The 72,089-nt window shown below is 39.1% G+C and overlaps 1 protein-coding gene and 1 long non-coding RNA gene across 2 annotated transcripts; one reads left to right on the top strand and one right to left on the bottom strand.

Annotated features, from left to right (window-relative positions):
• Positions 1-1,192: 1,192 nt before the first annotated feature.
• On the bottom strand, positions 1,193-9,021 carry LOC116498252. The gene is made up of 4 exons (XR_004254172.1): positions 8,289-9,021; positions 5,239-5,333; positions 2,457-2,540; positions 1,193-1,429 (listed from the first exon to the last, which is right to left on the bottom strand). It is a non-coding gene; the product is annotated as an uncharacterized LOC116498252 (long non-coding RNA).
• A 257-nt stretch (positions 9,022-9,278) lies between these two features.
• Positions 9,279-37,885, top strand: ETNK1 (ethanolamine kinase 1). The gene is made up of 8 exons (XM_032183608.1): positions 9,279-9,567; positions 19,923-20,182; positions 20,984-21,124; positions 25,677-25,819; positions 31,887-31,970; positions 34,193-34,353; positions 35,698-35,771; positions 37,296-37,885. Exons 1-8 carry the CDS (start codon positions 9,412-9,414, stop codon positions 37,366-37,368), a joined length of 1,092 nt encoding a protein of 363 aa, XP_032039499.1. The 5' UTR covers positions 9,279-9,411; the 3' UTR covers positions 37,369-37,885.
• The last annotated feature ends 34,204 nt before the right edge of the window (positions 37,886-72,089 follow it).

Here is a 72,089-nt window from a genome sequence, read left to right on the forward strand (position 1 = left end):
CAACAGATTTTCTTTTCTGGGAGAAAAGTAAAGTTAAAATACATCCAGTGAATAGAAACACAATATTTCTGGAAGCAATTAGATTTTGCTTTATAAAAAAGTAAGCAAAGGAGATATTACTGTAGGAAAAAATATTCTGCCAGAAGTTTGGTTTCTGGCAGAAACTTTCATGTACACATGATTCAGAAGAACTTTTCCTTAAATACTATAAAAGGTATGGTGGATGAAATCTCTGACTTTCAGAAAGTGCACTAAAATAAGTTGTGACCCCAGACCTCAAATTCATCAGTGTTTTAAAGGTGATTGTTTTTAATGGTTCTGAAGGTTCAGATGCCTGGGTTTATTCTACTTCTCTCATCACGGCTCCATGTGTGGTACAGGCTTTAAGGTAGGAGCTGGCTGGGGCAGAGCTGTTCTGGAGACACTTAGGGATTGCACAGAAATTGACCTTGAGTCAATGACTACGTAACTAAACTGAGCAAAGCAAGACAATCATTTACTGAACTAGAACTGACCGTCACAGAACAGCTGTCTCATAAGTTCCACTTGTCCACCGCTAAGGATCGATAAAATAACATTGCAGGTGTTCTGATATATAATTCTTGGCTATTAATCCATGCAATTGTAGGATTGATCAACCTAACTTTCAAACATTCCTTCAGTATTTCTGCTTGTGTATACTTGTGTTTTTCTTTAGACTGAAGCTTTCTGTTCCCACAGATAGCAGGGAAACAAATGCTTATAACCAGGGACTTCAGTATTCATGGTAGAATAATATTTTAGAAATGTTTTTGTCATTTATTTATTGTTAAAGTAACTCAAAGTGTTATGTTTGATTAAATGATCTATAATGACATAGTAACAGCTTTGCACTGTTTCCTTTCCAATGCAGGTAGTTCGTGTTGTTACCAGAAAGATGATTTCTCATGTTGTTGCCAGAAAGATTATTTCTCATAAAATATAGGCAGGATGATACTTAGCAGGAAAATTTTTTAGAATGTAAACTACTTCAAGAGAAACTCCCCAAATCTCTCATGTTTCCTACTTTTTTTTTTTTTGCGTTATCATTTACTTGTAAAAGACATCTTAAAAAGCTTCTGAATGGCTGCTTTTTTTACTGCAAGCATATTTTTAATTCTGTAGATTAAATAAATACATAGTCACAAAACATAAGACAGTGATTTATTATTATTATTATTTTATTACAGACGAGTGAAGTTGAATCAGGAACAATCATTCCCCTGAGAAGTACCGCCTCCAAAATAATCTCACAATGCAAGGGGAGGCGGGGGGGGGAGCACGGAGAGGACAAAATGAGTGATAATTAACAGAGCTTGCTGACATGCTGTTCTTTAAAACTTAAAGATGTGCATCGGTTGGAGACAGGATATCGAATATCAGTAGGCAAAGCAGCAGGAAACTTTTTCCACTGGATGAAAGGGATAAAAAGAAGAAAAACAAGTCTTGGCCTCTCATTGCACTAGCAGCTGACTAAGCTCCCGACATGCTCAAACCACAGCCAATTGTAATGAATACCAGGGAAAACAGTATCTTCTAAACAAAAATCGTTACAAACTTAGAAACTTTAAGTCGAGATAAAAAATATAAGTTTCAGAATAACATGGCAGCAGAAGATAGGTAGATCACAGAAATGAAACAGAATGTTGCAGCTGCAACCTGCTTGCACAAGATGCTCTGTGTTCTGGGTGAACTGAGGCCTGTACAGACAGGGGCTGGGGGGCCCGGTTGAGATAGAAATGCAAAATCCTGGCGTGTGAGGGGGAACCAGAGGCACTGCTCCTCTCCAACAGTGCTTTGAAGAGAGGGGGGTGAAGCTGGAATGAATGCTCCTTCTTTTTCACATTAAAAGTTCTGTTGATTCAAACAGATCAGGAAAGTTGTTGCATCCCGAAGCATAAAGACTGCTGAGTTGAATTGGCTGTACAAGCCAAAATCCTTTAAGGGGCAAGATGATGGGGGAAACAGGGAATTTAGGAAAGCTGATGATAATTAGGGATGTGTTTGTTTACCATGCAGTGAAGCTTCCGGCTCTCTTTCAAGGCAATTTGATAAAACTCATAATGCCACTTGAGCTGTGAGCTCCCATTGGTATGGAATGTTCCTGTATGGCAACTTCTGTTCCTTCTTGATTTCCTCCCGCTTGCAGTCCGAGCTGGCAGCAGCCAGGCAAGCCATCCTCCTCCTCTGTTGCTGTGCTTGGGCTCCACAGCCTTATGGAGGGGAACACAGACCTTGGTAAAACTTGGCCCTGTGTGTTTGCTACAGTTTTATTGTTTTTTACTTTTCCAATGTGAGTATGTAGCTTTATTGTCCCTAAACATAAAACTTAATGTTCCAAGCTCTCCCTTAACAAAGGCATAAAAGAAGCTGGCTAATTCAGTGATTTGCCATGCATAGCAACAGATGCAGATAGGAAATCTGTAAAAGATATTTACAAACCAATGATTAAATACCAGGCTGTTCTGAGGTGCTCTTCTCTTATGCCTGTTGTACTTCTTTGGCAAGCCCTCTAAGAGGGTCTGTAGGAAAAATAATGTAACAGATAATACAAAAATAAAATAAAATCTGCAGGACTTTCTAGTGAAAACAACAACCTACAACTTGTAGGCTTAGGATGGAAATTGGAGTGCCCTTGTGAAAGTCAGATTTGCTTTCCCAGGGGCACGAATGGCCCTTACTGGTCCCCTCTCCTGGACACCATCCCCATTAGCCTCTGCCAATTTCTGGCTGGAGGTGATGGGATAGGCCCTGGGGGCCAGGCCCCACATTGCCCCCTGCCTCGTGGCCCCAGGCAGCCCCTGTTGCCCCCCCCCCCCCATGGGTGGAATTTGCACCCTCACTGGTGGTGGGCTGAGAGCAGTGAGAGAGCAGAGCCTGGCTGTGAACTTTAATCCAAGCACATGTGACTGTACAGATGTAACCTGTTCCACTTCATTTGGCTCCCGGTGAGGTAAATGGTAGTTTTCCTGGTGGATGGGCACTGAAACAGGCTGTGCAAAGTTCTGTTCCTCCAGCGTAACTGATTTTAACCAGACTGTGCTAGTTAGCAATGCACTGGCATGCAACAAAAGAAAAACACTACCAAAGAGAAGGCCAAAAAGAGACAAGAATCTAGGAAAAAACTGAGACAGTGGGGGAAAAAACAAAACAAACAAAAAGAAGCATATAGATTATAGAACAAAAGGAAAAAGGAAAATGACTGTAGCACCCCAGATTGATTTGAGGTGGTTGTTTCTTGGATACAGGACTTCCAAATCCATTAAGGATCTAGTCAAATATATACGACATACTTCTAGTCTACCAGAGGAAACTTGTAAGGGCAGAAGATCAAAATAAAGACAAAAGAGTCAAAGTTTGAGCAGGGGATACTAAACTAGATTATGCTACCTGATTTTAATCCAGATAAATTGGAATTATGCACCTTTCAAAAGTGAAGGGGACCTCTCCCTTCAAACCATTTGAAAAGTGGCTAAAAAAGAAGTGTCAAGTAAAAAGACAAAAAAAAAAAAACACGTTAAAATTTCATAGGCAGCAAGAGAACAGATAAAAGCTTACTTATCCTCTCCTTTCTTTCAGTGAAAAACAAATGATTACTTTTTATTAATCCATTCAAGAATTTCCAGACTGATATGATGCAAAACGATGCAAAACTATCTTTGGGATTTAAAGTTCCAGTGAAATTCTGAAGCCTTTCCTCCTAAAGTCATTAAGAGAGGATAGACAAAGTCTGGTCACCTTAACCTTAATCCTGTAGGAAATACCCTATAAACCAGGTTGGAAGCAGGGCTTAGAGAAATTATACAAAGAGGGACACACAAACAAACAAACAACAGTATTGAGTCTGGTAGACAGATGCCTGGATGTGCAGGCTGCTGGAAATCTTAAAGAAAGGATGTGATCTTGTTGCCCCCAAGTCTTTCTAATTATTGTCCAACTTGATGCAAAGGGATTAGATACAATTGAGAAAGCAGCACTATTTCTGCATAACTTCTATGATTCTTCAGTCTTTGATTTCTTGAAACTACCAACAAGATCACTTAGAATAACGTTTTTTGTGAGGAAAACACCTATGCCAGTTTAGTAATTTCTCCTCATTGATTTGGAATCACAAAAGCTGCCTATTATTTGCTTTCCCTTCTTTGCTACCTTTTTTTTTGCCTTTCCTTCTTTATTCAAGTTACATGTGAACTGGCAGTAACTTATATGTGATAACCATATTCTTGGTCTCTCAAGACTATTCTGTATGTATCTTTTAAATTTGTTTTAATTTAGTTCAGTTTACTCCTCCCCCCCTTTTTATACTATAAAAATGATTAAAGATTTCACTAGAAAAAAAACAGAATAGCATTCTGATAATGCCTTAAAAATAAGAAAACAAGGTATTCTAGGCTTCTTTTACAAGCGAACATAATATTTAAATGTACGTTTGACACTGTCTTTGTTCACAGGGTTTCAAATTACTGAGGTTTATGACTTTTTCCTCTAGGAGGATGTTTTATTAGTCAATAATATTTTACAAAGATATTTCTAGAAGATATAAAAGCTGTTCAAATTCTCCTTTTACATTGCTGTGTGTGAATTTATTCTTGCATGTGAGGCATACTAAATTTACCCCAGTAGACTCAATCTGGGTACTTACACAGTATGTATACTTGTTGCCCTTGAGAAAAACCTCAGGATATGGCAAACTATTGTATGCGTATACAGTTCAAATTTAGATCAATCAACTTGGAATTACTCTTTTTTTTTTTTTTTTCCCCTATTAAAATAAATGCAGACAGTGGCCTTTTTGTGGTATTTTATTTTGTGCTGCTTTACTTAATCTATATTTTTGAGTAGCATAATTAGTATGAAGATTTTCTTTTCTTTCTTATTATGCAAGGGCTATACAAAGAGCCTTGCCTAGTTTTATAAATAGCCATTTGTACAACAAATGTACATTTTAGCCCCTCCAGCATGGAGAAATAATGGAATTTCTTGCTGAACTGCTCGTTGTGATTTAGCGTCTGCTTAAGCATGTATTTGGCCCTACTGACTTAAGCAGGCTTTGTCTCTTCATTGAACTGAGATTAATTTAAATGCATTTAAGTGTTTTGTTTAGTTGAGGCCATGTTTCCTGCAGTGTGTGTGACTGGGTAACTATCCACGGCAGTTCAACCTGTGGTTCCCAGACTTTGAGACAAGGACAGATTAGAGGGAAGACGTCTGTGCATTTACCTGAAGCAGCCTTGGAGGTAAGCAAGCCTATTGCCATAGTTGTCCAGACTTCCAGTAGGAGAACTGCCAAGGTTTCCAGGTGAAACCCTGAAAAACTGAAAGATGGAAACCGCTAAGCTATTTCACACGTAATCACACTTGTTATAAAGACTACATTATGCACAGCAGCACTCCCATACTGGAAAAATACAGGGGTAAGATAGCTAGCAACTAGGTTATCATATGGAATATGTTGCATGCATGTCACTAACTAGGCTACTAGAAAATGAAGTCATAAAACTGCAATGAGCATTGAAGCTTTTACTCTATCATACGTGGCTTTCAAAATACACTTGAAAAAGCTATAATCCATTATTCTGTCAAGCAACTTGCACAAGAGTTTTTACCATATAAACAACATGCCAAGCAGTATCCATCTTAGAGAAATTTATAAATTGCCAAGATTTTAAAAAAATAATACATTTCAAGCTAGTCTTCACCAACATTAAAATGAAATCTGTTTATAGAGTACAATAAACATATGACAGAACTATCAACTTTGTGTGTTGAGAGTTGTTGCTGGTAAATCAATATGGATGCTAGGGCACCAGGCACTTTAAAAATCAATATAATAAATAAATATAAGAGTTGAATTACAGTTTAACACTGTGTGTACAGAGATGTGATTCATCTTGACACAAATAATACATGTTGGATAATCAACAGAGATGACATTCTTTAAAGCCCTGAAGAAATGCTGTGATCAAAAGACTGGACTGAAACTCGAAAATTATTTCCAGGCCCACTGACTGACTGGTTTAATGGCAGGTTTAACCTTATGACTCAATTTTTCTATCTGTAAGATTAGGACAATATAAGAACAGTATTTTGAGACTCTCAAGTATGCAAACTATTATTAAAGTTAATTATGGCTAGAAGGGGTACATTTTCGACTCATAGTCACATTTATGTACTGAGTTCTTCTGAAGCAATTACTGAATTACTGGGTTTGGCAAGCAGCCAGGAGAACTGCATCTGGGAAGTTACAACTGGTTCTAAGCCTGATGTTTCTTCCTTTTTTTTTTTTTTAAAGAGCTTATAAGGCATTCAGCACTGACCTAAAAGCAAGATAAAAAATGTAGAAATAAATGAAATGGCAGAACCTGGTTTCTGATTAGCAGAAGATGGAAAAGAGAATGGCAGAATTGTGAGGATAAGCAGTTCAAACAGGCTGTAGGTAGTCGATACCCAGACTGGCTGGTAGAGCGCAGCCTGGGAGAGAACTAAAGCACCCGGGTTTTTCCAGTTCCACATTGTCTATAAGGTCAGCCTTAGGATGACTTTAATTTAGTATGGTGTGTCTAAAAAAGATGCATGTTGTGTTCCCAAGCCTTTATTTCATGAAACATCAGGCCTTTTTAAGAACAAGTCTGTAGCCAACCTGAATGCTTTGTAGCCTGTGAAGATTGCACTGGAGTTCCTATTAATGAATTTCACAGTTTGTAGGGTACAGGTTTCAGGAGGATTAAAAAGAGTAAAAATATTTTTTCTAAAAGGAAAAAAATACTGTTCCTGGGAACTTTGAGTAACAGTCCCTGTCCTCAGAACATGTTTTCTGGGGTTTGATTCAAACACAGCAAGTATTTGCAGGAAACATAAGGTAAAGAGGGAACAGAACTAGTAGCTAGCTCTAACTTTTCTTCAACCACTGTAAAACAGGAATGAAGATTTACCCATGCACTTTGAGGACAAGCAAAAAGGATGTGCCTTTATACCATGACCTTAATAAATGAAGGTGCTGCTGCCTAAACATCCCTAGTTCTTTTATCTATTTGATAAATATTTAGTAGTTTAAAAGCCTAACTGATCTTTAAGTTCAGTTTCCTTAATTCCCAAACAATCTAAACACCATGATGGCTCCAACTTCCCCCCTTATGTTTAAAATAAATTCACAGCCAACTTCTGGAGATTTAGTCAGACTTTGGCAAATTAGCAAGGCTTCTCAGAGCAAACAACTGAAAGTAATATGGCTTCTGGCAGGAATAAGTATTTTCTTCTGTATTAGCATGACTGAATCTCTGTTCAGACCAGGTCATGCGGAAGATGGAGCATTCAACTTCTGACATTTTATTTTAACAAAAATGTCACTTTGCCCTTAATCTGCAAATAAGTCTTAGCTTATCATCTACCAAACTGCCCGAGTAGAAGCAGAGGGCATTGTATCACCTGACGAGATAGGGTGCTATCATGCTATGCTACTACCATGCTATTAGCTACTATGCTAATACTAATTTAAAAAACTGAATAATGTATAAATGATGAGATCTGTGTTTGAAGAAGTATTTTTTTTTTTAATAATAATAATAATAAAAGAGTTTAAACTTTAAAAATGTCCTACATTTAAAGAAGAAAAGCGGAGTGGGCTAATGGAAGAAATGGGGAAGTCCAGTCAGGTGAGATGGAGAAAAATGGTTTTAAGAGGCCAATGTATACAAAAAGACATGCAAAATCACAGGAAAGAGGATTACAGAACTTTGAATATTTTCTTTTAAAGAACAGATTTAAATAAAGGCAAGCCAAAAGTATATTACCACTAGAAATGTACTGAAGCTATAACATTTAGATCTGGAAATGTTATGACATTAGTGACACTATAAATTTAATCCCCCCATCTTACTCTTTCAATCCTTGACAGAAAAAGGCTATTGATACAGAAAAACACATTAACACTAATAACATCAACCCACAAACATTATATTTTCATTTAAAATACAACAGAAGGCAATTTTGTTTCCTGAACTCCCACAAAGACAGATCTCTAGACAGATCCTGTCTCTAAAGATTTTAAACACTAGAGAAGGTCTGAGCCAAAGTTCAAGTGGAAGAGAATACTAATAATGAGGAATGAGAGAAAAAGAGATGTAAGATGAAAATGACCTAAAAAATTGTTGACAGACTACTCCAAATGTTGAGCTCCATCTGAGGGGAGAGGTATACAGGTGAAGAACAACTATGGGATAAGGTTAGGTGTTCAATAGAAATAATGGGAGCAGAAGTGATGGTGTACTTACTTAGGCTATGCAAAGCCCTTCAGTGACAAGAAGACAGCCATTCTTGGTAAAAAACAAGATGTTCCCAAGTAGATTGTAGTGGATGACATGCTAGGAAGGTTACTGATGTGCCATGGTTCTGGTGAGGAGCACACATGAAACTAATAACTCAAACTGTAGAATTTGCCATTTCCCTCTCGGCATTGTTCATTTTGAATGGATGTTATGCCCTTTCTCCCTGACCTGTGTCTATTTAGAGTAAAAACTCTTCAGGGAAAAGCCTGGCCATTATTCTGTTTGCGTAGTTATCGTGTATTAGGGTATCCTAATACTTGCTTTATGGTAGAGGAACTTCCTGAATCTTCAGTGTTGCCTACTTAGGAAGATCACAGAATGCGATGGGAGGCATGTACTTATGGGAGTATTATGGGTGATATAAACATGTCCAAAAAATTAGTATCAGTTCCTTTTTTTAAAAAAAAAAAAAAATAACGTGCTTTATTTTGGTATAGTCTGGACTTTTGTTTTGGCTGAAAAAACGATCTCAAACCGCCCCATCAACGCTTGCAGGCAGCACGGTTTTCAAGATTAATTTCATTCCGCATTGCATATGGGCTGCCTGCTCTTCACGGAGATACTGAACACGGGGCAGGCGCACAGCGCGGTGCGTCCTCGGCGCCCGGAGGGAATACCGATGGTACCGGCTGAAACCGCACAAAGTGGAGCAAGGCAAGTATACACCCCGCAGGAAGGAAGAATGATGATTCAGAAATTAATTAAAAAAAAAAAAAGGCGTTACTGAGGCAGGTACCGAAAAGAAAGGCAGCGCGCTAACGGCGGCAGCCGAGCCGAGCCGAGCCGAGCCGAGCCGAGCCGAGCCGTACCGTGCCGTGCCCGCCGGTGCCGTGACGGGGCCGGGTGGGCGGGGGGGGGCGCCGCGGCGGGCAGGTGAGGGGCCGGGCGGCGGAAGGCTCCGCCCGCTGTCCCAGGCTGCTCCGCGCCGCAGCCGGGGGAGGTGGAGCCGCTTTATCGAGAGCCCCAGTGGAAATTTCCCCCTCAGTTGCCGGCTCCAGCGCGGAGGAGACGCCAGCGAGAGCCGCCCGCCCGTGTCGCGCCCGCCGCCCCTTCGTCCCTGCCCGCCGCCATGTCCAACTACATCCACGTCCCGCCCGGCTCCCCCGAGGTGCCCAAGCTGGACATCACCGTCAGCGAGCGGGAGGGGCCCGGCTGCCGCCAGGGCGCCCTGCAGCTCTTGCGCCGCCTGCGGCCCCACTGGAGACCCGAGGAGGTGACGCTGCAGGTACGGGGGGCGCCGCGGGGCCTGCGGGCGGGATGCGGCGGGGAGGAGAAGGGATGAGGAGGGAAGGAGAGGGCAGGGCGGGCGGCCATTGTGCGGGGGAGCCGCCGCCGCGCTTCCTTCCCCTCCCCCCCGCCTCCTCCCAGCGCAGCCCCCTGCGCCGAGCCCCATTTGCTCGGCAGGCTGCTGGCGGGGCGGGGCGGCGCGGCCGGGCAGCATCCCCTGCCCCCTGCCGGCCCTAGCGCTCCCTTTCCTCTTCCTCCTTCCGCGCCCTCCCCCCTGAAGCCCGGCTCCGGGCAGGGCAGGGGCGAGGAAGGGCCGTGCCGCCCCGGCGGCGAGGGGCCGAGGAGAAGGGCCCTCCCCCGCCACCCTGCCGGGCAGGGGCTCTCGCAAAGCCGGGGGACCCCCCCCCTTCCCCGGGGGGCGGCGGGGAAGGAAGCCGGGGGAGGGAGGGGGCGGCCGCCGAGGTAACGGCCGCTGCCGCCGCGGTAACGGCCGCCGAGGTAACGGGAGGTGCCGCGGTAAGGTAACGGCCGCCGCCGCCCGGGGCGGGCCCGCCGCGCCTTCCCCGGCGGTTGGCGGGGTGAAGGAGCCCTCGGCGCCGTGCGGAATCCGCTGTGCGGGACCGGGCGCCGTGGCGCTTCTAGAACATACCGCACCTAGCCCCGCGCCGTGCGGTGCGGGAGGTGCCGCTGGGAGAGCGGCGCATCGCTTGCAGCCTGCCTTCCTCTGGGCGTTTCCTTCCGTCCTCTTAACCTGTTTCTTCTTCTTTTTTTTTTTTTTTTTTTTTTTTTAAGCAGTTAATAATGTGCGGAGGTGTATCGTTTTCGTAAAGCTTTTTTTTTTTTTTTTTTTCTCCTGAGGTGAACTAACAGTTGGAAATAATTCCTGTAGAAAAACTGAGATCGTTGTGGTAATAACGCGTAAATGGGCTTCGATTTTATGAAGTTTCTGGATAATAGAAATTTGACTTGCACGACTCAGCATGAAAACAAAGCTAATGCTTTTTTTTTTTTTTTTTCGAAATAATTTCTTTGAGGGCTGCAGTTGTAAGTGAGGCACAGTCCCAGTGTAGGTGGGATATTTTTCCTAGAGTATTAAACAGGTTTCCTGTTTGTGGGTTTGTTTTAGTTTAATGATAGGTTACTTCTCAACATCCCTTTTTTTCATTCATACAGGCATTCTAATAAACTGAAATATTTTCATTTTAAAGTGGGATGTTCCTGACCTTTTGGGAAAGTTCTAGCATGTTTAAAATGAAATGCCACAAGAACACACAAAAAAACAAACCCACTTCCTTCCTTCACCGCTCAGTTTGGAAGAAAAAGCAATTAGAATAAAAAGCACCAGTGCCATTGGTGTGGAACTGGGCCTTATTTGACTGGCCATGCAATGTGAAAGTAATAGGCTAGTGTCTGGTTAGGTGCTTGCGTATAAAAACTGTCTCAATCTTGTTTGAACCAAATTACATTAAAATCAAACAATTTTCTACTTTTTTTTTATATTTTCTTTGTTTGCAACAGCAAAAAATCCTATTTGTGAAGCTCTTTAGGAGCCCTTTATTTTTACTCTTTAGTCTGTTTTTAACTGTTATGTCTATACATAACAACAAAGAATTCATGTGGTTACACATGCATCACATACGGTAAGATGCTGAAATTGAAGATGACTGCTTTTGTTCAGAGGATGGAGCAAACAAGATCTGCCCTGGATTCTTCTCATTGGATAGGCATACATGTATATTTAGGAGGGAGGAAAAAATGAGAATCATGTATCACGTGGAAAATATGCTTGTCTAATTTGAAACAGCAGCATCATAGCAAAGTAGACAAAGAACATTGGTAGGTGGAAGGAACTGCTTCCTCTGAACTCTGCTGCTATCTACCTTTGCTCTCAAGTAATTCTTGGCTCAAAACAATGAGTAAGAAGTTGGAAGAGTCCAGGGCTTGACTTATAAAAGTTAATCAACTTCTCTTGCAAAAAAATGTACTGTTCTGTGTGCCAAACTGCTTAGTCAGTGAAACAGTTCTGGAGTGTATTTAGAACATCTTAATATTTAATCCTTACTTCTTGTAAGATCTGTAAGTTTAAAGTATGCTCATGACTTTTGATTTTTTTTTTTTTGTATCAGTATAGGAAACAAATGTAGGACAGGATGAAAATAATTAGTCATTGTTTAAAGTATCCTTTTAATGCAGAATTTTTAGAAATTCTAGAATCTGTAAGCATTGCCAACCATTTGCTGAATCACAGGCAGTTCATTTTAATGCATGTCCTGTCTCGAGTTATATGTGAATATTATCTGTGTATAAGAACATAAATATGTTGTTTTGTAGTGATAAGGAGAAGCAAAATTTTCCTGTCTAAATATGAACTTCACATACTTCAGTTGTGCAGTTGTCATCTAAGGATGCACTGGAAGCTGTGTAGAACTGGGTATTGTATTTTCTAAATCTTTAATTCTCGAGGTTTGCGTTCTCTGCTTTACACTTTCAGAAAGCTATGTCATTATCACAAAAAGCACATATTTGTTTTAGTAGCTTCTGATTCTGTAACATGATCAAAGTAATAAAATAGAGTAGTTCAGGTTGGACAGAATCTCTGTGGAGGCTTCAACCTCCTCGTGAAAGCTTACAGCTTGCTTAATCCAGAAGTTGGTTGAAGTGAATATAGGGAACAGTGCCTGGTGATTTCATGAGGTAAAATGCCCTTCAAAACTCAAACCCTGTCTTGGATTAGTGAACAGCTTAACTTGTGACAGTGGACATTACTAATGAGTTGGCCTGAATATAAAAATTGTAATGAAAAATAAAACTTTATCTATATTTAACTCTTTCATGCCATAAAAAGGTTTTATCACCTTCCTAATGTAAAAATATCTTAAGTTTTCTCATCTTATTTTTTTTCTCCCTTCTTTTATGGAGGTGAAACTTTGTTTTTGAAGGAGGATCAGTGTTTGGTTATGGTACAGGAAGGCCAGTGACCACTCCAAGTGTAGACTTGGGATTCTTTCATTCCATGACCTACTGAACATCTATAGGTCTGTTCCTAACAAAGGACTCAGTAGGTTAATACATAATCGCCTCTCTACAGCACAATGTTAAGCAGCAGGGAATACAATCTGTATTTGTTTTCATTCTGAAGTGTTCTTTAATGTTAAAAATAAAGGGTGCTTGCTCTTACTGGTGAAGAGACTTAATGATAGTGTTAATTTACGCATATATTATTTGCATAGTGTGATATGTATCCAAAAGTCAGCTGCAAGATCACTTGGGGATCTGGGATAAAATTGTGTGCCAACACTGTTCTTGTCCTTGCACAAACCTAAAGGGGGAGAAAATATATATTTTTTTTTTTTTAAGGAGATTCAATTATTGAATGAAATTTACTTTTTTAGAATCTGCAAGCTTCTGTATAGAACTTTGTTCCATATCATTTCCAAAAAGGTTTCACAAATGTTTCTCGTTCACACTCACATTATGGAATATTGTGGTATAGTGCTGTCTTTGTTCAGGATGTACATATCTTCGCATTTATCAATGCTCTGCATGACTTTACTACTGTGGCTTACTATTCTTCGTAAGGATTTAGTTGTGCTTAGAAAGACTTGTACTTCAGCCAACAAAATACTTAACTTAAACCTTACTTCCTTATATATCCGGTTAGCTTTTTCTCTCCCTCTCCCCCCATCTATCTGCTTTTTTTCCTTCCTGACTTGCGCTCTATAGCTTTTCTTTAATTAGTATTTTCTGGCTGCTGCTCAGAGTTCTGTTCTTGTCTGCATGTTTGTATTTTCTTTATTACAAAAAGCCTGGCTTCAGGTTTCTGAACTACTTAAGATACTCTGTTTATTTAAACAGACTGTATATGGGATTTAAAGCAATGAGATAATTGAATGGGAACAAAACATAAATCTTATGGGGAACAAAGCAAACTAATATTTTCTAAATCTGAATGCTATTACATTTTTTCAAGAGTGGTATTTTTTAACACCTAGCTGTTCTAGGATATGATCTTCAACAGTTGTGGAAGTAGTTACTACTTAGAGGAAGGATGAGTGAAGGAAAATAACATGAAATTGTTTCAGAATGGGCTACACTGATGGTGTTGTATTGTGGAAAAACTGTAATTTGAGGTGTACCTTGAACACAGTGTTGCAGCAATTGAGAACTTTAGGTAGTAGATGTCATTTGCTGATTGATTTCTCTGTTCTCATTATGTGTTTGATGCTAGATAATATCTTGTTGTAAAGGAATTTTTATGGTATCAGTGGGTGGAGCAGCAATAATGTTCATGGGGTGAATTGAAGTGCCACATCCCAGTATGATGTAATCCAGCTGTGCATGGTATAGGTGTGTTTGTACTGATGAGTCTCATTCTAGGTAATTAAATAAAATAAAAGTCAATTTTTGCTAAGACACAGCCTGTTAGTTACCTGGCTATATATGGCACATAACTTCCAGGAAAGGCTTGTGATGTCAGAAAAGACAGCTTCCTAAAGATGTTCCTCTTTAGTCTGTGGCTTTTTCGCTTTTAGATGCTGATTCATGTCAGAAGTCTCCAGGGTAGGAATAGCAAATTCATTCTTGGAATTAAAATCTTGACTCCTTTTATACATTATATTAGTCTATTTCTACATGTATGTCTGTAACTTTTAATCAGTATTGTGTAGTCTGTAGAAGGTTTTAAAACAATTCGCTGCTACACAAGTCTCTCAACTACTTATCAGATGCTGACTGTCTCCTTGGGTAGGAGAATAGTCTTCAGAAAGAAGACAAAATATTTTGATTTATGCTAGAATAAGTCTCCAAAGAAAAATTAACTCATCTTGTAACACATTTAGATCAGAACTGGTCCTTGCAAACAGTGATGTATCTGTAGTATTTTATAATAGAATTCTGCATGTAATTTTAAATGGTCTTCATATTGAGGATATGCAAGACATGGAATTTCACATCTAAAAAAAAAAAGTGTTCTTTGAAGCTGCAGGCTTGATTGGTAGCCAAAAAGTGTTTGTTTTATACTATATGGTATGGGAAGCAGTAGTAGTAGTATTGCTTTTTCTCCATGCTGCTGTCATGGCTGGGTGCCCCAAGTGTTTGCTGGAGAACTGGTAGTTCAGCCTCTGGCCAAACTTAGCACAGAATGGCACCATTAATTTACTGGCTTCCTGCTAGCTCCTGCTTCTCACAACAAATGGTGCTTGTTCATGGCCAGCTCGTAGCTCAAGTCATGTAGGCACTGGCTTCCAGCTGCAAAGTGTGGTGGCCTGGGTGTTGTGGCTCCAGAGCCTGGGGACCTTTGGATGATGTTTCTCTGACATATGAGACCTGCATTTTCCAGTAACCAACCAGTACTTTGTCTTCTCTTACGAGCAGCTGAAAAAAAGAAAAAAGATGGAGAAATGATGAACCTCTTTTCAAGGTATGGAATTCTTGGCAGAGGTATGCTTGTGGATGTGCTCACATAGACTGTATTCTCCCAGAAAAAAAATAAGTTGCATCTTACAATAGAAACTTTAATGCTGAGAAGATTTCAAGAAGCATATATTACAAATTATGCCTTTCTGGAGATCTTCCCTGTCATTTTTGGGTTCAGAAGCAGAACCAGGGAGAGCCCTCCTTATCAATGCAGAAACATCACATTTCTGTTTGTTTCTGCAGCAGTACAGTACTACTACTACTACTGTTTCTCCTTCAGTGGATGTAAGGACAAAAAATTGGAAAAAAATTGTGGAAAATTTGCTGGGTAGGTGGTAAGTGCTTTCTACTTTTCCCCCTGTGACACTTAATTTCTGCCTTTTCATGCATGTTCCACGTGATCAGAACTTGGTTCTCATTCTTTTGAGCACCTGGAACAATAGGATCATATACAAGCTTTTTTGAAGCACTTATTATGAGATAGGAATATATCCAGCGCATGCCTTTATCAGAAATCTAATAACCTGATAATTATGAGATTTTTAAAGTATAATTGCTTTTAAAGTAAGCTGTCTCAAAAAAGACGTGTTTCTGCTCTTCCTGGACCTACTTGACCTGTCCTGTTTCTATCTACTGCTTTCTGTGACTGCACTTGAATAACTCATTTGTAGATTTCTAACCTTCACTTTGTATTTCAGTAAACAATTTGTTTGTTCCCAAGAGCTGGAGAGCCTTTACAGTCTGGACTTCGAGCTAAATCTCCTCCTGTATTTCTTGCCTAGATCATGGGCCAGTATAAATATAATTTCCAGGAATGTTGTCAGAATTCAGCTGTAGCTTAGCATTGTATCACCTGAAAGTAGGTACCACAAGGTGATAAGTACATATCACAATATTTAAGTTTTTACAGACTACTAGAGTACCAGAGTTGTGCTTTTTTTTTTGTTTTGTTTTATGCACTCAGTTGTGTTTTTTGCTTCCATTTGCTCTCTGTATGTCTAGATATATTTCAAGAATTTCCTACCTCATATATGTAACGCTGTAGATTTTTCCATCCTCTACGTGACCTTGAGAGCTTACTGATTTTTTTTTTCTTGCCTCCATAATAGGGGTCTCTTCTGATCATGCTTTTGTTACAGAACTGATATTTTGCTCTGCTGCATCTCAGTTTGTTTCAGGGAAGACCTTCCAAGCAGATTATTCAGTACACAATTAATGCAAGATTTAAACAAAGTATTAAATTCTTTTATTGGTAGACAACATTAAGTGTTTTTTCATGTCAGAGTATGGAAATTATCTGCTATGTTATTAGAAAAGTAAGCAAACTCTTCTGCCTTCTTATTTATTTGTTAATCAATAAATGCTCCTGGGTGTAAATAATTACCTATAGCAGCATGTTACAAATAGATGCTAATAAGAGCTAGAGTTCCTAAATTATAAGTCAAGGGAGTCCAATTTCCTTGCTGTGGAGTAGTTTTTTATTAATGCTAATGAAGCTTATTTTGAGGGATAATAGGCCTATGCAGTGTGACAAAAGCTGTGAGGTGGCCAGAAGTTTCTGTTTGACCATCAGAAGCAAACCTCATGTTCTTACTGTTCCTTGCATCAGTACTATTTAGGTCTCTGTTATTTGTGCTGTTGCCGTTTCTCGGGACCTTTGAACCTGCTCTTCTTGTCCATAGTACTATCCTGCACAGAGAGAAGGGCAAGCTTGATTAGAGTTATTTTTATAGACATAGGAAGGGGTAGCAGAAGTTCCAGTGACTTGAAGCTGACTTGATTTTGTAGGAGCTTTAGGCCAGCATATGGTTGTGAAGAGATTGTTTTGAGGTACATAATGGAACAGATCAGGAGCTACCTGTGTGCCGGGTGCTCATATCTTGAAAACATCAGTGCTTTTAGACTAAAGGTTTTCACCCTAAACCTTAATGTAGCACAACTGTTGTATATGTGGATGTCATTAAGCAAGTTAGTTCTTTCTGAGAACTGCTAAGAACATAAAAGCATATCCTTCCGACATGTTTCAGGAGCAGATAACTCTGGTGGTGAGTTCTTTGAACTTTTTGAGTTTATTCTATTTGTATACTGAAAAGTATGAGAACCAGTACTTCCTCAGTGATCACAGGAGGTTCCTTCTGTGACTATATGCTTACCGGGGTGGGGGGCAGATGATGACCTTACAGAGGTGTCACCTATGATTTACAAGCCACACTTGAAATGAAGAAATACTCTGCTTGGTCAAATTAGATAACATTGCTCCATTGCTCAGTCATGCGATCCTTATCTTAGAGAAAACTTGTAATATTCGTGTGAGTGTCAAACAAAAAATATAGTAGTGTTAAGAGTATAAATGTATCTTACTGTGGAAACCAGTAGGTATGCTAAACTGTACAGTTTTTAAGTTGTACTAACAGTGTAACATTATTTTAGTGCTTTGAGGACTGTTTAAGGCAAAGACTTCATTAGTTGTCTCCTATTTTGGATTATTAATAGCTAGTAATAACTGTCTGTAAAGCCCTAATTCTGGGTGAATCATGTAAATAGGCTAATTTGGCTTTATGGCATGACTTGCTGAACCTATTTGCACAAGACTGACTGTCCATAACTTTTTATGCAGAGTACTTTCTGTATTCTCTGCCATTTTTTTCTGCTTTTTTTGAGTTTGTTGGCTAAATCGCATAAGAAATCTGAGCAAAGCAAGATGCGATAGTTAAAACACAACATCTTTGTGAATTCTTCCCTTTCTAAAACAGGGAGACTCAATTTTGGGGCTGGGGGTGGAGGGCCTTTAGGGTTTAAAAAGCTCCTGGTGATGCTTGATTTTTCCATATCCATGAGACTTGAAAAATAAATTAACTTGTGTTTGAATGGTACTACTTAGCATTTCAAAATTAGACCCACTTAACCTTAAAGGGGGGGGAAAAGTTTACGACTTTTTTTTGCTTTCAAAAAAAAAAAACCAACACCTCCAAGGCTTTCAGGGACAGTGATGCAAGTAGAGAAGTTGCCTGTTGTTGACGTGTAATTTAAAAGGGGGAAAATATAGATATTTTTTTTAAATGTTAAGCTGTCCTATAAGGTCTGAAATGCAGCAGGACTGTTCCTTGGTCAGTAGTTTTGTTCTGAGTCTGACTTACGTCAGTTGTGAAAGAAAATTTCCCCAGTGTTTGTAGGTTGCCTTAGGCAAAAGTGCTCGCAGCTTCCAGTACCTGCATAGTTGGAAAATGTTCAAATGCAGGTGTTCAGGTGGTCTCCACATGCCTCGTGTCATGTGCCAGAAGTTTACTAAATGAGAATTGATGATAAAAGTGCCTCATATAGAAAGGTGGTAAGTTAATTAAAAGATGCCCACCAAAGGGAAAACTGCATATGTAAATGCATATGTGAACCAACTTGAAGTTGCCTTCTGTTGGTTGCTTATTTTAGTATAAGGTCCTGAAAGGATGCTTTGTGTAATGTTTGATTCTTTTATAACTTAATCAGGGCTTGGGTTTGCAACAGTGTGAGAAAAGGCATAAATTTAAACAAATACACATGAATGCAATTTATGGTTGTAAGTACCATACCTGTAATTTGTTTACTTCTGTTTAGAACAGCAGGAGCCTGTTAAGTACTCAGAAAAATGTTGGTGTTCTTGCATGTGATGTTGGCTGTCTGAAAGTGTGCTCGTCACCTGAAAATGTTCATCTATTGCCCTTGAGACACTTACTAGGAGCTGGAGTTAGGATGGGTAACTCTCTTCTGGCAAGTTTGTAAGTGTTCACTCTGGATTGACTGGGCACAAAGTTTTACAGCACTGAGCACCTATTTTTCTGAGCTGTAAAACTGTCCCGGATTGTAGAAGATAGAGAACTGCTGTATTACTCTTGATTTGCTTTCAAATGCTTGACTGCCTGCAGTTATGTATACGTGGCCTAGTAACTCTGGATTTAGCCTGCTAATCTGGTAGCATCTGCAAGACCTTTTAATCACTAGTTTAGTCCAATGAAAGGAGAAGCAGCAGTTGGTGGTGGTATTGGTTTCTCCCCCCATAGCTAAGAACTTCTAGCAATCATACCCCCACTGTTGTCTGAAAGGCAATGATTAAGTTGCCATTAGATGTAAGTAAAAAGATGATGAATGCTTTTCTTTTTGTGGAAAGTTACTTGCTTTGCATTCTGTATTTTCAGGCATTGGTGACTACACTGGTCACTGAAGCAACAGTAAATTGCAGGGCTTTAAAACTGCTTTTGTATAGCTCTTAAGTCTTAAAATGCTTGTTTGTCTTTTGAGTGGCGTGTACTAGTTATGAAGTAGAATGATGGAAGAGTGAGTCTTGTCAGAAGTTCTCTAAATTTGGAGTGGTACCTGACGTTGAAGACTGGGGTCTTGAATTTGAAGTACTCCATCAAATTTGTACAGTAGCCAAAGTGACTTTGCAAATTGTTCTCAAGCAGCAATACCCCAAGACTAGTGGGAAGGTAAAACTCAGGTATGAAGCAGTTCACCATTACTTTCTTTTTAAAGGAGTAGCTTAGGACTCCAAGAATATCTTTCTAGTGTTTGTGTACTGTTCAGCAAATAAAGAAATTCTGAAGTGCGTCAGAATGGTTTCTGTGCTGCCCCATGTTTATGATCACTTTCATTGCAGTTTTAGGATGGCCACCTTGTTTGGGCTTTGATTTCAGCATCATCAGTTTTCAGCATGGTTATGTGAGAATTTGTTTCATAATATTGAGCTTTCAGTGACTGCCTTTTACATGTAGTGTTTCGGTAGTTCACTGTGGCATGTTTTCATGGTTTTCTCTTGATGTGTTAAATGAAAAAATCTCTGTAGATCTTTTTTTAATGTTTAGTCTAGTGAAGATTGTCTTCTGAGCCAAGGAATGACCCTGTATTCTTTTCTTGCACTTCAGGAATACAGATCTAAGTCACTTACAGTTTGTTTTTACTTTTCAGCTGTTCACTGATGGAATCACCAATAAACTAATTGGCTGCTACGTGGGTGACACAACAGATGATGTGGTTCTAGTTAGAATCTATGGAAATAAGACTGAGCTCTTAGTTGATCGAGATGAGGAAGTGAAGAGTTTCCGTGTGTTGCAGGCCCATGGCTGTGCACCTCAACTATACTGTACTTTCAATAATGGCCTGTGCTATGAGTTCATGCAGGGAGAAGCACTGGATCCAGAGCATGTGTGCAATCCTGATATTTTCAGGTAAACTTTTAAATTTCTCTAAATTCTGTGATACATATATGATGTTCTGTCAGGCCCAAAGGATCTCAGGCTTAGCTTATGAGTAGACAAAAAATAAATATTTTTATAAACCTGCACAAAACTGATGCTCACAGTTGTGACTGCTTGCTTTCCTTTGTCTTAGTTAATCATATTTCAGTTTTGAGCAAGTGACCCTTGTTGCTCCCATGGAAGACAAGATATACTTGTTAAGAGTTCTGCTTATTGTGAGTGTTTAACACTTCAACGCTACTGCTAGTCAAGTTATTTGATGTGGTGTAGCTCTACAAGGCTGGGCTTCATTAAATCAAGTTGTCCTAGCCCAGTTTCTGGTCTTCTTCATTTGTGAATAGGCTCAATATCTTTATCTGAGACATAATTTTCATACTATTAGCAGTGAAAAGAAGATGCTGATGTTTTTAAGATTGTAGACTTTCATGTGTTTGCTGAAATGTATCTGTTGCCTAAAAACTGTAGCTAATTTAAGTCAACTCTTCTAAAGATAAGCAAGTTGAAGACTGAAAATAGAGGTCCATAATGCATGCTATAGCTGAACTCCAATTCCTCTCCACACGAGTGCTCCCCCCTACCCTTAGTGCTGTTGAAGGCCTTTTGGCTCTTGAAAGATGCTACCTTGTAGCTGTGCTGCTCTTATTTATGCTCTTTTGATACTTCTGCTGGATTTCCTGTGATGTTTCTGTGAAATCTATTTTTGCTAGGAAAGATAGGATAAAGGCTGTCTAATCTATTGCAAATATAACATTACATTTTTTTTCTTTAAAGACTCATTGCCAAACAGCTTGCTAAAATCCATACTATCCATGCGCACAACGGTTGGATCCCTAAATCAAACCTCTGGTTGAAGATGGGAAAATACTTCTCTCTTATACCCACAGAATTTGCGGATGAAGAAGTAAATAAAAGGTAGTTATTTAATTATGTGCTTTCCTGACTTCCCATTCTTTCAGAATGATGGTTGGAAGAATATTAAAAAAAAAAAGTTTGGGTTGCCAATCTAGTAAGTATACAAGATCTTACGTTTTGTCATACTCTTGCATACCAGCATAGCTATATATAAACTATAAGGATAGTTTTCTAATTTGTTTAGTATATTCTATGTATTCATATATTTCTTGTTATGATTGAACACTTCATCACAGAATCATCTAGGTTGGAAGAGACCTCCAAGGTCACCTACTCCACCCTCTGACCTAACACTAACCAGTCCTCCACTAAACCATATCACTAAGCTCCACATCTAAACCTATTTCAAAGACCTCCAGGGGTGGTGACTCAACCACTTCCCTGGGCAGCCTGTTCCAATGTCTAACAACCCTTTCGGTAAAGAAGTTCTTCCTAACATCCAAGCTAAACATCCCCTGATGCAACTTCATCCCATTCCCCCTCATCCTGTCACCAGGCACATGGGAGAGTAGACCACCCCACACCTTGCTACAGCCTCCTTTGAGGTACCTGTAGAGAGCGATGAGGTTGCCCCTGAGCCTCCTCTTCTCCAGGCTGAACAATCCCAGCTCCCTCAGCTGCTCCTCGTAAGACATGTTCTCCAGATCCTCACCAGCTTCATCACCCTTCTCTGGACTGTCTCAAGCATCTCGATGTCCTTGTAGTGAGGGGCCCAAAACTGAACACAGTACTCGAGGTGCGGCCTCACCAGGGTACAGGGGGACAATCACTTCCTTAGCCCTGCTGGCCACATTGCTTCTTATGCAAGCCAGGATGCTGTTGGCCTTCTTGGCCACCTGAGCACACTGCTGGCTCATGTTCAGCTAACTATCAACCAATTCTCCCAGGTCCTTCTTTGCCAGGCAGCTTTCCAACCACTCATCTCCCAGCCTGTAGCGCTGCTTGGGGTTGTTGTGCCCCAGGTGCAGGACCCAGCACTTGGCCTTGTTAAACTTCATGCAGTTGACCTCAGCCCATCGGTGCAGCCTATCCAGATCCTCCTGCAGAGCCTTCCTACCCTTGAGCAGATGGACACACGCACCTAACTTGGTGTTGTCTGCAAACTTACTGAGGGTGCACTCAATGCCCTCATCCAGATCATCAATAAAGATATTAAAGAGGACCAGCCCCAGTACTGAGCCCTGGGGGCTGCCAGTAGTGACCGGCCTCCAGCTGGATTTGACTCCATGCACCATGACTCTATGGGCCCGGCTACCCAGCCAGTTTTGAACCCAACGAAGCGTATGCCAGTCCAAGCCTCGAGCAGACAGTTTCTTGAGGAGAATGTTGTGGGAAACAGTGTTAAAAGCCTTCAGGTCAAGGTAGACCACATCCACCGAGCATGTCACTTTGTCACAGAAGGAGATCAGGTTCATCGAGCAGGACCTGCGTATCATAAACCCATGCTGACTGGGCCTGATCACCTGGTTGCCCTGCAAGTACCATGTGATGACACTCAAGATAATCTGCTCCATGAGCTTCCCTGGCACTGAGGTCAAACTGACAGGCCTATAGTTCCCTGGGTCTGCCCTTCGGCCCTTCTTGTAGATAGGCGTTACGTTTGCTAGCCGCTAGTTGGTTGGGACCTCCCCTGATAGCCAGGACTGACCATAAATGATGGAAAGCGGCTTGGCCAGCTCCTCTGCCAGTTTTCTCAGTACCCTCGGGTGGATCCCATCCAGCCCAATTGACTTGCATATGTCCAAGTGCTGTAGCAGGTTGCCAGCCATTTCATGGTGGATAATGAGGGCCACATTCTGCTCCCCATCGCTTTCCACCAGCTCAGGGTACTGGGTATCCAGAGAACGACTGGTTTTGCTGCTGAAGACTGAAGCAAAGAAGGCATTAAGCACCTCCGCCTTTTTCTCATTTTTTGTGACTTAAGTTTCCCCCTTCATCCAGTAAAGGATGGAGATTCTCCTTAGTCCTCCTTTTTGTGTTGATGTATTTATAAAAACATTTTTTGTTATCTTTAACAGTAATAGCCAGTTTTAGTTAAAGATGAGCTTTGGCCTTTCTAATTTTGTCCCTGTACTGCCTCACAACATCCTTATAATCCTCCTGAGTGGCCCACCCTCTTTTCCAAAGGTTATAAACCCTCTTTTTTCTCTTAAGTTCAAGCCACTACTCTCTGTTCAGCCAGGCCGGTCTTCTTCCACACCAGCTCGTCTTTGGGCACGTGGGGACAGACCGCTCCTGCATCACTAAGATATCCTTCTTGAAGAGTGCCCAGCCTTCCTGGGCTCCTCTGCCCTTCAGAACCGCCTCCCAAGGGACTCTACCAACCAGTGTCCTGAGCAGCTCGAAGTCAGCCCTCCGGAAGTCCAATACAGCGGTTTTACTGGTCCCCTTCCTAGCTTCTCCAAGAATGGAGAACTCTACCATTTCATGGTCACTCTGCCCATGACAGCTTCCAACTACTGCTTCTCCCACCAGTCCTTCTCTGTTTGTGAACAAGAGGTCTAGCGGGGCACCTCCCCTGGTAGGCTCACTAACCAGCTGCGTCAGGAAGCTATCTTCCACGCTCTCCAGAAACCTCCTAGACTGCTTCCTCTGGGCTGTGTTGTGTTTCCAGGGTATGTCTGGGAAGTTGAAATCCTCCACAAAAACAAGTGCTGATGATTTCACAACTTCTGCCAGCTGACTGTAGAACTCCTCATCCGTCTCCTCATCCTGGTTCAGCGGTCTATAACAGACCCCCACCAGGATGCTAGCCTTGTTGGCCTTCCCGCTGATCCTAACCCACAGGGACTCAACCTTATAATTCCCAGCGTCAAGTTCCACGGCATCAAAACACTCTCTGATATAGAGAGACACACCACCACCCCTTCTGTGCTGTCTGTCCCTTCTGAAGAGCCTATAGCCAGACATTGCAGCACTCCAGTCATGAGAGTGGTCCCACCACGTCTCCATGATGGCAACCAAGTCGTAGCCTGCCTGCTGCACGATGGCTTCCAGCTTCTCCTGTTTGTTACCCATGCTGTGTGCATTAGTGTAGATGCACTTCAGCTGGGCCATTGCCTTCTTCCCTGGACTTGCCGTTGTTCTCCCTGGCACACCTCCAACAAGCCTTATTTCAGCCCTGTCCCCGTTCTTACCTAGTTTAAAGCCCTCTCAATGAGCCCTGCCAGCTCCTGGGCTAGGATCCGTTTTCCCCTTAGAGATAGGTGGGACCCGTCTGCGGCCGCAACATTATTGTCAATATTATGCATATTGACAGTAGTTGTATACCTTATTTAAAGAATGAAGATTAAGTATTGAATCAAGGTTAAGTAAAGTATTTCTTCAGGTAGTTGGATCTCAACAGCTTTAAAAGATAGCCATCAGTCTCACAGAGGCACATGTTCTGGAGTGAATGCAGAAAGCATGGTGTTTCTTTCCTGGGGTTATAGGAGTACTGTTCTTGCTCATTCTAACCTGCCGATCTTAGCTATTTCCTATATTTGTTCGGTTTAAGGACTTGTCTAAAACTGAGTGTCATAAAAGTAAAGCTAACAAAAGGCTGTTTTAGATGATGGGATAAGTTGAAAAAGGGTTTCTAGAGAAGTAAAAAGAAAAAGGCATCTGCTGCACAGTCATTCTAGACTTGAGTTGTCATGGAGTATGAACAGCAGTTTCTCCTGTTTTTTTTTTTTTTTTTTTTTAAAGTATTCCCAATAGAACTCTTGACTTGGAAATCAGGCTGTTTTTCCTAGGAGCTTAACAAAATAAGAATCAAGAAGATTCTAGAGTCAGTCACTGAAAAATTGGGATGAAAGTAACGAAAACTGGTAGAAAAGCTAGCCTAAATAAAATTAGTGCTGTAATTTAAAGCAGGAATTGAAGGCCGTGTTTCTCAGGGAGGGGAGATCAACCTTCAAAACCACAGTTTGGAGGCGTCTGTACAATATCAAACTTCCTATTGCTTGGTTAAAAGATTCCAGCTTAAACATTCTTTATAGAATTTCTTTGAAATCACTGATGTCAGCTGCTTCTCTTGTTGTGTTGTAATTAAAGAATACTCTAGCAAAGTTTTTTCCTACAACATAAAATTATAAAGAGAACTGGAAAAAGAGTAATTGAGAATCTAAAAGATAAAATGACTGCCTCAAAGAATTTTTACTGTGTCTAAAGGAACAAAAGATGAATCTATACTTACTGCATATTGTACTTGAAGGAAGTAATGTAATGTGAGCAACAAGTGAATGAAATTCATGCTATAAATCTTTTAATCTATACTCCTATAGAAATGTTCAGGACTGTGTTCAAGTTCTGTACCTAACTGCTGGTCTGCCACTATGTTTACCACACAAATAACCTTTATAGAGTTGTTTTTGGGGAGGACTGAGCAGAATAACTGTCATAATTTGACTGCAGTGGTGCCAGGGGAAATAGTACCCTAATTTTGAGAGAACATCTGTTGAATTATTTGAAATTAGAATGTAGAGGAAAATAATTAAGTTATTTCATTACAGATGCTTGGTATGGAACACACTACTAAAAATTAACTCTCAAACTTCTTACACCTGAAAAGGTTTTTAAGTGAAATTCCAAGTCCTCAAGTTCTTCAGGAAGAAATGGCCTGGATGAAGGAAAGACTGTCAAATTTAGGATCACCAGTGGTACTCTGTCACAATGACCTGTTGTGTAAGAATATTATTTACAACAAGAAACGAGGTAGGTATTGAACTAAGCAGTAAGTAGTGGCTTAGTTTGTTTATTCTGTAGCTGTATTTCCTACATCAGTGGTGTCCTTTTAGTGATGGTAACAACTGAACTCAGCTTGAGCTTTTAGCAGTCAAGGTAATGGTAGTGATATCTGTGTAACTACTACGTTGTTTAATTAGCTGATTCTCATTTAAATGTTACTGTACAGAGAACAATGTTTTTCCTTGCTTTTCTTTAACTAATTTTGTTAATCCACAGCCTTCCTGTATGACTAGGTTTCAAAGTATGGAATTGTTTATGGTAATTCTGTTTGAATCACATAAAGCTTTGTTTTGGGGGCAGAGGAGGGGGGGATCATACAAGCATAGAAAATAACCGAAAGACATCTCCTGTAATTTGTGTGTTCTGATTTGTGATTGTGTTGCTGAGAGGGAAGACAGCTTTGTGATTATGTATTTTAGTGATACTTAGCACCACATTCAGTTGCTCAATTTGTTTTATGTGAAGTACATAGGCATCTTAAAGATTTCTTTCCTTAATTACATACTTTATTTAAGCAGCTGTAGGCAATACACATCTTGGTGAAGATAAATTGCTTTTGTTTTTATTATAAAATAACTCTAAATAATTTTATTAAAGAATGCCTCAACTAGAATCTGTAAGACTTTTATATAAACCCACGCTTTCTTTTATTACTTGATTTTCAGTGGTTTGAGGTTCGGTTACTAAATGAATCAATTAAACAAGATATTAAGATGCTAAAATGAAGAAAAGGGAAACTTAAGATGTTAAAATGGCCATAGTGCAGTAAAAATGTTTACCTTTGCACAACTTGCTTTACTTTTCAAATATGTGAGCTCAGCTAAGTGCAACAAATTCATCAGGTTAGATATTTAAGACTCTTTTGTAATGAGGATGACCTCTTCCTTTCAGTAGCTTCATATCTTTACTACAGTTTGGTGGTAAATCGTTGGTATTTCAGCCAAAAGTGTGTGAAATAAGTAAATAGGAATCAAAAAATCGGCTTGTGGTCTCACACACATTGGAGCTGTGGTATTACAGTACCAAAAATAAATCTGTTGTTATTGTGTGGGTATTTTCAATGCTGAAACTACCTTGAGTTTTAGTATTCCTCAATTACCTATTAATGTAAAAAGTAACTTTTAGTCACTTTTTATAGTAGAACCATGATTCAATGTAAAATAAAACAGAGGAATTCCTTTAAAAGGCTCGTTGTCACAGTCAATAGGCGTGAAGTTTCTACTTTTAAAACAAATGCTATATGCTTTTCTTTTTGTAAACAGAATGGAGGAAAAAACAATGCCAGCAGTGCATCACTTATGAGCAATCCTACAATAACCAGTGTGTGAGTGTTTAGTGTTTGGGGAGAGGGTGGGAAGGAGGGGGGAGTATGTAAAGCACTTCGGCTTCAAGCTACCTATAAACAACTTGGGGGGAAAGAAAGACTTGAAGTACAAAATAGGTAGGTTGATTGTTCAACTTGTTTGAATGTTGCACATATACTGTGTTGTAAGACTTCCGTAATCTGGATACAAATGGTACTATTTTATAGTAACCAAACCTCAATGCAAGCTGTAGAATATTTGTACCTCTCTTCTGAAATATTTTTTCTAATTGTGTACTTTTTACAAAGCAAAAACTGTCTAATCTGTCTATTAGAAAAATCTAAAAATTAGGAATATGATTTTAGAAGTTGAATTGCAACATTAACTCCGTGTGTATTGCTGGAATTCTGTTCAGTACAGCAAAAGCTTGTATTGATTGATATACAGATTACTTTGTAAGAGCACAAAATAGACTCATTAGGAATGATGAAGCCACTGTATGAAGGTAGCTAACAAATACTGATCATGCTGAGATTTTTTATGAAATTTACTCAGTTATCTAGAAAAGCTCTTGTGTATCAAAAAGATGTTGGCTGATCCTAAACTGGAACTGAGGGGAGAGAATCATTCATCTAGATGAACTACTTACCTTTTTTTTTCCTCCCCATTAAAGATTGATCGGAGCTGGTAATGTTGATTTAGCTTTTCAGAAGCTGGCACAAAACAATTTAGTTATGGATTTTAATGATACTGTATTTGTTATGTTTGTGAATGCTTAAGATGCATCTACTCAGCATGTTTTTGTTTAAGCTACAAGCTATCAGCAGATACTAAGACTTTTGTCCAATGCAGGTAGAACAATTGCAGCTTATCCCAATACTTTGCTTTAGACTTCTCCTCTGGATTAAATTAAATTTTCAGACTTGAAAGAAAAATCATAGCTGTCATATACAGCTTTTAAGAAGAATCAGTCTCATGTCCTCACACTTTATTTATGAGACTGGAATAGCATGTTGAGTGCTAGCTTCCTGTAATGAAGTGTCAGTCATCTGATATGAATTTGTTCATGCTGTGGCTGAGAGAACTTGGCCTCTTGCTGCTTTGCTAATGTCCATTTTTAGTCTCTCAGGATATGAAAATTAACAAGTGTCATTTTACATAACATATAATTATTATCAGTGTGAACTCTTCTTTGAAGGATGTAACTCAGAGCTTCATGTTTCTCTTAATTACAATTTGGACAGCAAGATAGCACCAAGCATATTTTGGCTTGGTACTGCTTATTTATAGACTTGTTCTTATCCTGTTCAAGTTTTCTTTTTTAATATGAGTTGGGAATTTCCAAAATACATGATCTTTTAAGAGTATTCAAATACTTGCTGTTTAAAAAGATCAAGTATCAATATTCTTTTGTCTATATCCGTGTTTTTTTTTTGAATGTATTAAATTCATCTGCCAGGAAGTTAAGTGTGTAGGTAGATGGCTGGTTTTGTTCTGTTTATTCCCTCTGCCTACCCAATGTTTTCTATGATCTTTGGTAGGAGTCTGTGGGTGCTCAGTGCTTCTGAAGACTGAGGTATGTTTAAGGCTTCTGGTTTTGCTCTAAAAACCCGTTTTAATTTTGCAAAGGTATTTTGGGTATGTATAGCTAAAATTGGTGGGTGTAGATAATGTCTTTACTGAAGCTGTCATGTGGGGCCTCTGTGGCTCACCTGATGAGCAGGATAGGATACATCATTTTGCTGTGTTAACTACAGCTAGGGCTTGCTTGTTGAGTGTTTACCTTACCAAACCACTGAAAGTGAAGGGCAGCTATAGAGCGATATCATCACCCCTTCTACCTTTCTGTTCCCTGAGGAGATCTAACAGATGCCCTCTTGACTACTTCTTGATCTATTTAAAAGGAATCTATTTCTGATGTATACAACACAATTTCCATTTTGGAATTTTATGTGGTGTTCATAGATTAGATTGTTGCCTATAGTACTAGCTCCCTTGATGAAAGGAATGTCTTGATTTGAAATGCAAATTTCTTGACATCTTTATTCCTGTTGATAACAGTAGCCGCTCCAGAGAGATGATAGAGCTTACTTTTAAATAATGGCTCACTTCAATAAAATCCAAGTGCACTTAGACCATCCTGTTTTTGGTCTCCCTGCTCCCAGTAGTAACAGTGGAATGTAAAAATATTGTGTTTATTTAAAACCTCAGAACAAAAGCTAACTGATCAACTGCTAGTGTAACCCACATCTTTCTAGCAGTGCCTTTGTGGTATGAGCTGCAGTAAATCTTAAAAGTAGCTTCTGATGCTGTGGATATTTAAACAGTAAATGTAAAGGTTCTTCTGCTTCTTCTAAATGAAGGTAGCTGAGATGTGTCACTTCATAAATGCATAATGCATATGAACTTTAAGCTTTTGCTTGCTTTATAGAAGAAAGTTGCACCCTTGAGTATTTTATGCCAAAATCAAATTTAAGGTTGAGTTCCACAGTAGCATGAGTCAGAAAGAGATATTTTCACTTTGAAGTTTCATCTTACCAAATATGGGTGTGCCAAATTTTCTTCATCTGCTTCAGTTTACGTATGCCGTTGTTGCTGCCTTGTGGTGGTATTCTCTGTGCTACTTAAATGCACTGACCAAAGGTTTCACATCACTTGTTCATCACTTGTTCACATGCACTTCCCCATGGGAGAGTACCTGGTAACAGCATCATCCGTATCCAGTTAGATTCAATTTCTTACTTTGTAATACTGTTATTTATAACTGGAAGTAAAATTTAAATGTTAGCTGAATTAAAAAACGATAGTGGCACATACAGGTATGTTCAAGATGAAATTTGTACATTAAAGAAATTTAAAGTATATTCCTTTGATATTCTGCAAACAGACTTTTACGTACCATGTTTGTATCATCTATGGGGGGGGAGGGAAACTCAGAATACAATCAACATTTAATAACGGTAGGGTGGGGGGTGTCAAGAGGTCAGTTGTGTAGCAGAATATTAACCAGGGTTGGGCTGTGCATTTTGACTGGCTTGTAACTTACAGGTGTTTGTTTTAAAAGAAGTACTAAAGAACCAATGAGAAGCACAAGTGTATGAGTCTGCCAGTCAAGCAGTGGCAGAAGTTGATCTGTGACAGTATCATAAGATCTTGGCTGCAGCTGCTGTAAAACTTCTTGTCCCTTCAGACCCTTCAATTTTCCATTGCCAACAAGATTTTCCTGGGAGGAGCTTGCCACTTTGCATTCTCATGTTGGTTTGTCAGAGCCTAAAAGGTTTAACCTCATAACCTTGGTAAGCAATCCTCTTTTTCTGTGGAAGCAAGGGTAAACCTGACTTGGAGGATTGTGATTAAGTGATTTTGTTGGTGTTGTGGGGTTTAACTTCAATTATAAGTATTTAGATGGATGCATTTGGAAAATGTTGATGTGTTTCAAATGTGGTAAATGATGAACTGCATAGATCTAAGGAACACTTCTAACAGTTATTCTGTCTTATCTTGCTTGGGACATACATCTGGCAAAGCTATTGTATTTGATATGTGCAGTATTCATAAATCCTAAGTAGGCAGTATATTAGACACTTAAAGTCCTTAGCCTAGGAAATACATAAGAGTAGTATTCTTAATCTGCTTTTTTTTTTTTTTTTTTTTTTAATCTAGAGATCTGGTAGTTAGTATCTATAAGTGTATTCTAGGTCAGGCTAACAGGATTGTTCATTGTAATATTTTATTGAGTAAACATGCAGCTAGTCTTTGAAAGAGTGGCCATAGAAAGGGAAAAAGAGTGCAACTGTGAAAGTTACCTATTTCGGCACAGTAGCTCATAACTTGTACATTTTAAGCTCTTGTGAACAGAAGTTAAGTTAAACCATTGCTTCTATTTCTGCTGTCTCTTCTGATTTCCCTTAAAATACAAGAGCTGTAGTTTTATCTAATTATTCCAGGTTATTGATATCTTGACTGCTTGCTGTCATGTAAACATTCTTGAGCAGGTTCAGTGCTGTACCATCTTGAGCGAAGCACTTTTCCCAGCTTACCTATAGGTAAAAACACTGTGTAGTATAAAAGTTAGCAAGTAAGTTGGAAACAGTTGGGACTGTTGCCACCTTATCATCCCTTATCATCAGTCCTTGTCTGTATAACATTACATAATTTCACTGTTTTGAAGAGTGGTCTCTCAGTGTCTTGCAACTAGTTTAAGCCAATTAAAAAAATGCAACAATTTGAGAACAGTCCTTTTTGTAAGTGAGGTTGGGCAAAGGGGAAATACTAATGTACAAAAAGAAAATACCAACACGTTGCAACCTGTTAGTCTACCATGGTTGCACACTTTTCTGAGAGTAAATAGGGAAAAATTGGTCTGCAATTTCCTCATAAAGCTTAAACAAAGGATTTTCTGCCATATATTTTATTTGGAAGGTAATGGATGCCCTCGTGTGGTAGAAGTTAAAATTAAAATTCTGCTCTTCAGAGTAAAAGTAGAGAACTGTAAACTGTAGGTAATTATTGAAGAGCTTTCTTGAATCAATATTCAAAGAAGTCTTATACCACAAAAATCACAGCCTTACCCTGTGAAGTCTGAGTGCACACAACTGGGTACAAATAAGGTGGGTGTGTGAGGGTTTTTTGTGGGCTTTTTTCCACTAAAACTTCAGAGGACACCAAAGGATTAGGGCCATGAATTTGTTAAATGTGGATTCTGATGTTGCTGCTGTTGTCTCACATAGGTGATGTGCAGTTCATAGACTATGAGTACTCTGGATACAACTACCTGGCTTATGACATTGGCAATCACTTCAATGAATTTGCAGGTAAAAATTGGATTTTTGAGGTAAAGGTAAACTTGACTGAAAAAAACACTGATTTCTCATTCTTGTAGCATGTTCTGTTTTTCTCTTTTCTCCGTAGATATTTATATAGCTGTTAAGACAATGGTATCAAAACATGTGTACTGGTCTCTATTTGCAAGCCACAGTTATACCCTTCCTTTACAGCTCTGGTAGCCCAGAAATGGAACATAATGTCTTAAGTCTTTGCAGTTAACTGTCATTCTGTGAAATCGCCCAGCAGAGACTCAGCACGCCAGAATGAAATACTGCACATATATCTTCTACAGCATACATGTGTTTGCGTGTGTGTGTGTGTTTGTATGTGTGTATATATTACCAAATGTAGAATATATTGTATGATTCCACAGTTCCAAATAGCAGACTTCTATGGTTTCTTGCTGATTTTGTGTCTTTGTTAAGTACTTGCCCTTGAGTCATGCGAAGCTGGAGTGGTAAAGGCTTAAGATTATGTGATAGTATAAAAAGCCAGGTTTTAGCAGTAAGTTGCAGATAGATTCCTGCATTAAGTCGTTCAATTTCTTTCAGTGAATGCCTGTTCCCTTCACTCCGTAAGACAAATAGCCTTGAGCGTGTGCTATGTTATTTCACAGTATGGGGCTACAGGCAAAACCTAGGTAATTTTTGGTATAGATAGAAAGTGCAGTATGGTGAAAATGGGAGCCTTAACTTACCTGTCATTGTTTCTCAAAATAAATCTTAAGTACAGGTAACTTTTTAGATTTCAGAGTATAAGCTTGATAAGTTTAAGTATCTGGGAAATAAGTTCTTTACAAAATATATTTGAAAACTTTCAACTTATTTTGTCTGGGACCTCTAAGAGTCTGAGTACATCTTCGAAGAGCTAACTATGCTAAGAAGACTCTACAAACCTTTTTTTTGCCACTGAAGAAGAGTTGTTTCACCTTTCATATTCTCTATCCATCCAGTACAAATCTGAACTTTTTTTAAAGCTGTGTTTGAGTATATCTGACATGAGAAGGAGTTCTAAGTGCTAGGGGATTGCAGTGCTTGTAGGATTGCAGTGCTTGTAGAATAGAACTTAAGGTGACTTAGGTATGGAAATGTCATTGTAATGGCCACCAACGGCAATAGCAGGTATGGCCACAACCATGTGACCATAAAGAATAACACTTATTTGTGGCGTGCAATCTTCCAGTGAGGTTAAGCAACTTTCCATGTGCAAGAGAGCTGCATACTTATGACCTCTTTACTGATACACCTGTACAGAAGATCTAATACTTTCTTAGCACATTCTGCATGCTATCTCAAATTCAGTGCTTTCAGGATAGAGTGCTTCTATTGCATGTGCCTCATAATGGCACATTTGGTGGCAAACATGCTTACTTTCTCGGGAGTATGTTTAGTATCTATTTTACTACATATACATGCTACCTTAATCCTCTGGAAAGTAATATAGAGGAAAGGAGAGCAAGAAGGTGTCTCAAAGGAAGAAGAAGCATGGCTAAGAATGGCTCTTCAAACACAATGCGTTTTTAATCCTGCTTTGTGGATAGAATATATTTCCATGTCCTATGGTAATCGATAGTCAGTAAGAGTCAACTGTGATCTGGGTCTCAGAACTCCTGGCAGACTCTGAATGTGGTTGAGCATCTCCAGTATAGGTAGATTTGGAGCCACATGCCATGAAGAAGAACAGGACAAAAGAGCAGTTATGAAGATAAGATTTGTAATTCTACCAACACCCTGTAGAAGGGGAGGGGTAGACTTCTAATGAAGTTTTAGCCTTAAAAGCTTTTTTGTCAGCTTTATTGCTGACAATGTATATGTATCTGGATTCAGCTTTAGATAATGTTGCATATAAGACCGTGGTTGACATGCATGGGAGGGTTTTGCTTTCCAGTGCAAACTTTTTTTCCAAAGGCTTCTCTCAAAGCCAAACTTGTTGAATTTCAAAACACTTGTAGAGTATGTTTGTGGCTGAGAACAGAGAATAAAACTTTCTTCTGCGCTGAATGCTTTGTAATTCTTATGTGACAAACTCTTGCTGACTTATAACCAATAAAATCAGGCCAAAGTAAAAGTAATGATGTTTGTCCACATCAGTCTGTGTTTGTGCTGGCAGGGGGAGGGTATCGAGGGTGAGGGATGAGTAGTCCAGTTATGTGATTTTGATGTTCCTTTTTAGATACCTTAAGATTCCAATACTCGTTTTCTTTTTCTAGGAGTAAACGAAGTAGACTACAGCCTTTATCCCAACAGAGAATTACAGGAACAATGGCTGAGATCTTACCTTGAGGCCTACAAAGAATATAAAGGATTTGGCACAGAAGTTAGTGAAAAGGAAGTTGAAGTTCTATATGTTCAAGTCAATCAGTTTGCACTGGTAAATAACAGTCTTTGTGCTTGAATATATTCACTGCTGTAGAGAAGCTTACCTACTCTGTGGCAAATGTAATTGCTAATTTCTTAATGTGAGTGCTGTGGTATGTGCTTATATATACATATATATATATATATATACACACACACACATATATATATTCTGTTCTATGGAAGTTTGAGAATGCTTGGAATAATCTACAGAGCAAAAGAGGCAGTGAGTATTAGAAAAGGAGATGAGATTTTAAGCAAGGATCACTCTTGGCTGTTAATTGAACTGAGTCCCTGAGTTGGCAAGAGATTCCAGGGAGTCTGTGGTGATCTTTTCTTTGTAGCAGTAAGATGACAAAAAAAATTGTTAAGAGAACATATAAACTGAAATTGATAGTTGCTGGTGTAAAGCTCCAAACTGCTCACTATCAGACAAAGTTATCAAAACTTAGAGGTACAGGAAAGATCCGCGCTTACCTATAATGATTGCTGTTTTAAGTTTTTTTCAGGCATGCATGCATCTTCTACGCTTATAGTAAAGTGTTATATGCAAGCTCTAGGAAGTGGTTTAGGTTATTATTGTAGACAGTTATTAACTGAACAGAATTCTGAAGCATATCACTTGTAACCTAGGTGGTCCAAAAATGTCTTCTACAAAGAGATTATCAAGCTCATGTCTGCAACATATATTTCAGATGAACTTTAGAACAAATATTTTAGCAGTCATATCTATTACCTATTGTTCATGTAATCCATACTTTCAATCAGAAATTGAGCATAGGTCTCCAAGGCTATGCATCTGGAGTAGTAAAGGAAGTATGGTTGGAGCAGATGACAAATTTGTGTAAATTCTGAGGAATTTAAGATCATATCTTTGTTCAAGTTGGTATTGAAAGTGAGTTGTAGTTAAAATGGTTTAAGGGGGTAATCAGATTCAAAAGGAATTCTTTATATATGTTAGGTTGAGTAAATGTAGGATAGTAACTGCCATAAGATGTTTAGTAAGCAACAAAAGAAGTAGTTCTATTTCTGTTTTTTAACATGAGGTATACAATTGCACAACAGTTTACTTAATAGATGACCTGTTGACCTGTCTCACAAATGCAGCATTAATTTTCTTGGAAAAGAAACATGGAGGAGAGTTAGGAGGCCAATGGATTTCCCTTGCCATTAATTTTATAATACTTGTTTACCAGTCTCTTTGGTAATGAGAGATCAACTAAGTTAACAAAAAGATTGGGATTTTTTTTTGGAGTGTTCTTCTGTGGATAATTGTGTCTCAATGGGAGAATGTGCTTAAATGCTTTTTATACTTTTTTATATAGTAATAATCTTTACCTACTCTCTTTTCCTTTAGGCTTCCCACTTCTTTTGGGGATTGTGGGCTCTAATTCAAGCCAAGTATTCCACCATTGACTTTGATTTTTTAGGGTAAGTGTACTTGCTATATATATAATGGAATAAGTGAGATTGGAAGGGACTTGTGGGACCATCTAGTTCAGTATCCCAGCTATCAGAAACTGATGTGTGAGCAACAAAGCTGGTCTCTGTGATCATACTATCTCTTTTTGAAGAGAAAACAAGACAGTAAAAGCTGTTTGTCCTCCCTCTGCCTTCCCCCCCCTCCAAGTTTTTGAACTTAATCATAGAATGGCTCAGTTGGAAGGGACCTCAAAGATTATCTAGTTCTAGGCAGGGGTGCCATCCACTAGACCAGGTTGTCCAAGGCCTCATCTAACCTGATCTTCAACACCTCCAGGGATGGGGCATCCACAACTTCTCTGGGCAACCTGTTTCAGTGTCTCACTGGCCTCATCTAATTTAAGTCTCCCTTCTTTTAGTTTAATACCATTCCCCCTTGTCCTGCCATTATCTGATTGAGCAAAAAATTCTCTGTATTTTTTATAATCCCCATTTAAGTATTGGCAATCTATGATGAAGTTACCTCAGAGCTGTCTCTTAGGCTGAACATCCCCAGTTCTCTCAGCCTTTCTTCAGCCCTCTGATCAATGCGCCTTTGGGCTAAAATACATAGTATAACAAAGCAAGGAACTTACTCGAGGAGTAAATGCATTAACAGTTTTTATTGACAAGAGAAAAGCACAGAAACAGAGTTGGTCAATGTGGTACACTGTCTGTCAGAAGACGTACATTTCTAACTGCAGAAAATGAGAAATGGGGCTCTTGTACAGGAGAGCTTTTTACCATATGAAGTATTGATCATAGAAATTCCAAATTTTTTTAAAGAATCTACATAATGTAAATGAATCTTAAGTTCCATCTCCTGAGATACTGACTAATTGACTAATAGTTCTGTTTCAGGTAGATGTTGGCACTTTTTTTTAATGCTTACAGTGAGCAGAGGAATTTGAGTCTTTTGGAGACTCGGAGAAGTGATAAAGTTAATCACTTTGCTTGGCATGAGAGACTGCTTTGGTTTAGAATTTTTTTCTGTTAATGACTAAGACAGCTTACTATGCTTAGTTGTGCTATTGTAAATGATACAAATATGAATCTCTTCTGTGGCTTTGTGATTAGTTATTCCTAAGTAGAAGTACTTGTTAATAACCGCTAGATGGCACAAAAAATACAAGTAAAAAGCGCAGGTGATAAAACTCAAAAATGTTGCAGTTTTGAATAAAATGGCATTCTTGCAATGAACAAGATTAATCTTAGAATTGTAGCTGTCAATTGTTGGACAGTCTGTTAAGCATGAAAACACCACCTCTGCAACCAAACCAGGATCTGTTTTGCAAACTTTAGCAAGCTGGGAGGGGTGGTGATAGAAGTACCATAATAAGGGTGTTCTATTCTTAATTTCTTCCTTTGGCAGCTGCTATGGGTTAGCATTGGGAATGGGTCTGGAATAGGTACACTTCTGAGTAGGCCTAGCGTTCCTGTTTCTATGTGAGAAATTGTCTGCTCTTAACTTTAGATCTTTCTCCATTTGAATAGGTATGCAATTGTTCGTTTTAACCAGTATTTCAAAATGAAGCTGGAAGTCACGGCATTAACTCTTCCTGAGTAAAGAAGAGGAATAAAGTTACCAAGTGGATAGACAACCCCTGAATCTTTTCTGAGAATGGATACTGGAAAAAAGCTAAACATTTATTGAAGTTCTGTAATGCTCACTTGGTGGTTCTTGCTTTATAAATAATGCCTCTAAACAGTCCTTCAATGTTAAATTTAATATGAAGAACATACGTACTGCTGTTGATATAAAAATGGATTAGAAACTTGCTAAATCTATAAAAAGTTGTAGAAATGGCAATTTAATCCTTTTTCGTAATTTAACATGTTGTATGTGAATTATTTATTATAAGTTTAACATGATTCCATTGCTGCTTTCATCAGTTTTTGTAAAAGTTGGGTGCAGACAGTGAAGTTGTTCCAAAGGATTTGTTTAACAGCTTATTTTATTGAGTTGCATTAACTTATATTAGAGATCTACACAGTCGGAGGATATTAACCTTTTAGATCTATACAGGCAAAATGTGACTTAGATACTGGTCACTAGTATGTAGTAACTAGGGGAAAAGGTTAGGATGATCTTTTTTTTTTTTTTTTTTTTTTTTAAAAAGAAAGTTAGCTTTCCATATTATGGTACTTATCTTTTGTGTAAGAATCAACCTGGTTGCTGAAATGATAAAAAAAAAAAAAAAATTTTTTTTTTGGCTTTCCTTTCTGTGTGTTAAGCTGTAGAAATGTGAAAGTTCTGTGGCCATCAGATTATCTGAGACTCTGTACCATCAGTGTTAGATGGGAATGCACCATCTCTAACTTTTGTAGGAAAGCTGCTTGTTAAGTGTATTTTTTAAACAAAAGACCACTATTCCAAAATCTGTATTCCTTTTTGAAACTTGATTCAAAATTTGAACACTATTCTGGTCTCTGATGTGCTTCAGCAGTGTCTAATGGAATGGACTATTGAACTGAAGATCAGTGAACAGAGATCCTGTTGCACTGGGGAGCAAGACACTTAGGTTTACAGTTTGTGTATTGTTGATGTCTTTTCCTTCTGCTCTGTCACCTTCTAACCTCGGATTCTAGTCTTAAATGCTTGGTCCTGTAGTTGAAAATTCTGTATGTCTGTTTTTCTTCTGTGGCAGCAAATTATTTTTCAAAGTCTCCAGTCTGAAGGATAACATGAAAAAGTATGACTTGAACAATGGGGCTTTGATCATCACACACATCTCCTTATAGCTATTATACCAAGAATGGTCTGGATCACAAAATGTGAATAGAAAAGAAAATGTTTACTGAAGAAAACCTATGTAAGTTTGAGTGGAAAGAGGCTTTAAATCTGAAGCGGGGAGGAAAAAGAAACCCACAACAAAAATAAAACCCAACAAGGCGGTTTGGAGTTGGGCAGGCATATACTCAACTCTGGAAAAACTTTGCACTTTGGTCGCTTAAGTGCCCACATGTACAAAGTCTGTGTGTGTACATATACACATGCAAACACAAACTTACCTGAAGAGTAAATATTATGGGGGGGTCTTTTGTAGAGACTCTGGCAAAGATATTTATTCAAAATTGCTTTATGACATACTGTTATGTGTGTGTGCATACACATTTAAATAACATATACATACACAGTGCTTTACAAAGTTTTTGATTCAGGACAAAGTTAATGTGAATGAAAATTTCACCTTGAAAGACCATCTTGAATGGCATTCTGTTATTTTACAAAAGCAGTTTTTTTTTTTCCTCTTAACTTGTTTATCATTCATCTCTGAATGTTTTCATTTTTTTATTTCCTTCAGTCAAAACCTTAAACTGTAGTACAAATGGGATAACTACGATTTTTTTTGTAACTTGAAGTTGGGTAAACCTTTCTGTTAGCATTTTTTAGCTGAAGGCTACTATGCTGGACAAATTTTCTCAGTAGTGAAATAGAAACATAGCTAAAATTAATGTATTTTCATTTATAGCAGATATTGAGGATGTTGCTAGAGCTCATAAAAGCACTGAAGACTCTCTTGTGTTCCATACTTTCTCCCTCTAGGCATGATTGAGATACTTCAAATAATACCCCGCTGTCTTGGTGTGTAGTTCCTTTAAGTTCAGCAAGATGTCCTTTGGAAGTAAGGTTGATAAAGATTTAGGACTTGATTACTATTCTCAGATGCTGGCTTTTTTTTCTGGTGATGTGCTTTGGTTTTGTAAATTACGTGAAAGAGGCTGTGAAGATCACTTGGTCTTGGAAATCCACCACTTGACAGATCCTGTCTAACTTTCCCAACAGCTGGCAATCCACATTCCCTTTTCAAGTACCAGCTCTATATAAGTTTGGAGTTAATGTATCTTTTTTTTTCAGTAGTATTTTGTTTATATAGCTCAAGTAGCAATAACTGTAGGAGTGGAAACTTGCTTCTGCAGAACCAAAGCTCTTCATGAGTGCAGCTCAATCTCATTCTTGTGGAGCTGTCAAGTTCCACTGAATCCCATGAAAGCACTTTCAAGCAGATAGTAAATACTGCATGCTTTTTCTGAGCCACTTTGAAGAAGCACAAGGATTATCGCAGGTTAGTGGTCAACTTTGCAGTACTGATAGAGGCTTTCATTTTGCATGTTGAAATTCATTTTATACACTTAAATACTGCTTTGCATCAGCTTTCTCTCAAGACAAGTACAGATTAAAACAATTCCTGGTAAAAGTTCTGAGAAAATACTGTAAACTATTCTGAAATGAAATGCCAGTTACCTTGATTCTTGTTCCACATCAATTTAGCCAGTAGCACTCAGATATTCTCACTTGCAAAGGAATATTACAGACTCGTTAGTTTGAAGCAGTAGTTTGCAAAAGTATTGCAAATTATAAGGTAGCTTGAAACTGTGAATACAGGACATTCTGAATGTAAGTTAGGTACTAAAGCACCAAACTAGAGAACATGTACTTGTTTCAATTAGTTTTTCTAGTTTTTCTCAGTCTCTTAATAGCAATTTAAGATGTTTGAAGGAGGACAAAAAAAAAAAGAAAGATAAAAAGACTGAGCTCTAGAAACATCCTGTAGTAGTTTTGACTGTGACTTGCCAAGAAGATATTCTGTTGCCTTTATGTTAAGCTAAGGGCATGAATGCCAAAATCAATAATTCTTATTGTAGTTAGACCTACATTGTAAATATAAAGAGGATTATTAATAATGGCATTCTTGCATAAATAGCATCAAGTCAATAGACCATAGTGGCCTGGTTGCTTTTGTAAAGCAGAATAGTGTGAATTTTTTTCTTCTCATTTCTGCAGTCAGATCTGGCTAATCAGTGCTTAATTTCTTAGGTCATTAAAGATTTATGAATAACTAATCTGTTCTCATATAATTTTAAATTTCTTCATTTACACTTGATTTGCATTTAAAAAGGAATTACCAAATTTGCATTAACCAGGTCTGACTGTATATGTATATACAACAGTGTAAATAACCATTTGTAAATTAGTGTGAATTGTACTGTACCTTGCTTTTATGGACTTGTGAATTGCATGTATTCTCTCCTATTTGTAGAAATTTTGATGTAAAGAAGAAATCTTAACTGTGTGCTGACTTCTTTTGTTAAAATGACCTGTAACAGAGCATAATACTTTTTTGTTCGCGTATAGCCTTGGGCACCCAGTGTCTTTTGTTTTTCCCCTGTTGGCTTTTTAACATCTTGCTCTTGGGAATGATTCTGGGAATAAAGTCATTGATACTAAAATAAAAGAAAGTCTAATAGCGCAAACAATATCAGAGGTACATGTAAGTACCTATGGTATACAGAAGGCTGTTCAAATGTTTACTTAAAATTCCAAAAATTTCTTATACATTCTTGAATGCTGGTGACTTCTAAACATAAGCATGTTGAATTGAAGTACTCCTAAGTGTGCGCTCCTGTGGTGGACAGCGATTGAGTTAGTTGTGATAGAAGTCTCCTAACCTAATGTTTTTGGTGGATATAGACTTATAGGATTAGTTGCTAACTTGTAAATGCTTATAATAACCCTCCAGATCACTCAGATAGTTCTGCCAGTCATTTTTCTCCACGCTAGAACTATTGGTAGTCCCTTTAGACTATTTGAAACTTACCTGAGGAGGTATTCTTCCTGTGTGTACTGCGCTCCCTCCACAGCCCCCAAACCGTAGTTTGTTGGGGAAATGTGAATATAAAAGGCTTCCTTTCCATACTTAATCATTAATACTTACTTTTTGACTACAATTGTTCTACTTTATCGGTATATGACTTCTCATCAGAATTATTTTGTGTAAAGTCCCTTGCTGAAGAGGCCTTTGATCTTGAGGTGAGGCATAGACTAATTGTCCTCAAATACCCAACTGTATTTTGTTACTGTTGCCTTTCACTGTCAGTTTTGAACTACATAGTGTTCTTCAAGATGTTAGTCTGTTCTTGTCACTGTTGTATTTTAAAAATTCTGCTGGAAAACGCCAGTGTGCAAATCTCATTGTCCATCTGACAAATAGATTTTGATACGGTTTGTACATTGTCAGCTCTACCTGCACCAGATGTAAGATACACATGCTTATCGGCGTTGACATTTACCGTTACTGGGGTCCTTGGAACCGAGTTTGTCATAGAAGCTTTAGTTGAGAGGCAGGGTGGGCTCAGTAAGTATAAGTAAAAAGAAAGTTCACATGGGAATTAGAGCTTCAGATTTTCATGTGGCAAAGTATTGGGTATGTTTATTGCATGGTTTAAGGACAAGAACAAACTGGGAAAGTTTGTTTCACAGTTCAGATTTCTTCTAAAACATTTGCTAGCTAGCAAAAGCTTACACTTTTTTTTTTTTTTTTTTTTTTTTTTTTTTTTTTTTTTAAATCCTGCCAAAAGGAGTCTTATAATAGGGTAATTGCTTTTCTAATTGAAGAAAATTTTTCCATAACCAATGAGAATATAATCCGTGGCTTGGGGTAGTCTTCCTGTAGTTTATAGAGGAGGCTGGCCACATCCTATCTGTTTATTTTAGGTAGCTGTCTATTCTTGACATGTTTTAATGTTCTTGTTCTTAAATGCCTTTTGAGGTGTGCTTATATGATTACTCAACTACTGGAATTAGCTACTGGCTCTTATCTCTTCCACACCTGCCAGGTTGTAACTATTGTAGCAGAACAGAAAGCTTTTGGTCAAATCTACAGGTAATGTCAGGCTGGTGCTGAGCAGTGTTGCAGCTGACTCCCCCCTTTTTTATTACTGTAGGTTACATGCTGATTGTTTTCATTAGATATAAAAGATAAAAAGCCATGACCTTTGGTCTTGGGCAAAGAAAAAAAAATTTTGTTAGCCAGCCACATAAGTTAAAGGAACTCTTGTCAGTGAGATACCATGCAAACCTAGATAGGCATGTCAGAATAAACCAACTTCTTTGTGGCCTTTAGAGCCCTGGACTGGAAAGGAAAATGTGCAAATTGTATGTGCCATTTGCATGGAGGTGCATTAAGTGATGTGAGACATTGCAAAAAGCATTGCTTAATTTTTATAGTGACTTTTCCAAGCGATCTGTACAGTTTGTTGCCTTGACTAGAAACCAGTCAATTTAGGGGATGGAAAGGGAAGAGACATTGTAAAAGATAACCTCTATCTTAAGATCTGTGTGCAGCTCATTAATTTGCAACACTGCAGGTGTGTTTTGGGTTGGGCTTTTTCATTTATTTAACAGTGTATGTGGTTTTCTGTATGAGATTCTTTAATAATCAGTATCCTCCTTAAATAGATTATAAAAACTGACTGGAATAGGCCTGAAGTCTGACCTTAGAACAGGTGGCCAGACTTTACCAGATTAACAAATTTCTGATACAAGATTTTATACAAGTTGTTTCTGTAGCATCTGAAAAATTGTTGAACGCCTGTCTCAGGTTCCCTATTGTGTGGAATTTTAATATGCGCAGCTCCCAAAAATGTTTGATTTTTATGCTTATGGACCTAGGGAAAATCTAGTGGGAATTAAAAGCTGTGCAAACGGTTAGAAAGCACATGTTACTGGAAATCTAATAAAAAATAAATTTTGAAATACATTCAGGTACTGCACTAGCCTATTGTTGTTGAATTAAAACAGCATTTTTCTGTTAAGTACTTTTTTCTATATAGCATAGATCTGTGCAAAACACAAGGTGAAAGACCATGGAAGAGAGTCATTAAAGTGTAACATAAAATGCCATAAAATGCAGAGGAAATTGGTAAAAATATTTCTTAGCTTTTGGTGAAAGTAACTTTTAATTTATCAAGAAAAGGTAGGTATCAAGTGTGACAGACTTTTTTCTTTTTTTTTTTTTTGGTACAAATGTTGTTCCTAACATGTTGTATCTCAAATACAATCTGCAGTAATCAGTAACGCTGCTTTGTACACAAGTGCTTTGAATAGTCTCAGCACCGAGAATGTATCCAATCTTTAATATGACTTAAAAGCTAGATTCATTGGTTCTGTCTCAAGCCTCTTAATCCAGCTATCTAAAACCCTTTAAATACTTGCAGAAACAGGGCCATAGCATATTAGGGATATATTCCTTTGTGTCTTTTTTCACTGCATATTTTCCAGTGTTCTTTTAAAAATGAATCAATTTATGTGCTGTGAATAAAATAAGTTCAATTTAAAAAGCAACCTTTGATCATCTTCCAGCACTGTCATCCTCCCTGTAAGCCCCCATGACCCTTCTTGTATGTTGTGGAGTTTAGACGCATCATTTATCCATTGGAGTGAACTGTATTTCTTTTGAACTAAATGTTATTGAAGCTATATTATAAGGCCTTCTACCACTGATTAAATGAAGTAATGTACCTTTCAAAGAGATTTATATTGTGTAAATAATTTCAAACTGCAACAATAAAGTTTGTTTCTAACTGCACTGTTAGCATATTCTGTGATGCTTTTGCTTTCCCCAGATTTGAAAACACTTTCTGTGGAATACTTAAGAGTTCTTAAAGGCTTTTGACTTCTGTTAAGATGCATACTTCTTTCTGGGATTAACAATGAATCTGAAAGTGAAGTGCTTTGAGCAGCCAGCAGTTGGCTTGCATGGAGTTGACTCCTGACACTTTTGCATATTAAATAGTCATGGTCACTTACTAAGTTCTCATATCTGGAAGGCAGGAAGTATATGGAACACGACTGTCAGTGGGGGTCACTACTGAGGAATTGGGAGAAAAAAAGAAAAAAAAAGTTGGGGCTGCTACAGAGTTATATTTGTGCACAATAAGGGCTTTGTTCTCTACATGGAACCTGCCTTCTAAGCTTTGTGTCCAGTGCTAGGGCCACAATATTAGCTGCATGGGTGTTAACTAGAATGTTACAGGTATTAGTAAAACTCTGCTTCTTCCGTCTTGTTTGTACAACTGAAGACAATGATTTCACCAAGATACTCATCCAACTTGGGCTTGAGTTACCTTGAGTGAGTTGATAGAGGAAAACATTCTTTGAGTCAGCCCTCCATGATGGATCAGTCCTTATCACTGAAAACAGGTCTTTGCTGCATACACTACAAAATAGTGTGTTTTTTGTTCATCATGGGCACAACTTGAGTTACTGGAGCATATGTGTATATACTACATGTGTATCTGAAGGGATGAATGGAACAAGCAAGTTCTGCTGATGTGAAAGTAAGTCAATCTTCAGGCTTGAGGAAAAGCATTGACCCAGCATTTTATGAGACTCAAGCTCTATGCATTTTTCCTTTAAATAGGTGTTATATATAGTAATTCTTAATTTGCAAGGCCTCCACCTTCTGACTAACTGATTGTGACTGTTTCAGCAACAGAAAACACAGTAATTGTCTGTATGCACAACTGCAGTCTGAGATTCTCATGTACTCTAACTGTTGCTGGCTATCACTGACCTAAACATGTGGGTTTATTACATTTGGCTTAATATGTGAAGTACTAATTATGCTACAGAATGGGTAAAACTGTGAATTGTTTTTTCAGTTTAGAAGAAAATACGCATACAGTGACAGGAGATCTAGGCTACTTGCTGCTTAGAATCAAGAGTCAATGTTTTCTCTGGTGTCTCTGCCTTGTTTTTACAGAAAATGCAGAGCAAGCTCTTACTGAGCTAGAAGTCGTTAGGAAGTAAAAAAGAGTTTTTTGAAGGTCAGTCAAGAATATACAGTCTTGAGCAGGGCATTTTCCTCAAGATACAAGATCAAACTACAGATGTGTTAGGGAGAAAGCAATGGTGTATGTAGTGGACTTCAATAAGTTATGTATTGAAGTGTTATCTATATAAAATCTGCACCCATAGGAAAAAAAAATATTCCTTGAGTGAATTCAAAACAGCCCACTTACTATTACATTTTAGGTTTATAATGGATTTATTAAATAGAAGCCATTACTCCATTACACGGCAGAGTCAAGCTGCACAAGAGCTCACTGGAATCTTTTATGCATGTCAACGTGTGTATCCTACTGACAGGCTCCATTCAGAACCTGCACTTGTTACTGAATGGGCAGGGATAGCTCTTTTCTCTTTTAAGTCCCATAGTGTGCTTTTATTGCTTGCAAGTAAGGGCAAAAACATTTATTTCATCAGAAACTAGCTTTGAGATGGGAAGTGTGACCCTTTTCTTGTATACTTTTGAAAGTCTTCCTTGAGGCTCTATACTTAGGCTACTAACCATGACTTGTTTCCTTCCCATCCCCTGCTAACGTTCCCTACAATTAGTCTGCAGTTCATCCTTATCCTTGTCTCTTGCAGTGCAATTTAGAATAAAGCTATCTTGTCGTTTTTTTTAAATTTTTAGGAGTATGAAAAGAGCAGTGCATAGAAGTGTTCAAATGCTAGCAGCTATTTAAGAGGCCAAAGGTGGTGTCTACTTCAAATGACTTCAAAACTAACTGGGGCAAGTCAGAAGCACAGCTCTTTTTTTGCAGTTATTTTCTGTTGATACTTTTATTTCTTTGTGCCCTGTGAAATGGAACTGGATGACAGACTCCAGCACTTACCCGCAGGTGGCAATGGAGCTGCAGACTGTCTCATTGTTCAAGAAGCTTTTCGAGACAGCTTATTTTTGTAGTACAGCATGTCATACATTGAGTTAAACAGGAAAAAGGGTATTCTTTTATCTCTCAATGAGTTGCAGCCAAGATCTGTAATTGCCTTGCTCTTAATGTTGCGTAACTGTTAGCAAGACTCAAGCCAAGCATTAATGAATTTCATCAGAACTTCATTTTTTAATGAGCATCATTAATTGTTAGTCATGCGTACTGCAACCTACACTTCTCTAAAGTGGGGGTTTGCCAATCATGTTGCACTATAAAAACAGCAGCATATTTTCCCCAGATTTTGTCAGTAAAATAGCAACATGAAAAGACTATGAAGGGAGGGAGACAAAAACAAAACAAAACAAAACAAACAAACAAACAAACAAAAAACCTAACAACAAAACCACAACACATTTATTTGAACTTCTCTGAAAGTTGGCCTGCAGTTCCAGTTTGTGAGCAGCTGACGCTGCCCTGCTTTCTTCTATCTGGGCGACGATAATACCTCATCAGCTCTTGTGAGAGCCGGTAGGGGTCTCACATTCCAAACTTAAGAGTTGCACCAAATCCTGATGTTGATCTGGCCTCTTGGATGGATTCACGGGGCCTCCTCTGGCCCGTTATAAACTTCCATAAGTTTTTAAGGCAAAACTTTTTTTTTCAGGCTTGGAAAAATGACGACTAGCAATCCACTGTCCAGTGTTTATTCCTTTGGATTACACAACTGGAAGTGCCTAAAGGGTACAGAAGGATTGTGTGCTTCCTGACTCCCCGGAGCACTTGTCCAGATTTAGCAATTCATATAACCTGTTGGTGGCGATGCTTTATCTGCACCGAACAATCTTGCAGTTTCATACTTCCTCCATAACCAAGTGGAATTGACTAGCTTGTAGAAGTGGGTGAATTAAGTCATCATGCCGATGTCACTGTTAGAGCTTTATGAGATACAAAAGTTTTTCCCTGTTGCATATACTAGAGGGAGTATGTGTGATTGTAGCTCTAGCTCATATAGTACAATCTCGCACCACAGATGCTGTTTAGCACCGAGATTTCAGAAGCAGGTTAAAGCAAACAAAAGTAATCAAATTGTCTAATAATTCCCCACAATAAGGGAAAAGTTTTTTCTGCATCTTGTGTCTTAGACCCAGAAAATGTATTACTCTAACCTTAATCAGTGTGAATACAAACATTGAATACAAACATATTAATTCTCTGATGAATAAATCAGAGATTTGCTGCAGATAATCAGTTTGCAGCAGAGAAGAAAAAAAAAAAAAGAAGACATCCTTATGAAGCTGTCATATTTACTTTATTGTTTTCTTGGCATATGTTATCAAAAGCAGTTGTGATTTTGCATGTTTTTGTCTGGATGTGCCACTGGAGATCCAGCAGTGTTCAACGTAGCATTCCATGGTTTCTCAAAAACATGTCTACTTGCAAGATCTGAGCTTCATGTTTGGGAAGGAAATTTATTCTTTAGATGGTAGGGTTCATTTCAACTGCTTAGGATCTTTTAGGTAAAAAAAAAAAAAAAAATGTGTGGAAAAATAGAAATGCACACATGAGACTCCAGGGTGGGTGCCCATTTAATACTACAACTAAACCTCAAATAAAACTCAACTGCTATTTATGTTATGGTAACTTGAACCTGAAAATTTGTACCCAACCTTTACCTACCCCAGCTGATTATGCAAAAGTTTGATGAGGAAATATTAAGGTACCTCAAAAAGTCAGAAGCAAAAGAAGAATATTTGGGATAAAAAGGTTTAGTTCAGTGGTCTTGAGGTGAGGAGCATTGCAGAATTCCTCCTGGCCTATTTTCTATGGCTAAGATTAGCAAAACCTGCTGCACTAGACTTAACAGACTGTGAATCAGAAAGACTGGAATTTTAATAAGGTGGTGGTTATTGCCTATTCTATGTGTGTGTGCACAGTGAGGGTGCTGTAAATATTATTCCTTGCTTTGTATAACCTGGTTGTTAGCAAGAGAGTCCAGAGAAAAATGGCAGAGAGAGATGGCTGAGAAATTCATCTTGCAAGAAATGATATATGGATTGCATCAATGAATTGGTGAGACAGGCTACTGAGATCACTTTTCCATGCCAAGTTTTTAAAGTCATGTCATTCAGTATCCTGATTTATAGCTGTTTCACTGGATAAGTACATACTTGTGTTAGGATATTGCAAGTGGAGAATTACTTTGAGTGCCAAAAGTAAGTGATATTTTAAACTTTACCACTGAGTAATATTATTGTTGCCATATTATGTTTCATAATGCTGGACCAAATAGGGTATTACTGCTGCCTCAAATCTTCCCTTGGGCTGTGAACAAATATACATCAGGTGGATTCACTAGGAGGAATGTGACTGTCTGAGCAGCTGGTTCAGTTTAATACCTTGCTCTGCCTCGTAACCTGTTAGTTAACTTGATTTGGGCCATCTACCTGTGTTCTCAATTTCTTTTTTCCTGACATATTTTATATATTTAGATTGCCCAGGTCTTGGATTTATCCTAGATACTGATAAATAATGGCAGGAATCCCTGGTGTAAGAGAAATGGCTATGACTATCACAAAACAAGCAAATCCCTTTCTGTATATACAATTCTGTATATCATATAATACACACAAATAATGCAAACAATACAAATGTAAATAAATCAATTTAAAGAGGTCCCACTCTAAAAGCAAAACGGGGGCTTCTAAAACTGAAAAGCGTGATGAGATTTTGAGAGCTGAAAATTCCAGGAGCTGGTAGATGGTGTTCTCTCATTGAATTGGTTACTACACCTAGTTGTGAGCAACATTCTACCAAAACCATTGGTTGTCCTAACTGGTATCAATCATACGTACATTAAACAGAGAAAAAATAAAATAAAATAATAATAATAATTAAAAAAAGATAAAAAAGAGCTGGCTAGTGAATATAATTTCCTTGCCAAGGGAAATTATCTGAAATTGCAAAATGTTATTTTACTGTCATATTGTTCTACCATAAAACACATGGCATAAAATAATTTAATTTCTTCAAATAATTCAATATTTTATTTACATATATAATATTCAAGTCATGGATGGCAGATAATATCTCTGAATGGCAGTTTCTAAATGTTGACTATATATTTTAAATAGAGTAGGAGAAGAACAAATATTATCTGTGTTACAAATGAGCCAAAAGCTGTCTTGCTTTTTATTTTATTTGTAAACACACACACACACAATCTTCCACCCAAGGACCTTGTAATGGAAGTAAAAGTAGGTCATTTTCCCATTTGACATGTAGAGAAGAACATAATAGAAATATAAATTACAAACCCAGCTTCACAAAATGAGTTTTGTAGCATGAGCAGAAATTAAACACAGATATTGAATTGATCAAGCTTTTCAATTTTTTTTTTTTCCCCCTGAGGAAAAACAGTGCTCACTGAGACTGAATTTTCCCTACACTTGAGTTCTGTTTGCTGAAAATTTCCTGAGATCTGGGGCAATGTATAAAGCAGCAATGAAACCCTCTCTTTGGAATCAGAAGGAAAGCAAGTGTCTAGCCTGCATCTGCATGAGTCTCTTCACCATCAGGGCAGTTATTCTGGAATGGCTCTCTTTGTCATCTCCCCTTTCCCCCCCAAAATAAAGGTTAAAATGCCAGTCTCTTTAGTGTTGGTACAACAGTTCGGAAAGTTTGAGAAGCTTTTGTGAAATCATTTCCAGGACACTATTTTAAACCCAAACATCCACCTTCAAAAATTGTTGACAACACCGATAACAAATTAACAATTTTAAGAATAATTTAAGATCTGCTGACAATTTCCTGGCTATCCTCAGATTATCTGCCATGTACAGATAATTAGTTGGTAGATTCGCATGGATGTTAAATGTAGTCGGTATTAATAGAATACTTACTCTGATCATTTCCGTAATTCAGGCCATATCATTTTTTTACCTTCTAGTGCTAGGCTGAATGAAAACAACTTGTGGCTCCAGCAAAGCAGCCAGTCTTGATTTGAAGGGAACCTGAAATGGAGAGTTCACTGCTTTGGCAGTGTACAGGGTCTGGCTGGGATGGAGTTAACTTTCTCTGCAGCAGCCCATACAGTGCTGGGCTCTGCACATGTAGCTAGAACAGCAGTGGTATCACACCAATGTTGTGTCTGCTGCTGAGCAGTGCTGGCACAGCATCAGGACTCCCTCTAACAACCCCAGAGTCAGCAGGCTGGGGGTGAGCTAGAGGTGAGAAGGGAACATCACCACGGCAGCTGACCTAAACCAACCAAAGGGATATTCCATGCCATGTGGTGTCACACTCAGCAATAAAAGGTGGGAAAGGGGGAGGAGATGGGGGGCTCTCGTTATGAAAATGTCTGTCCTCCTCCTGAAAAACAGCTATGTGTGTTGAGGCCCTGTTTCAAGGACAAGGTCAAGCATCACTTGTTGGTGGGAAGTAGAGAGTCATTTCTTTCCTCTGCACTTCCACACAGCCTTTTCTTTTTTTTTTCTTTTTTTTTTTTTTTTCTTCCCTTTTCCCCTTTAGTTAAATTATTTAATTAAGAGTAATTTTCCCTTAATAATTATTTTTCCTTTAATTAAATTGTCCTTATCTCAATCTGTGAGTTGGTTCTTTCCTTTTTCTTCTTCCCCTCCTCTTCTGAGGAGGGGGAATGAGAGAGCGGTTGTGGTGGAGTTCAGCTGCCTAGCGAGGTAAAACCACAGGCAGGTACCTTGTTCCCATGGTCAGTCAGACTCACTATAAAAACAGTTGTGTTGCTTTGCTTTTCCTCTAAATCTGTCTGCCTTAAATTATGTGTTATAATTTTATTTGCTTTAAAAAGCAAAGCAAAGCAAACCAAAAAATTTCATTTTTTTTTTTCCTGTCACCTTTCAGTCTTTCTAACAGGCAAAACCAAGTGAAACTCATTAGTTCAGCTTTCTTCCTTACACTTTTCTGAACACACAATTTTACATCACTGATCCCACAAGTGGGTGCTGTACTCCACAGCTGGTCACCTCTCTGTGTCCTCCTGTGGTCACCTCTTGCTTCTCCCCTGCATTTATTCACAGCTAGGCCATTTGTCTTGTTGACTAAACATCACCAATCCCTTCCTGCCAGGGCAGAGTTCCTGTCAGATGGCATCTTTGTGCATGAGGTCAAGGTCTGTATTTCCTTGCACTGAAACCCATGACGCTCAGGTCACTGGATTCCCGAGGTGATCCTGATTGCACTGTGATGGCCCTGGCTGCTCTGCCAATCTCCTCATTTCCTAGAAATTTGTCAAAAGCATTTCAGGATCACAGATGGCAATATTAAATAGCACTGGGCCATGAACATATCCCTTTTACCATATATATGACACACAGTAATAATTCACCACTGACAACTATTTTTTGAGATCTGTGAGTTAGCCAGTTTTTAATTAGAGCTCACTAAAACAATTCTTCTGTAAAAAGAGTTCTGTTTGTCAAAATCCAAATGTTTTGCAAGAACGTGTCAATTCTGACAAATATTTTTAACAAGAAAAAGTCAAAACATTTCATTTTTACTTTCTTGATTTATTTTAATAATATCAAAACATTTTGTTTTGATATAAGATAAAATTGTTTTGACTTTATCATGTTTTCATTTCATTTTCTTTCTATATAAAAGTATCTTTAACATGCTTCATATTAAATATACCAGCTAACACATCATATTTAACATAAAGGCTCAAATGAGATGGATAAACATTATCCAAATGAAATATTGGAAATATGTTGGCTGTTCTAAGTCAGCCTGGAGGCAATTTTTAAGCCGCTGGTGATTTTTGAAGTTATGAGATTTTGCTCCGATTTGGAAACCATCTCGATCCCTCTCTACCACCAGGCACGGTGTGTGGCTGGCATCCAAGAGGAGACCAAGGCTGTGTTTTTGGGCAGCAGCCCATAGCTGGGTTGGGCTGTATGTCTTGGCAATGGTTACTGTGATGCAGGGGCTTTCTGACCACCTAAATATGCAACCCTGAGGGGTTTGCAACTAAATAATTAGAGATTTATTAAACAAGGGAAAGCATCTGTGGTGACCTGACCATCAGGTACATTTAATGTAAGAAAATGTGCAGCCCTGGGGCTTCTGGGAAGTGCTTGTGTGGCCAGGGATGCGATAAAGCCGAGATGCAATAAGTGACACCATGCCTGGGGACTACTGAGGCTTATTTTGCAAAATATTCATGCATTCCAGGTAACGCCTCTGTTTGCACACTAAGCAGATAGAAATGCTGCCACCACCTCTCAGCTCATCAGCCTGGATATATGGCTGCGGGCAGGATACAGAAATACCAATGTGTCATCAACATCTCACCATACCTCACCTATCTGAATGTATGTGTACATCCCAAAGGACCAAATGAAAGACTTACAAATCAGCAGGGACACTGAAAGCTATGGGCTTCCCTTGACCTGGAGGTTAGATAGCATTTATCATCTTATGGTTCATATATGGGTAAGGTGAGGCACAGATGGTGGGAAGTTGGCTGTTCTCCCAGCAACACGACTGCCTCTGCAGTGTCCTTACCCAAACACCACAGCAGATTCATGTCAGCCAATGTGAGAATAGACCACCAGGCTGGGGCAGGCCTTTTTCTGCAGGTTTTAGCTCAGGTGTAGGTTCTTCCTTTCCACCTACCAAAGGCACCTGCTCATTAATGAACATGTGAAGGAAGCAGTCACTGTTGTGCTGTGGTGAAGAGAGCTTGCTGTAAAACTTGCTTGTTTCAAGGCCAGGCTGGATGGGGCCTTGGCCAGCCTGATCTAGTGGGTGGCATCCCTGCACGTGGCAGGGGCTTGGAACTGGGTGATCTTTAAGGTCTCTTCCAACCCAAACCATTCTATCATTCTATGACTCTAAAGCCAGTGACTCATAAATAAGCTCTGAGCAAAGCCACTGCGGTCCCAGCAGTGCCTGCACCAACTGGGACAGTGGCAGCCAGGGGCTGCAACTCAGCCCTGTGGGCACCATGTAAAGAGCAAGAAACAATAACTGAGCTAATAGAAACATAGCATAAAACTCCTTTCCCCCTCCTTGCGTGTAGAAAACACTGCTCGGTCAAATGGAAACTTGATGAAATGGGCATTCCTATGGGAAATGTCTGTTTCAATTCTGTATCCTGCACAAAGACTTAAATCTGATACTGTTTTGGTTTTCTCAACAAAAATATTTGCTTAAGAAAGTTTTTTTTTTTTTTTTTTTTTTTTTTTTTTTTTTTTTAAGCAATTTCTTTCCAAATTACATATAAACTTTAAAACTTTTATAATGGCCAGCAAGTCTCTAAGCTGGTGAAATATTTGGCTGAAAATTATAAATGCTATTTTCAGCTGCAGTGTTTCAGTCTGTCCATGTCCAAAACTTTACTTTGAGATTCTGGAAAAAAAAGAAAAAGTATGAAGAAAAGTTGAAACAAAATGGTCTTCCTGATCAAAATTCTTTGTTAAAAAAAAATAATTTCTTCATATCTGTGCAACAGCAGTCCCCATGTAGCAGGAAGTACTATGATACCCAGCAATATACATCCCCTACTGCACAGTGGGGATGTTGCTGGCAATGACTAATCTCATTAGAACTCAAAGTCCCTTTCTCCATCTGTAAAATCGGGATGTCACCTCCCAAGGAAAAACAATCTTAATGCAGGCTACTTTGGAAATACAAGCACTTACAGTGTTCCAAACTCTTTGCAGGCTTAGATCTAAAGTGCCATCTTACTTCATTAAGTAACTACTTAATTAAACGAACAAAAAGCCCTTTCCTAATCAGTAGATCTTCTGGCTCTTACTGAATCATATTCTGAGTGACAAAATTTATTTTTATTGCGTTCACTCTCATTAACACTGCAGAGAAATAGTAGCAATGACTGATCTAGATGTTCTTCTGCATCAGGAAGAGATTTTTTACTGAACTTTGTTCTATTTCTCCCATGCAAAGTCATTAAAGCACATTTTTAATAGAGAACCTAATTTTGCTTTAAGAACATGTAATGCCAGTGATGCATAAGGAAAGTTGCGTTGCTTTACAGCATTCTGGCCATTAACAACACTGACAGGACAGATAAGTGGTTAAATTTTGATTTGGGTTGAGATAGCTGCCTAAATTCTTGGTCCTTTGTATTTAGAATATATCTTTAGGGTTGGTAGCAGTATGCATGAGTTTATTGACAGACATAGTACAGTTTATAAACACAAAATACTATTTCTTTCTTTGATTGCTTTAAACAACAGAAATAGATTTTTAGTACAGTTATAGAAAAAAAGACAAAAAAAAAAAAAAAGACAAAAAAAAAAAGACAAAAAGTTATAGAAAAAAAGACATGAGCATTTTGCCAAAATGCTCATGTGAGTTAAATATTTGGAAAAAGATGTGGTATGGATGTATGGAAAAAGTGGTATATATACTTCTATGTATGTGTACTGTAGTATTGTAGTATGGATATTATGCAGATCGGATGATTAGTCTCTATAAATCTTCATAAACTGTCTCTATTTTTGATTCTTCTGGTAGATAGATATTTTATATCGCCTGGAAAATCTGTAAGTATTTTTCTTCTTGTAGTCATCTTCTGTAAAATGTTGACTGAGAGTTTCTCATTCCTCTGATCAAATGAAATTTGTATCCAGAACTCTCCATATCTTTTTTTTTTTTTTTTTTTTTAATAAGTAACTTCTATAGCAGAAGAGGATACAAGTACTACTTTCACGCTACATTTTACAGAAATAGGTAAGAAGATACCTTAGAATACTTCCCGCTTAATTTGTGTCCTCTAAAGCAACACCTGTTCTAAATAATAATAATCGCAGAATCACAGAAAAGCTGAGGTTGGAAGGGACCTCTGAAGATAATCTAGTCCAATAATAACAACAACAGCAACAACAACAAAATGTAATTACAAAAACAAACAAACTAACAACAAAGGAAAACAAGCACCTCAGGTAGTGATCAATACCAAAGGAATATATAAGAAACAAAACACTAAACAGCAAGATGACATCCACATCTGGAAGCATTACATGTGTGAAATGCTTGTCTATTACCCACTTTGTGCTTTACCCTTACTGTAATGTGAACACATAGATACCCTTCTATTTATTACTCAGGAAAAGCATCTAAAAAGGGTGTTTTACAATAGAGAAGCCTTCACAGGTGGCCATAATACTATCCAGTTCCTTACTCTGTTGAAGACTCAACAGGCAGCCTGTGGGGTCTACCATTTTTGGAAACAATGCTTCTGCTGACTTGAACCTGTGCTAAGACAAACAAACAAACAAACAAAACAAACAAACAAACAAAATCTATATTAAATTAATTCTAAGCTGCTAAGCAGAAACTCTGCCAGATGCTCTCTAAGGTCTCTGGGCAGTTCTGGAGCAGAGCCTGTATTTGCAGGTGGACACAAAAGAGAGGAGTTACAAAGCAGAGACATTTTCAGTTTAATTAACCTGAGATGTTGACTACATTTGTATACAGGACCTTGTGACTGTATCAAATGTGAATGGAGTGCAGTTGCATATACTGAGGATGACACCCAAGAACTGGGAATGTTCAGCTTGGGAACCGTGTTTTTTTGTGCTGAATAACCACCATTGGGCTGACCTCATGCGGTTCCCACCAGGTGTAAGAGACATCAGTTGCACTGAAAATTTCCATGCTTGCTGTGTGTCTGAAGGTGATTCTATTTGTTTTTTTAAAGATTGTTGCAATCAAATAATGGAATTTGTTTGATTGTTTTTGTTTCCAGAAAGACGAGATTACTTTTACTTTTAGAATGGAGAATGTAGCATTTTCCCCCTCTCCATGCAGAATTTTCTGGGGTTATATTTTTCATAGCTGCTCACTGCTAAAGCTTTTTCAATGAGATGATCAGCTCAGTGTGCTCCATGAGGAAACAGGACTAAAACCTGAGGAGGATTGGCTGCCACCCCCCAAGTTCTGCAACATTTAGATAGGAATCTTACTTTATACCTAATTTAGGATTTGCCTCTGAACGTGCTTTTCAAACTAATCCTTTATTCTACTCCACATATAATCTAATAATGGTTTGTGTCCTGCCGTGGCTTGAACAGCATGCAGGAGGACTGTGCTGGGCTAATACTTCACCGTATTCATTTGCTCATGTGGCTTATTCACACTTCTTACCCATCAACCACAGGTCTTTTAACTGGAAGCCTCTGGGACAAGCTGAGCTCATGTACGTATAGTAAGCTAAACAGCAAGGTCTCGTTCCGATTATTTCTCTGAATCCTAGCACTTGTGGTTAAAGTTACACACAGACGCAACTGGAAATACAAAGGTCTGATGACCTTCTGTAATAGCTTGTGAGAGGTTCTCACTAACTGCTTTTAGTCTTATAAGTTTTAAAATTCAAATTATAATCTTTTTCCTCTAAGAGTTTTTCTGTGGCCATCTCAGTGGCTTTTTGTCCACTGTCAAAATATTGGTGGTCGTTTCTTTCATGACAAAGACATCAAATGCATGGTCCCTTCTCTTCAGTTAGTATGTTTTTAAATAGATATTATTCTTCAAAACTATCAAGCTCTGTGCTAAGTTCCTTCAGAGGTGAGCCTTTTTTTTCTTTAGCTCTCTCAATATCTATAGCAAATATCTATTTGTTTAGATTATTGAACTAAAAATAACTGCCTAAGTCTGATAATTAACATTTGTTGTGAATTTTGGGGAAAATTAAATTCTGATGGAAATAGAATCTTAGAAAAAAAATAGGAAAATATTAATATTGCAAAAGAGCTTGCAAAAAAAATAAAAATATGGTTTTAGCTGATTTGATCCAAATGGAAATAATTAATGCAAAACACTTTACTAGGCTTACAAAGAACATTTAATTTTTCATTCTGCAATAAAACACTAAGCTACATTTCTCTTCCAGCATGTTGTTTCATTGAGGCATTTGTGCTCTCTTCTATACCATGAGCAAGGCTACCTGGAGGACCACATCTCCCACAGAATAATGAGTACTTTCCTGTGACTCAGCCAGCTGGTACGTTACAGGAAGGTGAATCCCTTGAGGATAGAGGGGACACTGGGCTCTTGATTAACTCTTCATAAAGCCACAGTCCCAAAGAAGGCAAGTACTGGATACCTTGCTCTGTTTCAGAATGAAACACTGCAAGTGAATTAGTATGCTGACAATAAACAATTGATTTGGAAAATATCAAACCAACTAAGATTTATTCTGAAGACATAGAAATACTGGAATATTCTCAGGTATTCATTTTACTTGACCATCAGCTCTGTTCTAACACCTTTGGACTCAGGTCCTACCTAAGCAGTGCAACCTAACCCAGCACTGTTTTGATCAATTTTCCCAGTTCTTTTGCTCTGACAGACATGTTCCCAGTAGCCTTTATTGTGAAATTCAGGTAGCTGCTTCCATGGGCTTGACAGACCTGATTTTTCCCATGCTTTCCCTTGTGCTACTTCAGACTTGGAATTAGAGTTTTCAATAGGGATTTTAATTTGTTTTATTGTAGAGTAATTTTTCTCACAGTAATTTATTGTTTGCTATTCCCTGCAATGGTGTTAGCAACCTTGCTTATGAAAGCCTAGTGGCTTTGTGTTCAATGCCCTTGACAGATTTTTTCCTCTCTGAATTGTCAGATTATGTTTTAAACCAATTTGTACTTTTGGCATCCAGAGTTATCTTTACTTGAGCTTAATTATGTGCCACATGGAAAAGCACTTCCTCTGCTCATTCCAGTTTAGTTGCAAGATAAATCCATTTTATGTCTTTAGGTTTTAGACGCTGAGAAGCAGCCACAAATCTTCCCCTACTGCCCTTCTCTGCAGCCAGCAGCATTTTGGAGACAGCTGTTGTCTTCTCCAGGCTGGAGAGTCACAGGGTGCCTTGCCGTCCCCCATACAGATGTTGGTCTCTAATTCTCGTCATGGCTGTTACCCTACCCCTTCTATATTGTTGTATCATTTCTGAGAGGCATGACAAGAACGTGAAGCAGATGCAGGCACATGGTGTGGTTCTGCTCTCTGCTCTGTTGGCCCTTCCTTCCCTCTTAGTTCCTGGTGCTCCATTTGCCTTTTCCATCATTCTGGATCACAGACCTCATGTTCCCATGGCATTATCTACAGTGACGCCCAGCTGTTTCCTGAGTGATAATTAGCGAATCCATGCCCAAATGCAGTTCTTTGCTTTTCTTGGTGTTTTTTTGCTTTTCCTGGCTTCCTTATCACCTCCTCACCCAATAACTTTCTCTCACAGATGGACCTTTGGATTTCTGAGAAGCTGCATGTGCCAAATACTTCTGCTGCTTGCTTGTGTCACAATCCCAGTGTGGGAGCTGCTCTTGAGAAGTTTGGGAGTTCAGCTTGGCTACTGCTGCCCTGCAAGAAGTTTCCACTCTGTTTTCACCCTGTTCTGAGTTTTGAAATGAACTGCACTGATTCTTAAGTGCTTCTTAAAAACTATTGGACAAACAAGTGAATTCTTGCATGTGCTTCCCTGCTGTCTTCTCCCAGCACTCCTTGGTGAGAAGACACTTTCACCAGCTTTGGTATCGTCCCTTTGAAAGAGCGTAAGTGTTTCTGTGTAGTATTTTCTTAGGCCTCAGATTTTTCTTTTTCATGGCACAAACCAGAAAGCTGACTTACATTCCTTGCTTGGCTAGTATTGACTTCACCAAGATACAAAATCCAGTCCTGAACACAACTGAACTTTGACATTTTCTCTTCCTACTTATGAGTTCAAAATTCCATGCTACCAGGGAGCAAATCCCAGAACAGAGTTGTTTTCTTCTAACACCCAATGAAAGACTTTATTAACACAGGAAAAAACTGCACTACTCTTAAAATTCCCCTTTCCACCATCCAGGACAAAATGCCCTGCAGATGCCTCTGCTCAGCACAGGGCTTGCACTTCCAGACAAGCAGTGCATACATCCTGTGACTGCTTGAGCACGGGGATCAAAAGTCATTTTGTCTATGTGGGAAAGAGCATGTCTGAGTTCTCTGTGTTTGTTAGTCTTCCCAAATACACAGAATCAGTCCTACTGTGAAGTCACAGTAACATATACTCCATTTATCTCCCCCTGTGACATGATTGCTGAAAGGAAGGTGCTGGGGCACTGCTATGCCTGGATCAGTGATGAAGAAGTCTCCTCCAGGACACTTGATGTTACTACCTGCCATCACATCTCATTGAGACATATGGAAAGGACAATGACAATTTCATGCTGTGGCCTTCTTTTCTTTTAAAAAAGAAAAAGCAGTACCTATAGAGTTGTGTTGCGATCAACAAAAACCTAACTGCACTTTTTCTGTATGCCTGCTACCACAGGCACAGTGTACATGTTACCAGGGATCTCAACACTGTTTATTTTAACCTATGTGCAAAACCAGACTCCCTGAAAGAATGAGAAAGTCATGACAATTAATTTACTGCAGCCAGTAGTGTTAAAAATCCTACTTTGTGCGTTAAGCTCATGATGTGCCTCAGCTATTGCTGGTTTCCCACATTCAAAAAACAATATAGCAGTCTTTCTTCATGTTAAGCACAATAACAGTGCGACGTTGCCATGACTAGGAGCAATTGTTAAACAGATCTCCTTATTATATATAATTACCTCACTGTCTAAGCAAGCAGCCACACAGAGCAGCTTAATTTTTCTTAAATTTAATTGAAATCTGACAGTATTGCAAACTCTCAGAATACTGTAACAAAAGGGCTCAGTATTCATAAGTAATTTGTTGCTAATTTTGTTCAGTGCTTTGAAAGGTTGCTGGAAGTAGGGGACCACAAAAGAGAATGTACTGCTCTAAGCTGGGATTTTTATCACTTTCTAAATGACATAGTGAATGACAGGGAAAAGCTGCATGATAGTGGCTGAGTGGGTATTGATGGCTGCTGCCGCGCTAAATGGTGCATTGGCACTGAAATATAGTGAAAGAACAAATCATCAGTGACTTTTCTATTTCATTCTTTCAGGAAGAAAAGACTACATCAAGAATTCCAAAACCTGAATTAGATTTGTTAAGAAAAAAAAAAAATATAACCAAAAGGAGCCCACAGCAGACCGTCCTGGTTGTGTGCCCACGCTCTCTGGCCCATAGCTGGAGCGGCATAATAGGCGGGGGGCTCTGAAAAGCACAAAAGCAGTTTTGAGGAGATCCAGGTTGTGCTTTTCAAAAAATCTGATGAGTTCTGGAGCATGGAAAACTGATGGAAGGGGAAAACAAAACCTGGGTGGGAAGAGGATGGGTATTCCTTCTGCCACCATGGTGCACCCAGCTCTGCTGCCTGTAGTGAAAAGCTGTTTTCCCTCAGTGACAAATTGGCAGAAGTTCCTCCAGCTGCATAGGCAGAACAGGCAGGAAAAACAGCTCCTTGTGAACTCTGCTGTCCATGTCAGACTGAATGCGATGCATGATATGTAATAAGCACAATACCTGCTGCTTTCTCTTGTTGTAGGGCAGTGAACTGAGTACCTCCCAGAACAAGCTGCAGGTATTTCTCCATTTCAAGTCAGTACACCCTGGGTCTGAGAAGTGGGACCAATTTACTCACTCTGTGGATTGGGCATGCAGAGACACTTAGCCCATGCCAAGCAGGCGCCGCACGCATGCACACTGGTGTTTGTAGTTTGGGCCCTGGGCCTGCCTAGTTCAGCCATATGATGCATCATCAACATGAAATGCGCACAAAGTAGGTGGATCTTGATGGTCACAGATTCTCTTTCTGTGAAGCAGAGAGGGTCCAGAGACTTATAAACAATCTCAGCTGGGGGGTGGGCTGGGCGTGGAGCAGGCTGGAAATTCCTGACAACCCGCACCCTTTGGCTGGCAGGGCTGAGCTCACATCCTGCTGAAACCACAGCAGTCGCACTCCAGAAGTATGAAAAGTGTAGGATTAGAGAGGAGATGACCTCAGTGATGGGAGCTGGACTCCACCTCCTTTCTCCCATGGGGGGTGATAGCTGCCATGCAAATGAGTGCAAGTTTCCCGCATCCTGACATGGTCTGGATATGATCAGTGACCTCACAGGCTTATTATTGCTTCTTACTTCAGTCAAATTTTTTCATTTGCATTTCTCATTTACCCATCCAATATTTTAATTCTCTCAGTATGTCTTAAGCCACCCTTGGGTCCTATTATTAGCCAAAAAAATCAGGGAACTAAGAATAATCTTGCTTACACTGCTAGAGTAGAGGTCAGCTTTTGGCAGCAAAGATGTTTTTAGTTCTTTTAATAGAAAAATTACTAAAGAGAGAAACAGAGAAGAAAAGAAAGAGAGAAAGAGGAAGAGGAAGAGAGGAAGGAAGAGAGGAAGAGAGGAAGAGAGGGAGGGAGGGAGGGAGGGAGGGAGGGAGGGAGGAAGGAAGGAAGGAAGGAAGGAAGGAAGGAAGGAAGGAAGGAAGGAAGGAAGGAAGGAAGGAAGGAAGGAAGGAAGGAAGGAAGGAAGGAAGGGAGGGAGAGAGAGAGAAAGAGAGAGAGAGAGAAAGAAAGAAGAAAGAAAGAAAGAGAGAAAGAGAAAGAGAAGAGAAAGAGAAAGAGAAAGAGAAAGAGAAAGAGAAAGAGAAAGAGAAAGAGAAGAGAAGAGAAGAGAAAGAGGAGAAAGAGAAGAGAAAGAGAGAGAGAGAGAGAGAGAGAGAGAGAGAAGAAAGAAAGAAAGAAAGAAAGAAAGAAAGAAAGAAAGAAAGAAAGAAAGCAAAGAAAGAAAGAAAGAAAGAACAATTGAAGTTCACATGACCTAAACAAAGAGAGCTCATCTGCAACACTCCCCTGTCCAAACAGGTCTGTATCCCGGCAGACCTTTGAGGGGACATCACAGCCTCACTGAGAGAATGGTCAGAGGCCCAACATGAGGAAGGCAAGAGCTAAAACCATCCAGCAGTCTCTAAATACCGGACCATTCCTTGGGGCAACTAGAACAGTGCTCCTGATGGAGTCCAAGGAACGACACTCATGTAATGCCTACACTGTTAGAAGCAGCAGGCTGAGGGAAGGAAATGAGTATGTGCAAGCAGAGCTGGAGCTGCTGCCCATGCTCTGTGGAGTAGAGCATGGACTCAGACAAGCTCAGGGCATGATGAGCCATCAGGAAAGCACGGAAACAATGTGTAGAGACAAAGAGACCTTTGTGGCACAACTCTGACCAGAGAAGTGATTTTAGAAATAGCTTACTTCTATGGGGTATCCTGCTTTAATTTGGCCCAGGTAACCAATGGACTCACATGAGGAATTAAGAGTACATGTCAGTAAAAGTGAATGGGCATCTAGGGCTTCAGTAGTTTAAATAAACTTTTCATAAATAAATCATTAGAGTGGCTTCAGTGCCATGTAGCGCACTGGCAAGTAGCAGAAATGCCATGTTTTGTTTTAAGGAGCTATGCAGAGAAGGCAGCCATTGGCAACCCAAGGATGCATGAACCAACTGCTTTAATAAGGACATAGTTGGCATGTTCAGTTGGGTAAGCTCAGACCAGAGCAACACACCTGAAGCCTATCCTGTCATGCCTCTAGTTGAGTTGTGTGGAAGTGGGACCTGTGCATTTATGAGAAAAACACAGTGTCTGAAAAACTAGACATGCAATGGTATGCAACATTTATCTTTTACTTGTTTTATGTGTTTTTTAGTGACTTGTTACACTGTATACCTTGGTCAAGCACCAGAAGGGAGGTGGGGGCAGACTGACCCTGACGGCGAGGTGAGTTTTGTGTCCCCAGCCAGTAGCAAAGGGGTAAATATGCTCGCGTGTGGCTGCCATGCCTTGCCTGCAGCCTTCAGAGATGAGAACCGGAGTGCTTACGAGTGATGAGTGTCTTGTAATTTCCCAGCAAATTCACCCTCACAGGAGTCCACAACCAGCAAGATGATTCAGTAAGCAAAACAGAGATGAGTCAAAAATATTGGATGACAGTGTTACCATCTTGGCTCCATGATGAGGAAGCCTCTGCTCTAAAAAAATCTCACTCCTCAGGAAAAAAGAATAAAGAAAGGTAATACATAGATTAGGATTCAAATTCCCCCACACAGCAGATTCACACTGATGGGGCCAGAGCCTAGCAAACAAGCAACAATGAGCTTTAGGTACTTGCACTGCCAGAGCATTAGGCCTGAGGGAGAGCAGATGACAGCAGTCAGAGGCCATATTAGGCCAGTGCAAGTTTCATACACTTATGGTGTGATCATATGAACACCTCCTCCCCCCCCCCCCAAAAAAAAAAAAAAAAATCATCTTCCTTAGGGCTTCTACCTGCAGCCTCCCTCAAAAAAAACAAACTGTGCCCTATTTCCTTGAAGGCATAATGCTTTAAGGCTGCTCAGGTCAGTGTGAGGGCAATGGCTGCTGTTCTGCTCCTGGACATGGCATCAAGCCTAGGGACAGCCGTTGTCAGCCCAAGTGTGGCAGGGAAGAAGCAGCGGGAGGCAGGAGCGTGTCAATCAGCGACCAGTGTAGGAATATCATTAAGCAGAAGAGGTTAAAAATAGGATTTCACAATCTAGCGAGCGGAAATATCAACCAGATGGCAGAGGAAGGAAAGATACGTGCTTCCACCCTCTAGGTAAGGATTTTCGTTACTTTCATTAAGTATCAGAAGTATGAGGAGGAAGAAGGCAGGCGTTTGTCCCTACACCAGCAGGGCATGTGGGTGGTGTGGGCTGTGAGCCTGAGCTCTGTGAGGGGGTTGATGTCTGTCTGTCCCTGGTGGGTAGCATGGCTCACAGAGCTGCTGTGGTCATGCTGATGTGGCATGAGGTATGAAGCAGAGGTGGTATATTCTGCTGTCAGGTGCTGCATCTGCCGTGGGTGCTGGTTGTGTAGGGCATACTGAGGGCAGCAAATGGCGTCCTGCGGCCCATGTGGTGCCTGTCGGCACTGTGCAAAGCGTGGATGTGTGGTGCTTGCCTGAGGCATGTGCTGACAGGCCCAAGGCTGCTCAGTTCGAAATGCTATTTGTGTTGTGTACTGGTGACCTGTGGTGGAGCAGGCGATGGGTTTCACCCCACTGTAGGATGACCATGGGGACAACCATGCGGGTGAGAGACAGCTCAGGCTGGCTTTTGCATTGCCACGTTGGTAATGATTTGTCCTGGTAAAGTGTCACCTGCTGTTACAGGTGGTGCTTCCTGGTCACTGTAGCCTCATCGGCCCTCACCTCGTGCTGGGAGAAGCTGTGTCCCAGCAGTGGGTGCCTGCTGCTTCCTACCAGGCTAAATGGCTGCGGAACTGCCTGGCTGAAATCAAACTTCCCCTCCACTTAAAAAAAAAAGAATATAGTTTTCAGTGAGATTTCTTCCCTGGATAGGTCTACCAATTGCTGCCCCAATACACTCATCCATGCAAAGGCAGGATGAGGGTGGTGGGGACAGGAAGCACTTTGCGAGGTTATGGCTTATTCTGTTTTAAAGCAAACATGGGGTAGCTAGACCTTGAATCCAAACCCGCTGTCCTGGAGAGGGACAGGCCTTCCACACCCACCATCTCCTCTCCTTCCCTCTCCCTGAGCTGCCCTCTCCTCACCTCTGCTCCTGGCCCTGTGGTCCCATCTCCTTGCCTGCCATCGTGCTTCTTGTTAACCGGATGGTTGAGTAGGTTCAAAAAGCCATCACAGGGCAAGGGTTGCTTTCTTATCCTGTCAGGTCTGTGCTTTGAATTAGACTTCTCAGGTTCAAATTTGGACCTAGTGTTTAACTAAAGTGAATGTTAGGAATTAGTAAATGCTTTATGTAATATGGGGTGGTGAGAGAGGAATTGACTACACATTAACTTCACTGTAAGATATTTTATCTCTACATCACGGAGACACTTCCCAGTATTTCCCATTCCTCTGGTATGAAGTGACATACATTGTCATAATGTAAACTGCTGGAAAGGTGAGAACAAGGCTATTCTGAGACTCATTAGTCGTGCAAAAAGGGTCACAGTCAAAAATGGCATGATAAATTAGCTTCTTTTTTGGACATGCTTCTTACGGCTTTTCTTTTAATTCATAATGGATTCTCTTTATACAAATGAAGCCGTATAGATGCATGTGAAAGGTGTTCTGTTGAAATGAGTGTTGCCTAATGGAATCAATACAAAAAATATCTGATATTAATTTTCCAGCTACTATGACGGAAAATTGTGGAAGGAGGAGGATCCTCTTGCAGATGGGCAAAGCCCTATGACTCCCTCCGTTATCCCCCACTTAAAAAGCTATCATTTAGAGCTGTCCTGTGTATTGCCCTGTGAATTGAAACAAGCCTTTTTCAGTCTTTAATTAAGGGTGACAAACTCTTTGAACATCACAGCATTCATCTGTTCATGTGTGGAAAGCCTGGTGTAACAAAAGAATTTAATCAAACTACAAGCCTAATAAAGACTACATTGCCTGAACTAAATGATGTTATTGCTGCTGCAGCTCATAGTTTTACATTTAAAAAAGCGGGTCAGAGTGTTCATTCATCTTGATTAGCAATGCCAACCTAATTACTTCTGGAGGAAACAGTAATTAGCTGGAGTCTCACCTCATTAATCATGACATTATTCTAGCAGACTATTTTTATCTGATAAATGGCTTGGATTGGAACAAGGTGTATATTTGAATTTTTAGTTAATTGTACACAGCTTGCTGCATAACATTTCACATTTTATCATTTAACTGCTTCCTTCCTGTGAACCTCTCATCCATTTTTGCATGCTGTTCATGTTGAATAAAAGGTGAACAGCCCATGTAAGGTATGTCAGCTTTAATTACAGATAGGAGTAACTGAAGGTATGTTCCAACCGCAGTGAAATGATGGGGTCCCTGCCTGCATAGGAGACCAAAGGAGTCCTTTTCTCAGGCAGAAACCAGCGTGCAGCTACCATTGCACAATGGGCTAGTGCTGGTTACTCCTAACAGAAACCTAGTCCAAGATTTTCAGTGGGGACCTGATGATTAAACACATTCTTGCTCTTGAAGCCAAATATTTGGGGGTGACTCCATCTAGGCACCTCAAAGTCAGTGCACTTAAATTATCAGTCACTTCTGAAAGTATTGACTTTATATGGTTTCAAAATATACATTTGTGGAAAAAATAAAATAATAATAATAAAAAAATAATTAAAAAAAATATTTTGCATTTATTATAACCAATGGAAAGCTTGTACTGCTTTTTTGGGGCACGGTGTTTTTCAAAAAAGTTTGCCTTAAACTGCCTTAAATAGCACTCAGATATGTGTCTTAATTTGACAAAACATGATTGCCTTATCTAACTGGAAGAACTAGGAAAGAGGAAAAGCCTGGATGTCTCAATTCCAGATTCTGTATTCCAATAAAAGTAACAGGCTCTAATTTCCTAGTGAGGATGACTGAGTGGATCAGTCTGGGAATCTTTTCTGAGACTTTTTTCAGAGGTATTAAAATAGGTGGATCTCTGTATGCTTGCTTCGAAACTCATACCCACTCTATCTGTATTGTTGGACTACCACAAGGGAAATTCTCCTGCATAAGCCAGCATTTTATCTATGTTGAACTAAAGGGTTTATGTGTTCATTACTACAAGTCAATCACTTTTCACAAGCAGTATGTTAACCAGGAAAAAATGAAAGTTAATGTAAACAAATAAAATATAAAAGTTACTCTTTCATTTTCAAGTAATGACTGTTACCAAGTTTACACTTGGCTTTAGTTGTATGCAGTGCCTTACGTTTTCAAAGTGCACAAATGTAACATCAGCATTTCATTTGCTTTGAATAACTAGAGTAATTGCCTGTATTTAGGAGCTGATCCATTTTCTAGAAGTAGCTTACCTCCTCCATAATGACGTTCACTCTTACTAATAGGAAAATGTTAGCTGTGTCTGAATGCTTCCTGCAAGAATCTCTTGCTGTAGCCTGCTAAACTCTTGCTGTAGCTGCTCTCCTTATCGAGTTGTAGTCCAGCAGACATTGGGGCACTGTTACAGTTTGTTAGTAAAGGAATAAATATTGATGACATTTTTTGAGAAAACCATTATAATGAACAATTTTTGATCATGTCAAAAATAATTTTATGCAAATATGCTTTTAAGAAAATTATTTTTCATTGGGTTCTCTCTTTCATTGGGGTCTTTTTCAACTACTAAAAGAAAATGGAAAAGACAGGAGGACAAAATCCAGTGTCCCTAAAATTATATATATATATAAAAAACAAAACAAACAACAAAACAAACAAAAACCACAACAAACAAACAAACAAACAAACAAAACACAAAATAAAAACGTTATTTGTAAAAACATGTTCAACACATACTATTTCTTGACAGAAAAAACAGTTTTGAGACACACTTTTTATTTTCAAAAGGTGGCAAAATACAATCAGATCTATGCTGCCCTGACATAGCAAAAAGCTTCTTTGCTGGCAAAAATAACCCTTGTCCATGCTTTTCTGTGGATGTGAAATATCTGCAGAAAAGATGCGCACTTGAGAGAAATACTATGTGTAGGTGACTTTTTTTGATCACCAATTATTAATTTAAGTCTGTTTCAATAATTAGTATTGTTTCTAATTGTTAACTTTGCTATTAGGATCCCATATGATCTAGGCTGTTATCTTTGATTGTAGATCCCAGTTAGTGTTACGCTGGAGGCAGTACTTGTCAGATGTTAGAAATGCATGAGTTTTGCTAATGAGTGTCTACTTATAAATTAATACAACCTTGGCAAGTCTCTAATGAAAATCCTAGACCTGTTTGCTTCTGTACTACTTGTATAGATACCACTGATGTCTCATAGATTCGGTCATAATCACTTCTAGACAGCTCTGCGCATCTAGAGAAAATTACTTTCTGACTTCTAATAGGTTAGAAGGAGTTCATACTAAGTTTTAAACATTTAAGTAGTGCTTTTCTTCTGAGACCTCAAATGAATTTATAATCAATTAATTAAGCCTCTCTTGCTCTTCCTCTGATAGAGGAAGAGCATTACCTTGCATTGGCACTACCTTGCCCAGTTTGGAGGAGAGACTGAATCCTAAATTGGTTAAGAATGGCTTTCTCAAAATGGGATTATTTATAAGGGGTTTTAGTGTGTAGGGCTAAGAATAGCCAACCTTGTCTACAGCCACAGATCAGAAACTTTGCATGTTGTGTGAGTTTTGACTTACCATGTGAGTGCAGCGTGGAGCTGAGAGCAGAATCCAAAAGTCCCCGCTACCAGCTCTGTTTTCCAACCATGAGAAATGGAGTTGAACTTTTCTCTTGGTGTTGTGCTCTCTTCAGTTGAATTTCTTCTGGAAGTGGACCCTTTAATCCAAGGGCTAAGATGGTGTGACATCCTGCTACAATGCTATTTCTTACCTTGAGATCTGTGACAAAGGGAATCGAGCCCCAGCAAAGTTGTTTCATTGACGGCACTGGGCATGATGGCCAAGTTTTCTGGCTCCCCAGCCTCTGTGACATAGGTGGAGTGGGGTGCCAGTAAAAATGCTCTTTTGTTGCTTTGAGTGTGTGAAACAAGCTGCCTGTGCATGGCTGGGGGGGCCATGGGGAAGGGCTGTGCAACAGCAGGAGGTGCGGGATGGGCCAGGTCACTGCTTCTGGGGCCTTGCTTGCCCCTGCCCACTGCCACAGTGCCCCAAGGAATGCTTAAGCTGTTCTCCAATTTTCTTATCTCAGTTACTTGCAATGTAGGTCTTGATTCCCTTCTGGGAGGCCAGTACTACTGAACACTCCCACCATCCTAGTAATCTGTCAGTAGCAACATATTAGCATCCATATAAGCATCCATATAAGCATCAATTTTTTTTCCTTTTTCCCTTGTTATATGGGATGCTGTAAGTTTTCTGTTTATCCAGTCCTGCTGCTGTTATTACCCCATAGCACATCTCTTATAATGTGGTACCAGGCGCAGGTACTTTGGTCTCCTTGCCTCCGTCCCAGTCCCATCCTGAGTTTGGCTCAAAAGGCTTTTATAAGGAGTAGAAGCTTTAAAAATTAAAATTCAAGGACAAACTTCAGTAGAAATTTTAAATATTTTTTATGCTTAATGGCCAAGAGACAAAAGCAAACACAAAGTATATAGATGACTAGAGAGAAGGAATGAACCTAGGCTTATAAGCAAGGGGAAAGGTGTCGGGTGGAATAATTCCTGTTGCTGTCTCTGCCTTCTGATAGCAATATATATATATACATTTTTTTTTTTCTTTTTTTTTGAGGGGGGCTAAATTGACTAATGGCAGTTGAAGGGATTCCTGCAGGTCTCTTGCTCTTTCCCCTTGCCATAGCTGAGTATAAAGCAAACAGAAATAAAGCAAACTTTTGAGCAATTTCATTTTTAATAACTATTGGATTTTTTTTTTCCTGTCTGCATAAAGCTGAAAAAATATGGTATTTTGAGCAACTGGATATTGGGGGTGGAGGAGAGAGAAAATTAAAAAATCAATTGTCATGTAGAGGCAAGGTGACTGCATTGAAATGCACAGGATTGTCGTTTTACATTGGCGTGACTATAATCAGGCTTTCTGTAAAAAGACACTCTTCTGGAAAAGGCAAGTTATGTGATATTTCTGCTTGCCAAAGACTAACTCATGTCTCCTAATTTTATATGGGTTTGAAGTTATCTAACCCACACCAGAAGATACACATAGTAAAACATGTATTTAAAAAGTTTCTAACACATTTTAAAATAAAATCTAAGGCACAACCTTATGATTGAAGATTAAATCCTGCCCTAGCCAGTAAAAAATAGATTAAAAAAATGTGAAACTATTTTAAGCATGGGTGTTGGCTGTACTAGACAATTTTAGTTAGGTCTGTGTCTCAGTCTTGTCAGAGATTAGCATAGTCCAGAAGGCTGCAAGTCGGTATGCCAAAAAAGCGTAACAGCAGGGGTGATAAAAAACAAAAAAAAAAAAAGTATAAAAAATAATACAAAGCTAATGTCTACAAATAGAATAAGAAGGTAAAAGTGTACCTGGAATCTAGGTGTAAGATAAATATAAGTAAATATAAGCCTTGAAAACTGTCACAGATTAGAAACAAAAGAGACTCTCAAGGACAGAACCCAGTCCTGGTGAATGCAGTGGGAGTTCTGCCACTATCTTCTTTTAGACCATTTTTTTTTTTTTTATTCATAAAGAGTAGGTTCCCAGCTGGCACATGCTGTAGCAGTTTGATGTTTTTCCATGAAATTCTGTCTTTTTTTTTTTTTTAACAACATAATATGGACTCGATATGTGGCCCTGCACCTTCTGCAGTCCTTCATATCAATGCGAGGAATCTGGATCATTGAGTGAAATTTTACAGGAGAAAGGAAAAGTGAGATCCCTTTGCTGCAGTGGCTTTCACTAGCAACAGAAATAAAAAAATGAGGCTAAACTTTGAATGCTTGTTAAATCTGTTTCTCTCTCTTTTTTTTTTTTTTTGTTTTCTTTTATGTATGGATTTTGTTTTTTATTTTTATTTTAAATTAAATTAAATTATTTTTAATTTATTTTTAATTTGAAAATATCTCTTCTGAATCAGTATTGTTATCTAACCTGAAAATGCTGCCTTGCAGGAACATGCGTATAGTTTGTAACAGCCTCATCTGTGATTAGTCAGCCCCTTGCAGTGTACACACTTAGGAAACAAATGTGGTCTCAGTCCCAAAGACTTCACAGTCTCAGGCCAAGAGAAGAGATATAGAAATGTCCAAAGTGTTTGCAAGAGCAGAAAAAACTCAGTATCAATGAACTTACTGGCTGTGGTCTCAGCTGAATAAGAAGTGACTGACTTTTTACATAATGGCTTTTGAGCATATGCAACAGTTTGAGAAAAGAAAAATTTCAGTTCAAACTCGTGAAATCATCCCCCATTTCTGGTGTTGCACCGGTGTAATGGACTGAGACAACCTTTTCATGTCAGGCGTAATTCCCGGGGGGCATGCTGTTATCCCACAAACTGCCAGGGCAATTCCTGGTAGCTGTTCCTCTCTGTAATAGTATATCTTTGCTGAGGCTTTTTCTTTATGAAGTAATGTATATCTTCATTTTTCCAGGAGAGGTGAAGCAAGAGTTGTCCTGCTCTTCTTGATTTGTCTCATATGCAAAATGTTTCTACGTGGCTTGGGAAAATGTTTCTCTCTGACTTGGGAGAACCTCAGAGTTGCCATACATTTGAATTTTGGCTTGATATGGTTACTCTATTAATTTGTAGAGTGTATGCTGTAATTATTCTTTGCCCCAGGGGTTTGTTTGTACTGAGTCACTGAAGCTGAATAGCCCTTCCTTATGCATATTTTCTTTGCAGATATAATTTTCTCACTTGATTTATTAGTGAGTTTATGCTACTTATGTTTGATCTTGATTATTAAAAAAAAAAGTGTTCATTGTTGCCCTGAGTTGTAGATAATGCCTGGCATCCATTAACCAGTTGAAATTAAAGTGCAATTTTAGACTGATCTAGTAAATAGGTGGAAGAGGTGGTGTAGGCTGAAGTGCTGTATGCGAACACCTTTCTCTTGTGTCTCAGTAAGCATAAGGCTGACATTCTCATTTAGTTTGGTTAGCTTCTGTAAACTTTGCTGCTGAGTGTGCCCAGGTTTGGACCATAAAAGCTCGTGGAAAGGATTGAAGGGGATGAAAACTGACCAAAAGCATACTTTAATCATCACATTGGGCGATCCTCAGAGGGCTTTGCACTTGTTGAAACCCAGCCTCAGCCCAGTCTTTGCAAAACAATTCAGTCTGTTTGTGTTGGCTAGAGGCAGGCCGCAGTGCTTGAGGCCACCCTCTCCTTCTGCTGTACCTGGGGCTGGTGAGAGCACACTGCCTGGCCAAAAGCATTTTTTTTTTTTCTATTGATGCTTTGTGCCATCTTGTGGAAG

This window comes from Aythya fuligula, chromosome 1 (assembly GCF_009819795.1).
Source record: "Aythya fuligula isolate bAytFul2 chromosome 1, bAytFul2.pri, whole genome shotgun sequence".
NCBI classification, from domain to species: Eukaryota; Metazoa; Chordata; class Aves; order Anseriformes; family Anatidae; genus Aythya; species Aythya fuligula.

Bases quoted from the DNA above. Each gene is read 5' to 3' on its own strand.
- ETNK1 (XM_032183608.1), top strand. From the start codon at position 9,412: ATGTCCAACTACATCCACGTCCCGCCCGGCTCCCCCGAGGTGCCCAAG. The intron at 9,568-19,922 runs GTACGGGGGGCG...TTTACTTTTCAG, and splicing joins CCGAGGAGGTGACGCTGCAG to CTGTTCACTGATGGAATCAC. The intron at 20,183-20,983 runs GTAAACTTTTAA...TTTTCTTTAAAG, and splicing joins TGCAATCCTGATATTTTCAG to ACTCATTGCCAAACAGCTTG.